Below are 72089 nucleotides of genomic sequence, written 5' to 3' on the forward strand. Positions count from 1 at the left end.
TTCATGTGGCCTTCAGATTAGCTCAGGAACAGTCAACTTCATGGAAACAATGAGCAAACTAGTGATTAAACAGAAGCCCCCAAACCCAAAATCACTGGGTCAAAGTCCAAAGTTCATGTGCAAACAAAGTGGAATAAAGACTACAGAGCGGCAGCTTGGCCCCATCAAACACTGAACATGTCGGTCAGGAATCAACAAATCACTGATTCAAACTCAGAGCTCATAAAACAACTTTCATGACTTTTCATCTTCTATGAACACATTATTATTATCCTATTTTTGCTGTTTTATATATTTTAATTTTATAACTCTCCTTTTTTGTTGTAACAGCCTACGTGAGGCAACTTTATAAAGCAACACAAAATAAATGATTATTATTCAATTATTACATCGAGCCTTTAACCAAACTGTGCCCTGTGACTGCTCCTCATCTGTAATGTTATAACCTCTCATCTGTGGTTCCTCTGAAAAACACTGTGGAGACGTGGAAATGGTGGTTTAAGGGCCAGCCATTCGGTGTGATAATGGCTTCTACATTCCACTATTAATTAAGCCCTGAAGGAGAATTCAGGCCCTCATCATAAAAGAGCTATGGCTGCTTTAAAAACTCTGATTGGTACAAGTACTTCCTCATTTGAAGCGGGCCTGCTTCCTTCATGTCCAATTCCTCGGCTGCTCTTCTTTTCTCAGGCAGGAGGTGATTGTACTCGTGCTGTATTTGATCCCGACTGCAGCGCGCTCAGCTGAGACCGCTCAGTTGTCCATCAGCAGCCTGTTTGACGAAGCCGTTCGAGTCTTTTAAAACTCTTTCTGCTTTTCTGAAGTATAATCAGCTCTCCTCCAGAGACACGTGAGTTATTCTGCTGAATAATAAACTCTTAAATTTAATAAAACACAAGCCTCTGTGCGACCTGAGCGGGCAGCAGCTTTGTATTTCCCCCGCTCTCTTCTATGGCAGAAATTTTACTTTAGCCACAAGATTGTGTTCTAACAATAACAATTGATACAGCTACATTGATAGATAATATATTCACAAATAAAATTGACCATGAAATAGTAGGTGGACTTCTTATAACTGATATAAGCGATCATCTTCCTGTTTTTGCAATTTTTCAAAATTATTTTGGGATTAAAACTAAACAAAAGAATCAAATATTTGATATGATACGACATAGAACAAAAAGAGCCATTGCTGCCCTCCAGGTGGACTTAAAGGAACACAATTGGAATCAGGTTTTTGCAAATGAAGATTCAAATAGTGCCTATGATGCATTCTTATCAACTGTAATTTCACTATATGAAAAACATTGTCCTTTAATGAAAATCACTAGAAAGAATCACAGATCAAATAAGCCATGGATCACAAAGGGGATAGAAGATGCATGTAAAAAGGAAAATAATCTATATAAGAGATTCATAAAACAGAGGACAAAAGATGCTGAAATAAAGTACAAGTTATATAAAAATAGATTAGTAAATATTATAAGAACAAGTAAGAAAGAATATTACCACAAATTATTGGAGCAAAGTAGAAGTAACACACAAGAAACATGGAGGATATTAAATAGTATAATCAAAAAGGGCTCAAAAAATAAGAATTATCCAGATTATTTTAAAAAAGATAAAGATATTGTGCTTGATAAAACTAAAGACATTGCAAATGAATTTAATGATTTCTTTGTAAATGTTGGCTTTAATTTAGCAAAAGAAATTCCAGAGTCAAGAAATAATAACGACCTAAATAAACATATTACTCAGAATGTGTCCTCCATGTTTATTGGTGCTGTAACTCATAGAGAAATAATTAACATTGTGAAGACATTTAAAAATAAAAAGTCCACTGACTGTTTTGGTATTGACATGATATTAGTTAAAAGTATTATAGAATATATAGTGCAACCTTTCGCATACATTTGTAATCTGTCCTTTCGAACTGGTGTGTTTCCCTCACAAATGAAAATAGCAAAAGTTATTCCAATCCATAAAAACGGAGAGAGATGTCAGTTTACCAATTATAGGCCAATATCACTGCTCCCACAGTTCTCAAAAATTTTAGAAACGTTATTTGTTGATAGACTTGATAAATATATTGAGAAGCATAATCTCCTAAGTGATAACCAATATGGCTTTAGAGTGAAAAGGTCCACTTCGATGGCAGTGATGGAACTTGTTGAAGGGATATCTAATGCTATAGATAATAAGGAATATACTGTTGGTGTTTTTATAGACTTAAAAAAGGCGTTTGATACAATTGATCATTCTATATTAATGAATAAACTAGAGAGATATGGCATAAGAGGGTTAGCATACAAGTGGATGAAAAGTTACCTGGATGACAGATATCAATATGTCGAATTCAATAATGTCAAATCTAAGCAGTTGAAGGTAACTTGTGGTGTTCCTCAGGGCTCTGTGCTGGGCCCTAAATTATTTATATTATATATAAATGACATATGTAGCATTTCCAAACTGTTAAAATGTGTATTGTTTGCTGACGATACCACTCTGTATTGCTCAGGTAAAAACCTAGAACAGCTTCTGACTACAGCGGAAAAGGAGTTAAATATATTAAAAAATTGGTTTGATGTAAATAAGTTATCATTAAATATAAATAAAACAAAATTGATTATTTTTGGCACTAGACAAATGAAAAATGTATCTAAAATAAGGGTTAATGGAATTGAAATTGAAAGAGTGTACAAAAATAAATTTCTTGGAGTGATAATTGCTGATAAGCTGAGTTGGAAGTCTCATATAAACCATGTGAAAACAAAAATGTCAAAAACCATTGCTATTCTCTATAAAACAAAGCATGTCCTGGACAAAAAATCATTATACACACTTTATTGTACTGTGTTGCTTCCATATATGACTTACTGTCTGGAGATATGGGGTAATGCATATAAAACGTACACTCTTCCTATTTTCAAGTTGCAAAAAAGAGCTATAAGAATTATAAACCAATCAAACTATATAGAACCAACTAACATTTTGTTTATTAATCTGAATACCCTGAAATTTTATGATTTAGTTGAATATAAAATGGCACAGATAATGTATAAAGCACAAAATAACTTGCTTTGCCCCAGTACTCAGAAGCTGTTTAAAGTCAGAGAGAGTCAATATGACTTAAGGGGAACAGATTTCTTTAAAAAGAACAAGATGAGGACAAATATAAAGCAGAGATGTGTTTCTGTTAGAGGAGTTAACCTGTGGAATAGTTATGACAGTGATTTAAAAAGGTGTAGTTCATTTTCCTTGTTTAAAAGTATGTTTAACAATAGAGTATTAGAAAAATATATATATCAAGAATGAAAAGAGCAAAAAAAACCAAAACAACCCCCCCAAAAAAACTCTTGATTCTTTTGCTTTGATGTAGTTACTTATCTAAGGTGGAAAGTTTTTTTTTCTTGTTTGTTTGTTTGTTTGTTTTGTTTTTGCTTTGTTTTATTATTTGCTTCGAGCCCTGTGTACAGGAGCTGCATGCAAAAAGATCTTTTGTTAAAAGGGTTGGCGTAATAAGCAAATGCTTCAGCCAATACCTTTTGATTAGCCTTGTCTCATGCTTTCTTGCTTTGTGGTAGATCTTTGTTCTGTCTTCACTGAGATATTTGAATGCTAATCAATCAAATCAAATCAAATCAACAAACCTGTTAGCGGTGACCAAAGTTACGCCAATATTAACTGCCCAACACTTCCGTTCCTCTAATCTGTCCTCTACTGTCCAGTTGAAGCTCCAGCAGTGAGCCCAGCAGCAGAGACAGACAGGTTTGGACCATTTATAGTGTGGGGATAACTTCAAACTTCACCATCTCGTCCAGTACGAACACTTCTGCCTCCAAAAGTCTAAGAAGGTGGCGACCACAAATCTCATCAGCGCTTCAAAAGCACTCTCAAATGTCACATCCTGACCTCCTGTCCTCGTATCCTCGCCTGAACCAGGAGAGGAGGTGAGGATGAGATTTACAGAGGATTTAACGACGTGAGAAGGCCTCACCTTAGAGCCTCGTTTTAAAGAGCTGTCATTAACCAAGTCACAGGACAGAACTGATGTATTTTATGATGCGCTCGTGGAGTAAGTTTGGTTGGCTGGTCACTCTTGTGAAGGTGTGGATAACGACTCTCACAAGCCTTAGAAATGCCTCTGTGACTTTTCGGACTGATGATGTCACCGATGTTGTTCCTCAGCTGGTTCTTTATATCGTGGCGTGATCGTGATGTGCTGCTGGTTGAGATCTTTCAGCCTGTTTCACTTTGTCAGACAGCTTCTGTTTAAGAGGTTTATGATTCAGCAGGTGTCACAGTGATCAGCTTTGCTGTGGCAGTGAAACTGGACTCAGTCACAGTTAATTCATGATTTAACAAAGAGAGCCGGCAGGTTGGGATAATTTGATGCCTTAATAAACGAACTCGTCATCTAAAAACCGGATTGTGTGTTTACTCTGATTATCTTTGTGTAATCTAAAAATTTGTTTGATGATCTGAAACATGTAGGTGTGACAAATATGCAGAATCATGAAGGGGTATATACTCTTTCTTCCTTATTGCTTGTGTCAATGAAATATTGTTTCATGAAGACTCGAGGTAACTTTTGGATATGACTGCGTGACTCGCACAGTAACGGTCAGAGTGTGCGTGCTTATGGATTAACGTGGATGTGAGGGACACACCAGGCTGTACTCTGACTTTTTGAGCCTTTGTGTGTTTTGCCTCACGATTCAGAGCTTTTAATCAAGTGTACCTACATCTGTCATTGACATATATGTATTAAAAAAACAAAAAGAACTGATGCCGAGCACTGAGTGACACTTGGGTGACTAACAGACAAGATGAACAGCATCCCTCTGAGTGGTTTTCTTTGCAGCTGATGTGAGTCATCAGTGATCATTTCCTCAGGGAGACACTGTTCTGCTCTGTAAGTGAGAGCTCTCACATTCATTTCCCTGCTGTCCTGAAAGTGTCCATTAACAGCCTGAACGTCTGCATAAATGGCAACATGACTAAAATGTAAATGCAAAGGCTGTCGTGTGAAATTAAGAGTCTATGTAATCTAGCAGTCTGGGGTGTCCTCGAGCCTCTGAGATTGATTTCTGAAGAATATGGCTGGAAACACTCATTATTTCTCTGATGAGACCCAAACCAGCAGCAGGGCCGTGCAGAGACGTTTAAAGGGGCGGGTGCTTAAAGCTACAAAGGGGCACATTGAACCAGGCTGAATAACAACAACACACATTCATGAAGAATCTAATATGGGCAACAAGGCAAAGCAAACGTAGCCTATGTTTTACCTGATGGGTACAATGTTGCTGTTAAGGTGTTGCTGCTGCTCCTGCTGCTGATAGTGCTGGAGGGCAGGGCTGTGCTGATCTGAGACTGCAGACATTAAAAAGTCTGTAGGAGAGATGGTAGCTGATTAAACAAGTGTCATGAGATAATAACAACATGCAAAGATTGGTGACAGCGCTTGGAATCACAAGGCAACAAAAAACCGAGAAATAAACTAGACTGTGAATCACTCTTTGCTTCTCTTCTTCCTTCCATCCCATCATTTCATATATTAGATTAGATTAGATTAGATGAAACTTTATTAATCCCTCGGGTGGGTTCCTCCGGGAAATTCAGTTTCCAGTAGCAAAGCACCGAAAGAAGTTGCATGTTACAGATACATTAAGGGGAATGAGAGTAAGGATACAAGCATAAATACACCATACATACACATATATAGATACAGAATATACAATATGGATAAATAGGATTGCTCATTTGAGTGAGTATATTGCACAGTGGTTATTGCACAGTCAAATATAAGAAAAAAGACAAAACAAAAACAAAAAACAAATATTGCAAATATTGCACAGTGTAGAGAAGCACCTACAGCTCAGTTGTTCCCGCCCTCCCTTGTCCCCCTGTTTCTCCTCCCTCTCCCCTCCAGTGAGGAGTTAAACAGTCTGATGGCGTGTGGGACAAAGGAGCTTTTAAGTCTGTTGGTTTTTGACTTTGGGAGAAGCAGCCTGTCGCTGAATAGGCTCCTCTGATTGTTTACGACCGTGTGCAGAGGATGCCCGGCATTGTTCATAATGTCCATCAGTTTCTTTAAGGTCCTCTTCTCTGCCACTGTCACCAGAGTGTCCAGCTTCATGCCGACCACAGAGCCCGCCTTCCCGATTAGTTTCTCCAGCCTGGATGAGTCCTTCTTTGCTGTGCTGCTCCCCCAGCACACCACGCCATAGAAAAGGACTCCTGCGACCACTGACTGGTAAAACATCCTCAGGAGCTTCCTGCAGATGTTGAAAGACCTCAGCCTCCTGAGGAAGTACAGTCGGCTTTGGCCTTTTTCATACAGGTGCTGCTTGTTGCATGACCAGTCCAGTTTGTAATCACTCTCCACTTGCTGTCCATCTGAGAACAAGACACAACTTGCTATTGCAATAAACTATTATTTAATTATCCACACTTAACAACTCTTACACTTAATCTATAATAAAATGATGACAGAAAAATGTTATAGAAGCAAAACATTTCAGTTGTGCTTATTCTTTTTGTTTATACTGGAATACCTCTCCAACAACTGGTACATGTGTTAATGTTACCTGTGCTCTTTGTAATCCAGCTGCTGAGGGATCCACTACCTTTAGTAGCCTCACACAGCTCCTACTGTTTCCTCCTCATGTCCTTACCAGCCATGTCTGGACAATGTTATATCATGAGTAATCATTTAAAAATCCATATACATAAAACACACACATGCACACACAGTGACATTTTAGACCTTCTTCAGAATACTGTGTATACTGTGGGCACAAGTTTCCATCATGGTGCTGATCCAGAATCCTTCCCTTATTATTTATTACTAGAGCTACAATAATAAAGCAATGAGGGGAAAAAAGTAATAAATATGAAATAACGTATTTATGATGATTCCATTTGTTTCACTATCCACTCTGTGCAGGGAGAAAGCTTATTACATTTTTAAACTGTAGAGATACAATAATTTTGCTGCTGTAAAATCAGCATTTTGTCTTATTTAAAATATAAATCTAATATAATCTGTTTCTTAATGTATGTTCTTTAAAATACAGCGTGTTTTTGAAATATTATAATTATAATCATTATTATGTGGACATGCATATTAGATCGTTTTAAGTGAAATATAATCCCTCCAGAAAGGCAGGAAAAGCCCGGAAACTTACTTTAAAACTAAATATGTTCCCTAAAACGGTGACAGAGCTACAGACCCATGACAGCCTTACACAGGTAGCCAGCAGCTGTGACCAGCACTACTTGTGCAGTTAATAAAAGGACAGGTAATGTTTGTCGCGCTGTTGCACACACAGCACGCTCGTTTGTTTCAGTTCGTCAGTTGCAACAAGACAGCTTACCAACGTGTACGTAATAAGCCAATACTCCTGTGTGCTACACACTACAGTGTACGCTGTACACCTACTTACTGGTTGTGTCGCATCAGTCTGTGTCTCTGAGTTAACTTGTGTTTCTCCTACAGCTCCGGACCGCAAAAAATGCACGTGCTCTTTGTGAGCTCGTTCCCGGCTCGTAACCAGCGCGTTCTGCCGTCAAGGGCGATCATTGGTTAAATGTGATCATGTGACTGATGCAAGCCAGATCCTTTTATTTAGCAAAACTGTGACTAATAGTTAAATATTATTGTTGAGAGGCACAGACAGGACTCCGCACGCACACACACATATAAAACAAATAATTAAAAATTAAAAAATAACAATTGCCTCAACAAAAGGGCACTTTGGGCACCCATCAGGAAAGGGGCGGGTGCTCAAGCCCCTTCCGCCCCCCCCTCTGCACGTGCCTGACACTGAGCTCGAGCGCTGCTCCACCAGCTACAGGTTTAATATCAGATCAACAACAGTAGAAAAACAGAGACAGAGACTACCAGACAAAAAGAAGAATAGGAAATCCAACATCATCCAACAGGCTCTTTAAAATAATTCCTCTGTACAGTATTTACACACACACACACTGAGGAGGAGGAGCCTGTCACTCAGTCAGTACAAGGAAGCAGTCTGAATACTGCCCTCTGATTGGCCGGCACTCCTTCATCCAGTGTTCTCTTTATTTCAGGTGAAGCTGAGATGCATCCAGGTAACGGTGTGATGTCATCCGGAGCTGAGCCCGTCCTTCTGAAAGAGGTCAGAGGTCACCTAGTCGTCCCTGCAGGTACGTCACTGTGAGCTCTGCCCACTTGCATCCCAGCAGCACCTGTTGGCCAACGGGACCGGCCAGAACCAGCAAAACCCAACGGGACCAGGATCCGGTCCAGCGAGGGTCGGAGCAGTTGGCTGGACGTCCAGGCAGAGATATCAAACATACACAGAACACCACTGAACTGATGTCACGGAAACAGAGACGCTTCTTCACGTGATCCAGTCACATGACTCGGAGAGGCGTAGAGGCTGGCCAATCAGGTGTGCCTGTGGAAAGTGAGAGGAGATCACGGGTCAGAAGATTTTACCAGGGAATGGCTTGAAATTAAAACAAAGAAGAAGAAGTAGGTGATGAGGAGGAGGAGGAGGAGGAGGCTGATGTCCTGTTCAGTAACACTTACACTGAGATTCACTGCTCTGACCAGTAGGTGGAGCTGCTGCACTGAGACACCTGAAGCAGGGCAGGTGAATTTCAGTACAGGTGGAGAGGAGCGGCACAGAAGTCCAAGCATGTTCATGGATGTGATGAGCACCTGCGCATTACTCACATATAACTGCTTTTTATTAATTGTGAGTTTTTGGTGTGTTAACAAAAAAAGGAGGAATTTGTGAAATTCATTGTTATTTGATTAATTACTAAAGAAAGACTTATATTGTTAATTTGGGGTGGCTGTAGCTCAGGAAGTGCAGCTGGTCATCTTCTGACTGGAAGGTTGGTGGTTTGATCCTGGCTCCCCCCAGTCTGCGTGCCAAATATATTTAAAAAAATAAATCAGCATTTCAAATAGATGGCATGTCCATCATGTCATTGACTGCCACTGAGGTCTCAATCTGAAGACGGCTCCTAAAAATCACAAACAGAGGAGAGAATAATTAAAATCAGTTTGTTAAGAAGTTTATGCCTCAAACCATAAGTCCTTAGTTTCTCTGCTTTCTTGTTAATTATATGACATTCAGCACATTTTGTTACACAATTCTATTAAGCTGATAATTGGCAAGGAGGAATTAGTGTGTCTGTGAAGTTTCTCAGTCCACCAGGTCATCGTAGTCTAAGGAGCTTGGAAAGAAAAGCATCTGGACTTCTTTAAGTGTCTTGAAGACGTTTCACGTCTCGTCCGAGAAGCTTCTTCAGTTCTAAGATCAAATGGTGGAGAGTCCCAGACTTATAAGCCATGTGGGAGAGGTGAAACATCTTCAAGAAACTGAAAGAAGTCCAGAGGCTTAGATTAATTAGTATGGTACTGACAAAATTTGATCAGCCCTGCACAAAACAAGACTTAACTTGTCCTTTATCTTAAAACGCTTTATATTTAGTTAAATCTAACATTAAAAAGTAACCAGTATTGGGATCAGAGAAATTATTTTACTGCTATTGTTCATATTACCATGGCATTAATAACATAATCTACAAGTATTGATATTGCATTCAGAGGTTTAAACATATTGGCACCCAATTAATTAGCCTTTAGTACAGGAGCAGTGATAACCACTTTAAACTGTTGAGTTGAATCTATAATCTTAAATGCTTTTGATAATCTTCAATGTTTATATGCAGATTACATTGCATTATAAAAGAAAGGCTCAACTTTGACTACAGTCTGGGCCTGAAAGTCTTGACAGGAAGTGCAGGCGTTTGAGTGAAAGTGAAACTAAGCAGAGTGTGAGTGACGTGGAGCTTAGAAGGTTAGTCTTACAGCAAGAATAGTAGCTGAGCAGAGACCTGAGTGTATTCAGCAACCTGCTGTGTTTGAGTTTGCTTGGTAACAGTTGACTGAGAATAAGTCAGGAAGTATACTTCTAAAGTGTCTTTGTTTCCTCTGTAAAGTGTGCATTTTGGTTGCTATTTTGAGGAGTTGTTTGGATGATGCTACTTGAATAACCAGGTTATTCATTATTATCTTTTATACTTTTATATTCTTTTATTAAGTTTTAAGTAGTATCATTTGATTAAAACATTTATTCAATATATTACACATATAGTTTCAGTTGTGCTGGCCTTCTGTCTGGGGAAAAGGTTACAAGGTTTAGCTGGTGAGGGGAGAGGTGAAACTGAGTGCATGTCAGGTCGACACATACACACACATAAGTAGATAGACTCATTTGTAGGTAAAAGTTTAATCATGTTATGCCTGTCGCTGCGAAATTGAGTTTGCAAAAGAACAGTTTGCTGCAGAACCGCTGCTGATGTTCCAAGACGATAAACGGGCGTCCGGCAGCGACAGGATGCACCTGCCGTGGAGACGGAGACGATGTTCTTTCAAACTGTGTTAAAAGTCATTGTGGTTTTGATTTGACGTATGCATGTATTGTATCTGCTTGAGGCATGAGGGGGCGTCAGTAAATATGCCCTGATGCTATAAAACCTTTCCTGTGTAGTTTTTTGGGCGGAGATCTACAGCTGATGTTATGCGGTGTACATCTCCCCACGCTGCGTGTGTTCATTAAAATCATCGTTTTGACTACTCCGGCCGGACCAGTGTTGTTATTTGGATTTCCTCCTATATCCCTCCTTAATATTTGAACCTTAACACCAGTCAATAAATTTGGACTGTAAAACTTACCAAAGACTGTGACATAAACCAGGACGTGTGTTGCTTATATATGAAACCCAAGAGAAGCATCTCATCTGCATGTCCTGTGAACCTAGAACAGAGGCAGACAGACGAGCACAAAAACTCGGATGAAGGAAATTTGAGAAGGACCACACCCTGACTACTTCTTTAGATTACATTACCCACAGTATTTAAACATGAATACATTTGATCCGAGTAGTAAAAAGTAGCATTTTGCTTTCTTTTCAACATATGACAACAGAAGGACAGCCCATCTTAGTTGAAAGCCCACTCACCACGACAAGGTGCGGGCCACGAGTGGGAACACGGGACAAGACAAACTTGGCAAACAAGACAAACTAAGACAGGACAACATACAGATATACATATACTTCATACACATCAACAATACAAGAAAAAAAACATGTAAACAATAACAATTTATTAACAATAACATTTTATGTTAACAGTTTGAATTTTAAATACTGAATGCAAACTCATTAGAGCAAAACGTACTCTCATTTAAATGAACTAGGGCCTGTTGTGTGTTTGTTGTTGGTATGTGTTTGGCTGGAAAGCTGAGCCATCAGTGTGTGTACAGCTAACGAGAATAAAAGGGAAATGCCACAGAATGCTGAGTCGTGGTCGTGCCGTGCCTCCGACCTGTCACAAATTCCTATCAGCAATTACAAAAGTAGCAAACAGTGGCAAGAGACCTGTTTTCTGTTTCTTCTGCTGATGATTCAGTCCTGTTTATGTGGACTGTAAACCATGGGCAGCAGAGGAATAACTGGCAGTAACTGATAACGACAGCTAGGACTGAACAACTAGTGATTTATTGTAAGTTAAATATAAATTTAGTTATATTCTTTGACCAGATATATATCTCTATCTATCTATCTATCTCTCTCAATTCTAATCTAAAATACAATATATGTGCAAAAACACGGCAGCAGAGGACGATTTGATTTTGTCTTGGGAATAAATCACTACTGGAAATCACAGGACTCAGATCAACACACGTCTGCTCTCCAGAACCAGGACGACGTGCTGAGATCACGGTGGGCGACAAATGTTCATCAGCAGAACGATGAGACAGAAACACAGAAGAGCCGTTTGGAAAGGCAGGAGGTACAGTGCTAACAGGCTGCAAGAAATATAAATAGTGACTCACGTCTGTCTCTATCAGTACTTATCATTCAAAAGATACGACACACGTGTACAAAGAAGTGTCCAGGTTCATCCTGACCATCAACCTTTCTGACTGAAGGGCATTTCTGCCAGCAGGACTTCAGATATAAGCCGTGACGTGAGATATAAGACAATAACACTATCAGTCATGGTCTGGCATTCCCAGAGCACAAAGCTCAGCAGGACATAAACAGTGTGGAGTCATCAACATCATCAACAGAAGGAAAAGTCTGGAGAAGTCTTCCTGCAGGTCCTCACAGAGACGCCAGAGAGCTGCTCAGAGAGTTCAGAGTGAGCTGAAGGATGAAGGTCAGACCATAACATTCCTCCAAAAGTGCCTTCATGGACCTGCAGCCGAGAAACCGATGCAAAGTGTTTATGCAGGTGAGAGAAGTTCACCTGAGGGCTCTTATTCAGCGTGCATGCCGAGCGCTGAGAGACGGAGGTTGTGCTGCAGGCAGACGTTTGGACGGCGACTCAGACTTCTCTTCTAGACGTCGTCAAATATTTGTCTACGAGATGACGACGAGACAGGTACCGTCCTCCCGAGTGCACAAAAACACACAAGTGAACACAGCAGCACACAAATCCACACGTCTGTGGACACGTCAGGACAATCTATAATCTTCCAACACAAAAACATACACTGAAGTAAACACACAGAGCAGTAGCAGATTTTTTTTTAATGTGTTTTATTTATTTTCATTTGCTGCTAACTGCCTTGTTTTCATTTGTAGTTTTTGTAGTAGGAAGAACTACAAAATCTACAAATAAAAAAAGTGCAGTTAACAAATGTAGTGCTCTCCACTATGTGAACCCCTCAGCTGAATTTTTAGGTTTTTCAGTTCAAGCCAATGAAATGAAATCCAAAAATTCAACCCCAACAATCAAATGATCCCCTATGAGCAAGCACTCTGGCAACGGTGGAGAGGAAAAACTCCCTTTTAACAGGAAGAAACCTCTGGCAGAACCAGGCTCAGGGAGGGGCGGTCTTCTGCCATGACTGGTTGGGAGGTGAGGGGCAAAATAAAATCAAACATAAAGGAGAGCACAGCGTATTTATGACAGGTCGGTGGACTGTGGCTCGAGTTCAAAAGATGCTCGAATCCCGCCTGAGGTGGTATGGACACGTGATTCGAAGCGATGAGAACTCAGCAAAAACGACTATTAAGGATCGACCCAGACGGACGCCGGCCTCGAGGCAGACCGAAAAAACGGTGGATGGACAAAATCAAGGAAGACATTAAGACCATCAACGCGTCACCTGAGGACGCCTTGGACAGAACCAAACGGAGAAACCTTTGCTGAGGAGCGGACCCTGCACCAGCGGGAACAACGCCAGGATGAAGGTGGACTGTGGCTGGAAAAGATCATTACTGTTTTTAAAGGGTAACTGGTCCACATCCACAATTACAGTAGAGCTGTAATTGTGGATGTGGACCACAATCCACAATTGTCGATGGGACGTGTGCATGCAAGCACACGCAAGCGATCCCCGCTCTGTGGGGTCATGATAATAATCATGACGCTCTGTGGGGTCATGATAATAATCATGACCCCACAGAGCGTCACGATAATAATCATGAGCCCACAGAGCGGGACATTCGCTTCAGCCGAAAAACCTAGAGGCCAACCAGAAAGCAGCTGCACAAAGAACAATGAACCATCCGACATCATTTGTGAGTACTTCGTTCCTTTCCCTGAGTTGTCTGATCTCTTCACAGAGTCGTCTGTTCTCTTGCCTGAGTTCTTCGTTCTGTTGCCTGAGTCGTGTGATCACTTGCCCAAGTTCTATGTTTTCTCGATTGAGTTGTGTGTTTTCTCGATTGAGTTGTGTGTTTTCTCGAGTGAGTTGTGCGTTTTCTCGATTGAGTTGAATGCTCTCTTGCCTGTGATGTCTGTTTTCTTCCCTGAGGCGTGTGTTAAATTCAGCGATGTCTAAGTTTTGACCAACAACATGATGTAGAATTTCAACTGCCGTTTGCTGCACTGGGTCTGACTGATCTCTGCTTCCAGATGGATTATTCGACGTTCCCTGTGACATTTCTTTGAAGGTTTAAAGCTCAAAAGTGTCAAAAAGTTAAATCTCTGAATGATTTCAATGCAAAGGTCAGCTTTGTCTAAAACAACTGGCTCCTTCTGATGTAAACTGTTAAAGGACCTCCTCTATTTAAGGACTTGGTGGGTGTGGCAGAGAATGTGATGTCACCGTGACGTCACAATGATCGTTCGAGAAGATCAAAGGATCAAAGGAGCGTTGTGGATCATTCTGCGCATGCTCAGATCAATGAACGGGATAATTATTTGTAAATACTTTGCTATCTAACAAAGGTGCTTTTAGCAACAGCTGGTGGTGATTCATCGTTATCAACCCTTAAACTCGTGAATTGGCTCTCTAGCTTTTACGTTTCGATTGCTACTGTTGTCTATCACATATGTATTATTTGCAACCCAGCTTACCTGTAAAAACAGACACACAGCAGGTAACAGGAACTACTCTGTGCGCCAGCTCGGCACCACTCTTCTTCTAGCGAGGTGTTGGCTACTGATGCGTAAGACACCGAGCGCCCTCTGCTGGCGGAACTTATATTACAGACATTAACGGTAGTTTTCCCCAAAAGAAAGTGACTTGAAGCATAAAAATAAAATGGGAGGCTGCAATTTTCATGTACTCATCTATACCATAGTGCCACACAAGCCCAAAACTTAATTTATCACATTAAATAAATGTGAATGGCTAGAAAAATCTAAATCAAAATATGAAACTCCAAAATAAAGTTTATTAAAAGCCACTGAGGTTACAGTGATCCTGAATTATATGTGCATGTGCTTTGCAGTACATTAGGCAGGTCAGTTCTTTATTAACGAGGCCATTTGGCTGGAAAGCTGAGCCATCAGTGTGTGTCTGTGGACACGTCAGTGCCTGCAGACACTTTAGAAACGGCTGTGCTTCACTCTAACACTTTAACACTAAAGAACACTGAGGAAATGAACAAACTGACAGTTAACAATATGGAAAAATAAAAGGATCTCTCTGCTGCTGAAAAGTGTGAAATAGCTAAATGCCTTGGACACGTAGTGAAAACCTGAGATATTTCATGAAAACTTAATCGCGATCACCGCGACGTTAGGAGATCTGTGGCTGAGTCAGAGCACACACGGGTTCGTGCAGATAAAGGCACAACGAGGAAGGTTTCTGCAGGACAAATACATCCCATTAAGAGAGCAGCTGCTAAAAGGCCATTACAAAGCAGCAAACACATATTTGAAGCTGCTGGTGCCTCTGGAACCCCACCAACATCAAGGTGTAGGACATTTTGGACAATCTATAATCGTCTAACACAAAAACATACACTGAAGTAAACACACAGAGCAGTAGCAGATTTTTTTTTAATGTGTTTTATTTATTTTCATTTGCTGCTAACTGCCTTGTTTTCATTTGTAGTTTTTGTAGTAGGAAGAACTACAAAATCTACAAATAAAAAAAGTGCAGTTAACAAATGTAGTGCTCTCCACTATGTGAACCCCTCAGCTGAATTTTTAGGTTTTTCAGTTCAAGCCAATGAAATGAAATCCAAAAATTCAACCCCAACAATCAAATGATCCCCTATGAGCAAGCACTCTGGCAACGGTGGAGAGGAAAAACTCCCTTTTAACAGGAAGAAACCTCTGGCAGAACCAGGCTCAGGGAGGGGCGGTCTTCTGCCATGACTGGTTGGGAGGTGAGGGGCAAAATAAAATCAAACATAAAGGAGAGCACAGCGTATTTATGACAGGTCGGTGGACTGTGGCTCGAGTTCAAAAGATGCTCGAATCCCGCCTGAGGTGGTATGGACACGTGATTCGAAGCGATGAGAACTCAGCAAAAACGACTATTAAGGATCGACCCAGACGGACGCCGGCCTCGAGGCAGACCGAAAAAACGGTGGATGGACAAAATCAAGGAAGACATTAAGACCATCAACGCGTCACCTGAGGACGCCTTGGACAGAACCAAACGGAGAAACCTTTGCTGAGGAGCGGACCCTGCACCAGCGGGAACAACGCCAGGATGAAGGTGGACTGTGGCTGGAAAAGATCATTACTGTTTTTAAAGGGTAACTGGTCCACATCCACAATTACAGTAGAGCTGTAATTGTGGATGTGGACCACAATCCACAATTGTCGATGGGACGTGTGCATGCAAGCACACGCAAGCGATCCCCGCTCTGTGGGGTCATGATAATAATCATGACCCCACAGAGCGTCATGATTATTATCATGACGCTCTGTGGGGTCATGATAATAATCATGACCCCACAGAGCGTCACGATAATAATCATGAGCCCACAGAGCGGGACATTCGCTTCAGCCGAAAATCTTAGAGGCGACCCAGAAAGCTGCAGGAAGAGCAATGACACATCCGGCAACAGTTAAACCTACTTTAAGTAGGTTTAGACCCCACGAACCAAGGGATTCTCTTTCTGTTGTCTGTTGTTCATGTACTGCTGGGCGCTGAAGATTTTCCACAGTTTGTCTGAGTTCTGCGATCTCTTGCCTCAATTGTGCGTCTGCTTGCCCGAGTTGTGCGTTTTCTTGACTGAGTTGTGCGTTTTCTTGACTGAGTTGAGCGTTTTCTTCACTGAGTCGTATGTTTTCTCGAGTGAGTTGTGCGTTTTCTCGATTGAGTTGAATGCTCTCTTGCCTGTGATGTCTGTTTTCTTCCCTGAGGCGTGTGTTAAATTCAGCGATGTCTAAGTTTTGATCAACAACAATATGTAGAATTTCAACTGCCGTACGCTGCACTGGATCTGACTGATCTCTGCTTCCAGATGGATTATTCGACGTTCCCTGTGACATTTCTTTGAAGGTTTAAAGCTCAAAAAAGTTAAATCTCTGAATGATTTCAATGCAAAGGTCAGCTTTGTCTAAAACAACTGGCTCCTTCTGATGTAAACTGTTAAACGACCTCCTCTATTTAAGGACTTGGTGGGTGTGGCAGAGAATGTGATGTCACCGTGACATAACAATGATCGTTCGAGAAGATCAAAGGATCAAAGGAGCGCTGTGGATCATTCTGCGCATGCTCAGATCATAAAGGTGCTTTTAGCAACAGCTGGTGGTGATTCATCGTTATCAACCCTTAAACTCGTGAATTGGCTCTCTAGCTTTTCGATTGCTACTGTTGTCTATCACATATGTATTATTTGGAACCCAGCTTACCTGTAAAAACAGACACACAGCAGGTAACAGGAACTACTCGGTGCGCCAGCTCGGCACCACTAGGCTGTGTCCCAATTCAGGGTCTGCACGCTCGAAGTACGCGCACTACGCGTACTACGTACGGTGCGTACTATAAGTACGAGAAGTGCGGAAGTGAGAGGCTTGTGAAATGGGACGGTCTAGCCTTCGTCGTGCTGTTCAGGTTGCCTAGCAACCATGATACTAACCGCGAGAAACGTGTCATACGGCTTTGTTTGACAGAAATGAAGGAGAAAAATGTTTTGTTGGTCATTCATTTTTGTCATGACATCACTTTGATTAGTTGAGTATCTGAGGCTGAGACCACAGGACTGTAAAACATGATTGTTGGGCTTCATTTCTGTGCTGAACACTCATTTAAGATTAGTTAGTAAATAACAATTAGCTGATGTTGTTCATGAGACTAAAGTCATCTCACTGTGGTAATGTAAATATAATATGGCCAATATTATAGTATTGTCAGATTATTATGATATATATATATTACAGGATATATTACAGCAGTGAGCTTGAACTCTGGGTCAGAGATTCAAGTTGCAGTTATTTATATTTCCTATCACCTTAAATGAAGTCCTTGTGTTTGGGCTTCCTAAAGACCCCAACCTTTCCCTTGATTTTATGGGACCCCTAACTTCCGAATGTACTTCCTCCATTAAGAGCCTCGGTGTTACTTTTGACAGTGCTTTTAAATTTGATAAACAAATCAGCTCCGTAGTCAAGGGATCTTTTTATCATCTACGTATTTTAGCTAAAGTCAAGTCCTACCTGTCCAGGAACGATCTAGAAAGGGTGGTCCATGCTTTTATTACTTCACGGCTGGACTACTGTAACTCCCTTTATGCTGGTTTAGATCGTTCCTGTCTGCATCGCCTCCAACTGGTGCAGAACGCTGCTGCTCGCATGCTGACCGGCTCCAAAAAGAGAGACCACATCACTCCGGTCCTCTGCTCTCTCCACTGGCTCCCAGTTGCTTTTAGGATTGATTTTAAAATTTTACTGCTGGTTTTTAAGGTTCTTAACGGTACTGCACCTCCTTACCTGGCGGAGCTTCTTAGCATTTACCGCCCCAGGAGATCTTTGAGGTCAGCAGACCTGATGCTTTTAGATGTTCCCAGGTACAGACTAAAGACTAGGGGAGAGAGGGCTTTTGCTGTGGCTGCACCCAGACTGTGGAACAGTTTACCTCCTCACATCAGATTCTCCACAAGCCTAGGAACCTTTAAAACTGCTCTTAAAACTCACCTCTTCTCATTGGCCTTTAGCAAGGTTTAACTTATTGTTTTAATCTATTGTTTTATCAGTGAGGTGTTTTATGTATTTGTGTTTTATTGTATTTTATATTTGTATTTTATTGTACAGCACTTTGGTCAGCCTCGGTTGTTTTTAAATGTGCTTTATAAATAAACTTGACTTGACTAAATCTTCACTCAAAGACAAGTATCTTTGACAGTGTATCTATAGATGTATTATGTAACAAATATTGTTTGTTTAATTTGTTGGCATTACTAAATTTGGCTCAATGCTTACACATATGTGTAAAAAGCAAATGTACGAGCTGTGATAACTGTGTCTGATAGAATGAAGAGTCGACTGATATATGAAATATTCCTTTATTGGGGGAGAAAATCAGACCATGTCATAACTGCTTTAAGTCACACAGAATAGATATCAGAGCCTTAAACAGGCTGACTTCTGCTAAATGGGTCAAACTGGGCAGAAAGTCTACAAACACATAACATCCTTATGGAATATGATGTAACACTATAGATCAACTTAGCTCAGAATATATAAAGCATATAAACAATTACAGCAATATGATGCAACAAACACAGCAGCTACTGATCCAAAATACTCAAAGCTTCGTAGAACTGAAACAAACATTTATTTTTAGCTCCATTCTGCTGCTGATACAGACTTTAGGTTTCTGAACATTAAACTTGTTGCTGCCTTTCATAGTGTGTAACTTGAAGGCCCTGAGTACTTTCTCCCACACTGAAAACACTGGATGATCACATTATTTGAACATTACCTAATAAGACTGATTCAGGACAGACAGTGATGTTAAACTTTCCTAGCAGTCCTTCACAAACAGGGAACAGTCTGTCTATTCTCTCCATCTGTCAGCTGCTGCTGGCTCTTCCTCCTCCTCTCCCTCACACACTGCTGAGTTTGTCCTGGTGGATCATCAGGGCTGCAAAGCCTCACAGATGATGTGCAGCAGTGGGTCCCTCAGTCTGTCCTCACTCTGGACACTTGCAGTCGTCACACATGGAAATCAAATGTGTGAGAAGCTGCAGGATTCAAACACAAGTGTAACTTATAAACACATGTTCATACTTTTATTCCACAATCAGAGCGAAAGAAACAGAGAGAGAGTGCAGGACAGACAGACAGGTGACAGTCTCAGGTGTACACACTGCTACACAACAGCACAGAGAAGGAGGATTTAGTGTTTGTGTTATTACGAGTGTAAACAAGAAGAGTTCCCAGATGGTCCAGTGGACACATGTGTGACTGCTGTGATTAAAGCATCTTTCTTTCAGCTTAACGAGTGAACCGTCAGCTCGTTCAAACACACGTTAAAGTCCGTTTGGCTCGACACCACCGAGCAGAGGCAGCAATATAACACAGCTGACATTAACAGTGCAGTGAATCCTGCTTGTGCCGTGATATTCAGGACTGCAAACCGAGCAGCATCACTGACTTTCAGCTTGTTGTGTTTGTGGATATATGACTGACTTTAATTATCCATGAAATCATCACATTCTCTGTAAGATTAAGGTCGACTACATATATTTATATATGGGGCGATCGTGGCTCAAGAGTTGGGAGTTCGCCTTGTAATCAGAAGGTTGCCGGTTCGAGCCCCGGGTTGGACAGTCTCGATCGTTGTGTCTTTGGGCGAGACACTTCACCTGTTGCCTACTGGTGGTGGTCAGAGGGCCCGGTGGCGCCAGTGTCCGGCAGCCTCGCCTCTGTCAGTGCGCCCCAGGGTGGCTGTGGCTACAATGTAGCTGCCATCACCAGTGTGTGAATGGGTGGATGACTGAATGTGTAAAGCGCTTTGGGGTCCTTAGGGACTAGTAAAGCGCTATACAAATACAGGCCATTTACCATATTTAGAAGTAGAGGCTTCAAAACCAAGTTATGGCTGAAAGTACAAACATCACTAATGTCACATAACTTTGCCGACATGTGACCAACAGTAATGTTTTAATGTTCTTCATTATTAAACATTCGCACATAAATAAGTGACATAATATTCAGTACTGACTTTTAAAAGTTTACTCTTCAGCCCAGCCGCTCCCTTCTGCCGTCTTTTGGAGAAGGGTCTGGCTGCATATATAATATTATTATATTATATATATTAAGTATTATATATTATCCATCTTGTATCGCTATATCTAAGAGGTATAAGTAGAGTAACTAGAGGAAGGTGAAATAAAGTTTGAAAGCCTAGTCTAAAAAAAGTTAAAGTTAAGAAAAGGTGCGGTGTTGCAGAGCTACTTGGAAAGGCTGCCGTCACTCCAGCGCCATCTTGGTGATGCAGACATCAGTGCAGACATCTCAGCCTTTGTTGGGTCTTTTTGTCACCATGAGGTTTCGGACTGTTCTCCAGCGAGTTTTCATGAATTTATCTGACTGACCACACAGAACAGTCCTGTTTTATGCTGCTTTTATTGAATCCTCTGAGGTTCTGTTCAAACTCTTAAACACGGTCGTCTACATCTTGTGCGGCAGATTATTTTTAAACCTTTGAACAGGTTCTAACGGCCATGCTTCACATGCAGATCTGTAAATAAACCTTCTCAGGTTACAGCTGCGTTTTGGTGCTTTGTTCTAAGATCTTGTAGAGAACCTGAAGCACTAAACTGAATGTAGATACAGAATGTTCCTACTGAGAAAGGCTGACCTGATGTTGACTCCCGGGTTTTCCTTGCTGCCCATCATGGTGTATGTCTTCCCTGAGCCCGTCTGTCCATACGCCAAAATACAGACGTTATATCCATCCGCACAGGAAGTTATCACAGGCAGAGTTCCTGCAAACACGACTTCCTGCAGAGAGCAGGGACAAAATCTGCAGATAATTAATGCTGGCTAGAAAAAAAGACAGCATGACCGACAGTCGACCATCCGAGGTTTGCTGCTTGGATTTTTTGGATCGTCAAATGAAACGTCATGCTAATTTGTTTATGAGGCATTAAACAAAAATGACAAACCAATCAACGTTAATAAGCTGAGTGCTGCGAGGGCCAAGCGCTCGTTAGTGCCCAGGCTTCATTAAAATCTAGAGCACATTAACGATCAAAAACAAACCTTCCCGGTGGGAAAATTAATGACAGAGCTGTGGTATTTAATAATATGCAGGATTGCTTTTAACTGCTAAGTTTTCTGTTAATTAACATAGACACTGTAATATAATCTAACCTCTTAACCTCCCCCAGATCACCAGCAAGCAATCTAAAGTAAGAGTTTGTGTTCAGAGAGCATCCGTCTCTTTGTATCGAATGTTCAGCTACCTGCAAACAGAAAAGCTCGTACAGGAATGAAACTGCTGTGCAGGTTTCATCTTCTACTTTTTGAGCATTTATCTTTAAGATGTGGTTGAAATGGATTTCCAGTTGAGTGTCAGTAGGCCAACCACTGGCTGCTTCTGTATTGTTTAAAAATAGGCATGACTGAGGGAGGAGCTCCTGTCTGAAATCGTAAGTTTGTGTGTTCCACTTGAGCCAACTTCCCCAGAGGACCCTCGAACTGCCCCAGGTGGTTCTTAATGTCAGCAAGTGCCAGGTGAACTACAGAGCAAAGGTGCTTGTTTGAGACGATCAGCTCCCGGTCAGCCGGCTCATCTGGTGCAATTGGCCGATGTCCACAGCAGGCTTGATGACAGGTTTGACAGGTGGGACTGGAGAAGCTCGGCGGTACAGGAGGGATCGGATCTTCTCCCGGAGCTCCTGCTTGTCAGCCTTGGCCTCGGCGAGCTTCTGATTCAGGTGCTGAACAACATCAGTCAGATAGCGGACTTCAGATAGCTAGGATCAGGGTTGTTCCAAAGATTTAGGCCATTACTGACTGGGTGAAAAACCAGCTGAGCCGATGCAAGCGTTGTAGGTGAGAGCACGAATGGAGTAATCTTGTGATCTTTCCACTCTTCAAAAGAAAGTTGCCAACCTGAAGGAGTTCAATTCAATTCAATTCAATTTTATTTATATAGCGCCAAATCACAACAAAAGTCGCCTCAAGGCGCTTCATAGATACAGAGAAAAACCCAACAATCATATGACCCCCTATGAGCAAGCACTTTGGCGACAGTGGGAAGGAAAAACTCCCTTTTAACAGGAAGAAACCTCCGGCAGAACCAGGCTCAGGGAGGGGCGGGGCCATCTGCTGCGACCGGTTGGGGTGAGAGAAGGAAGACAGGATAAAGACATGCTGTGGAAGAGAGACAGAGGTTAATAACAGATATGATTCAATGCAGAGAGGTCTGTTAACACATAGTGAGTGAGAAAGGTGACTGGAAAGGAAAAACTCAATGCATCATGGGAATCCCCCGGCAGCCTACGTCTATTGCAGCATAACTAAGGGAGGATTCAGGGTCACCTGGTCCAGCCCTAACTATATGCTTTAGCAAAAAGGAAAGTTTGAAGCCTAATCTTAAAAGTAGAGATAGTTTCTGTCTCCTGAATCCAAACTGGAAGCTGGTTCCACAGAAGAGGGGCCTGAAAGCTGAAGGCTCTGCCTCCCATTCTACTGTTAAATACTCTAGGAACAACAAGTAGGCCTGCAGAGCGAGAGCGAAGTGCTCTAATAGGGTGATATGGTACTACAAGGTCATTAAGATAAGATGGGGCCTGATTATTTAAGACCTTGTATGTGAGGAGCAGGATTTTGAATTCAATTCTGGACTTAACAGGAAGCCAATGAAGGGAAGCCAAAACAGGAGAAATATGCTCTCTCCTTCTAGTCCCTGTCAGGACTCTTGCTGCAGCATTTTGGATTAGCTGAAGGCTTTTCAGGGAGTTTTTAGGACTTCCTGATAATAATGAATTACAGTCGTCCAGCCTGGAAGTAATAAATGCATGAACTAGTTTTTCAGCGTCACTCTGAGACAGGATATTTCTAATTTTAGAGATGTTGCGCAAATGGAAGAAAGCAGTCTTACATATTTGTTTAATATGTGCGTTGAAGGACATGTCCTGGTCAAAAATGACTCCAAGGTTCCTCACAGCGTTACTGGAGGCCAAGGTAATGCCATCCAGAGTAAGAATCTGGTTAGATACCATATTTCTAAGATTTTCAGGGGCCGAGTACAATAACCTCAGTTTGATCTGAATTAAGAAGCAGAAAGTTAGCGGCCATCCAGGTCTTTATGTCTTTAAGACATTCCTGCAGTTTAACTCATTGGTGTGTGTTATCTGGCTTCATGGACAGATAGAGCTGGGTGTCATCTGCATAGCAGTGTAAATGTATGCTATGTCTTCTAATGATGCTGCCTAAGGGAAGCATGTATAATGTAAACAGAATTGGTCCTAGCACTGAACCCTGTGGAACTCCATAATTAACCTCAGTGTGTGAAGAGGACTCTCCATTTACATGCACAAACTGGAGTCTATTAGATAGATATGATACAAACCACTGCAGTGCAGTACCTGAGTTGAGGTCATGATAGTTGTGATTTCCTCCTGGGGGGGGGCCTGCAGGAGGATATCTCCAAACATGGTGTGGTAGACGGAGATGACCTCATCGGGGTCGTAGTTACACTGTCTGAGAGCTGCCGTGATCTCCTTCTGGTCCACCAGGCCAGGGAGGGCGGACTGGAACACAAAATCTTATTTCAATGACAGGCACATTTTTAAAACAGGCTCATTACTTTGGATTAAGGTGTTTGAGAGGAGTTATTATTTCACGTCACTGCGAGCCTCCGAACATCAAACTGATTTGAGCCTAAACAGAAACACATGAGAGGAAATCCTGTTTATGTATTAATCACCAGGAGATGCCACGTAAAAAGAGATGAAAGAGCCAAAACCATGTGCCACGGTCGGGGGTTTAAGTGGACCCCCGTGCCTTTTGTTTTGGCACAACGAGAGCAAGTGTACGCGTCACATGATGTTTGTTCATAAAACTGCTGCTAAACAAACTGAGGCAGACTAACTGTGTTATTTAAAGGCTGCAGGTTGGTGCAGGACAAACAGGTGAGTTTGCTGTTTGCTGTACTCTCTATAGAAATTATTGTCAGTTGTGGCAAAGCCCCCTCTACAATGGAGGCAACAGGAAATAGTTATTGCAATGTAGACTGAAATAAAGTTTGTATTTGTTAGCTTTGCATACTTATAGGTGATAATAATTTTCTTTAAGGAGCTACTTTTACTTTCATATTTTAATTACTTTTCAGAGTCGGTACTTTTTCACTTTTACTTGAGTAAAAAAGTTCAATCAGTACTTCAACTTTTACTTGAGTACTTTTCTACACTAGTATCTCCTCCTCTTCTTTTACATGGCAGGGTTTTCTTCTCTACACAGTTCATCACACCGAAACACCAGTCGGCTCATTTCTCAGTGTTCTCTCCAAAGGAACATGAGCATCATTTGGTGTACAAGTGGGATTGCTCCAGAAACTGAGCACAGCATTTGTTTGCAGGCCAGGAAGCCAAACTCAGCCATGGCCCGGTAGATTAGCTGATGATAAGCATACAGTTGGTAAATCTCATATAAGATGTACTTTGTGAGCTTCTTTGGCTCACAGACGAGATTATCAACAATCCAGAACCTTCTTTCATAATAAATCTGACACCTTGGCCAGGTCAGCACTCCATCACAGGCAGACTGACACAACCAGTTTAGATTATTTAACCCAACATGCATGTCTTTGGACCGATGCAGGCCAGTGGAGAACAAGGAAAGTCCAGATAGAAAAGAAGACCACTGCTCCACCATGTCATCATTTACAAACACAATCTGATGTTAGGGTAACTCTAATAAGCAGCCGCCCACATGGTTACATCTCCATGCACCATGTTCCTCACCGTGACTCCTTGGACTGGAGCTTTGCCGAACTCGGCGTTCTTCTTGAAGCTGGCAGCCTGGTGTTCAGAAAACAACCTGCCACTGAACACTAAGAAAACCAAAGAGCTCATTGTTGACTTCAGGAGACACAGCACTGACTTGGCCCCCCTTTACATCAACGGGGAGTGTGGGGAGAGGGTCCACACCTTCCTGTTCCTTGGTGTCCTCATCTCTGCTGACATCTCCTGGACAGACAACATCTCCGCGGTCGTCAAGAAGGCCCAACAGCGGCTGCGCTTCCTGAGAGTCCTCAGGGAGTACAAGCTGAACTCCAACCTGCTGCTGACCTTGTACCGCTCGTCCATTGAGAGCCTGCTAACCTACTGCATCACGGTATGGTACGGCAGCTGCACCAAGGCGGATAGAGTGAGGCTTCAGAGTGTGGTCAAGACAGCACAGAAGATCATCGGCTGCCCTCTCCCCTCCCTGATGGACATTCATTCCTCCCGCTGCCTCAGCAGAGCAGCAAGCATTATCAAGGACAGCTCCCACCCTGGTTTCAACATGTTCAGCCTGCTTCCCTCAGGGAAGCGCTGCAGGTGCATCAGCACAAAAACCCACAGACTCAAAAACAGTTTCTTCCCCAAAGCCATAACCACCCTGAACTCACACATGCACCGATAACACTTTCTTTTTTTCTGTTCTTCCCACTTCCTCTATGGACCACCACTGTGCAGTACCAATTCTATGTGCAATAACTCAACTGTATATACACAACACTATTTATTACATATTACTTTTTTTAAAAACCGGCTTGTATATTTGTACATTTTATATATATATATATATATATATATATATATATATATATCTTTTTCCCTATGTTAATACTGTCCATATGTATATAGCGCTGCAGAACTGTACCCCCCCCCCAGCATGTTTACACTGAGTAGGAGATGCTCTGTATCTCATTGTACAACTGTATAGTGACAATAAAGGCATTCTATTCTATTCTATTCTATTCTATTCTGATGCTTGTTCCCATGTGTGGACCGGATGATTGATGACACCTTCACTCCTGCCCATCACTCCTGTTTTCTCTGGTTACCTGTCAGGTTATGTATTGATTTTAAAATGCTTTTACTTTTCTTTAAAGTTCTTTATTGTCTTAAAAAAAGACTACCTGTCTGACCTACTTCAGCCTTGTGATCGAGCCTCTCGGGTCCTCGGGCACTTTGAGACTTTCGGTTTGTTCCAAAGTGCTGAACACAAACTTTTAATGGGACAGTGTCCAGGTTTACTGGTTTGACTATTAGAAAACTTAGAGCAGCTCAGAGTGTTGAGACCTTCACCCCAAACGTTTCACTCTGCCTATAAGAGTGCTGTTTAGTTTAATGATTTTTCCCCCCTCCCCCAGTTACTTTTTGGGTCAGTATCCAAAGTGACGCCTTCAAGCTGTGAGCTAAAATGAAGTCTGTGAAGGTTCTCAGTCATCCAGGTCATCGTAGTCAAAGGAGCTTGCAAAGAAAAGCGTCTGGACTTCTTTAAGTTTACTTGAAGACGTTTCACCTCTCATCCGAGAAGCTTCTTCAGTTCTAAGGTCAAATGGTGGAGAGTCCCAGATATAAACCTAGTGGGAGTATCCCCCCACAGAGGGACAAAAGGACCCCCTGATGATCTTCTAATCGCCTGAGCCAAGGTGTGAAACTGGGTGTGGGTCCCAATCAGCCAGAGTTTCGGGTGTGTTCATTGTGAAACCTGGCCCCACCTTATCATGCGAATTCCTGAGGTCCTTGGACAGAGAGGACAGATGGTTTGAAAGAGGAGTGAAAGAAGCCATCTATGTCCACTGTGAGCGACCATCTTTGAACAGAGGCGGGGGTTTACGACACCAACTCTCTGCCATCTATAATCCAGTTTTGAGATCCCTTCCCAGACGCCTTAACGCCCACTCACATCCTGGGCCATCTGACCTCAGGAATTCGCATGATAAGGTGGGGCCAGGTTTCACAATGAACACACCCGAAACTCTGGCTGATTGGGACCCACACCCAGTTTCACACCTTGGCTCAGGCGATTAGAAGATCATCAGGGGGTCCTTTTGTCCCTCTGTGGGGGGATACTCCCACTAGGTTTATATCTGGGACTCTCCACCATTTGACCTTAGAACTGAAGAAGCTTCTCGGATGAGAGGTGAAACGTCTTCAAGTAAACTTAAAGAAGTCCAGACGCTTTTCTTTGCAAGCTCCTTTGACGAGCTAAAATGAAGTTAATGTTCTGGGTGGAGGGAACTGATTTAAAGAGGTTTGTGTGGCGCTTTCTGTTCCAGTCGCAGCAGCACGACCAACGTTACTGCAACCGTGTCCAACCAACATGCAATCCTGTGGCCTTTGAAATGTTTGCTTTGAAGACGGAGGTCAGACCTGCGACCTGTCGCAGGCAGTCGCAGTGAAACACAAAGTCAGTTCGGAGGAAGTAAAGCTGTGACCTGCATATTCTCTGGATCCAAAAACAACAACACACGAGTGTGTGTGAAAGCTGTAGCATGATGACACCAATGATGCTTGTAGTGTGAAACAAGCCTGAAACCAAAAGATGTTTATATGAAAGCAGATTATTTAAGACCACAAAGGAAAGCTATAAAAATGTTAATAATAATACAGACTGTGGAAGTTAACAACTTATTAATGTCACCAGCACATCTTTTTAAGCCCATCGGCGCATGCACGCTCTGTTTTGTGTAGCTATTTTTAAATGCCAGTAGAATTGCAAACACATAAGATAGCGCAATAATTTTTTCCCATATGAAACCAGAGCAGTTGTTCTTACGTAACATACATTCAACTTGTCGTAGGTCACGGTCTCATCCACAAATGGCTTTTTGCAAAAATCGCATAAAAAGCGTTGGCAACAACAAAACCATTAAAATCCAGAAACACGCTTTGCCGATCAGCTGTTCATAGCACTTCCTACACTGGAATAAAGGTCAGCGCAAACTATGGCATGGCCGCTATTACCTTCAAAAACCGGAAGTGACGCCATTTTCTGTGGGAAATGTAGTTTTCTCCCTGCAGGACCTTTCAAAGGTTTACTGGTGTTTTTGAAAGTCATGTTTGACTTTATGTCCCTTCTGTAAAGTTTCTGGGAGGCTCAAACTTAAATTTCACTGTTGGAAATAGTTTATTTTGATGCTGGTTTTTTTTCAAATAATATTTATTTTCGTTTTTCTTAAAGTTTATAAAAAACATCTCAAAAATAAAACTACAAAGACACTCCAAATAAATTTCCTGTAAACTATTTTGTGCAACTTTTTTGCATTTACAGTTTTGAGGGACAAACCTCTGAAATCTATTCTGTAACTAGAAATATGTCTAAAAACCAAACAAATGATTTTCAATTTTTTGTACTTTATTGCACTTTTTTGCTATGTATGTAGTTACTGAGGACTTTAGTTAAGTGACAGGTGTGCCCCGACCCTTCGATACACCTGTGATAAAACTCTGTAAGCTAACTATGTATCTGTAAAGTGGCTTTTAAATTGTCTGAATTTTTGCTGGGTTTTTTGCGAGCAGACTTTACCTGCAATACCAGCAGCTCAGGTGTGTTTGTTTCTTTGACTAAATAATTGATGCGGTCTCAGGGAAACTGACCGATTAGTACAATTTTCTTTTTATCGTTTGTTTTTTGTTTGATCTCTTTTCTAATAAATAAAACAATAAGAAAACAAACAGCTGAGGTGAGACGTGAAACTACGTTTGCAATGACAGAAACCTGAGGTGCTCCCAGCAACTCGCGCAAACCCTGCGCTCGACCTTTCAGGCTTCATGGAGAGAAAATTAATTAATGAAAACATTAAAAAAAATAAGAAAAATAGGAAAAAAACTGAAGTCTTTGGTTTTACACAGTCTCCTTTTTCTTCATCATAAATTAAGAAGTCGAGCAGGACATGATCACAAACATACTCAGGAGGCTGGAAAGCACTGTTTCCATGACAACAATCCAAGCACCGCAGAAAGGATGAAACAATCTGAGACTTCACCTCGCACTGACTGGAATTAATTTCCCGTTGACTTAGTTCAAGATTAAATACAACCATTAATAACATAATCCTAACCCAGCTCTCACCTTCAAACACGCCTGAACATTCAGCCACTGCTACAGGGAGCAGGTGCACAAGACAGGTCCTCACACTGCAACCGTGTATACGGGTTTATGACACACACACGCACGCACACCACTCGCTCTGTGTGCTTTCCAGAGCCTCGGTCTCTCAGTGCTCTGCGACGAGGCTGCTGCAGAAGTCTTTTTCTAAACATTCAGCCGTTTGACTTCAGGGAAATGTTTCCTGCAGACTCAGCAGACTCACTGCTCTCACTGTCACGGCCGAATATTGTGCAGACATGCTCTGGGGTGCTGTTAGAAGAATCTTTTGATCATGTGGGTTGCAGAGTGGTGGCTCCACAAATCGAGCTTGTCCCAGCATCAAGGTGCATGCTCGATGGGATTGGGACTTCTTGTAGGCTGGTTTAACATCTTTGACTCTCATTTGTGTTCTTTAATAAGTTGTTATAGAGCATTTCGTCTGTGTGGAGCGCCGTAATGCCGTGATAGGAGAGGGCACTGTAGGTGGGTGGGTGGTCACTTTCATTGTGACAGCAGGATCAATGAAATCACTTTGTCTGCAACTTCACTTCTGAAGTGAGTCCTGCTAACCAGCGAGGCTAAAGAAAAGAAAAGAAACGGCTTTAACTACGTGATTTTATAACAATGATGTGAAAGTAGATTAGATGAAACTTTATTGATCCCTCGGGTGGGTTCCTCTGGGAAATTCATACAATAGTCGTGAAAAGATGGAGACAGCCATGCTCTGCAGTAAACGCAGAGCAGCGGGGACACAGCCGCTCATCCTCACTCCCCAAACAAACTCTCGTGACCTGACCGACGAATCACGGAGCTCGGCCACATTAAGACTCCACAGCAGTCGAGCGCTGACATTTCATTCTGCTGCCGAGTTTTTGTATCGTTACTCCCTTGAATCTTACCAGTAAAATGTCATTATAGCATCTGAATTCAACCAGAAGGCAAACATTTTCTGCTGGAGCGAATGGAGCCGAGCGGTTTGACGTGGATTTCTCAGACAACCATTTTTTTGGTTCATAGAAAGTCTACCGTATTTTCGCAACTATAAGGCGCACATAAAAGCCTTAGATTTTCTTTAAAAAGTGCGGCGCGCCCTATAGTGCAGTGCGCCCTGTGTGTTGTAAGGAGGACGTAGTAGAGAACACCATGAGAGCGCTAAAGGGTGAAGTCTGGGCGTTGATTGTATATACCGGGACAATCGCACATACCTGTATAAAAGGACAGGTATGTGCGTTACGCGGAACATCGTTGTTTTAACAACCCTGAAAATGGCAAAGAGACACGCTTATGAAGCACAGTTTAAACTGAAGGCCATCAGCTACGCGGAGGAACATGGAAATCGAGCAGCCGCGAGAGAATTTAAGATTAATGAATCGATGGTTCGCAAGTGGAGGAAGCTGGAAAACGAGCTCCGACAGGTCAAGAAGACGCAGCTGAGTTTCCGCGGACATAAGGCGAGGTGGCCCGAGTTGGAGGAAAGACTCGAGCAGTGGATCATCGAGCAAAGAACGAGTGGGAGAAGCGTTTCGACGGTCACCATTCGACTAAAAGCAGTTTCGCTAGCAGAAGAAATGAAAATTGAACATTTCCGAGGAGGTCCGTCTTGGTGCTTTGGTTTCATGAAACGGTGCCATTTTTCCATCCGGACCAGCACTACGGTAGCGCAGCAACTTCCAGCGGATTATAATGAAAAGCTGGCCATCTTCCGCTCCTACTGCAGCAAACACATCGCCGACAAACACATCCAGCCCAGCCACATCACTGACATGGACGAGGTGCCGCTCACTTTCGACATCCCGGTCAGTCACACTGTGGAGAAGAAGGGACCAGCACGGTAGCGATCTGCACAACGGGGCACGAAAAGTCTTCTTTTACTGTTGTGCTTGGCTGCCATGCTAATGGACAGAAACTGCCACCTACGGTGATTTTTAAGAGAAAGACTTTGCCTAAAGAGAAGTTTCCAGCAGGAATCATCATTAAGGCAAATGAAAAGGGCTGGATGGATGAGGAAATGATGAAAGAGTGGCTGAGGGAGGTGTGTGTAAGGAGACCAGGTGGTTTTTTCCACGCATCACCATCGCTGTTGATCTGTGACTCTATGCGTGCCCATCTCACAGCCGATGTGAAAAAACAAGTGAAGCAAATGAACTCTGAGCTTGCTGTCATTCAGGAGGCCCGACAAAGGAACTCCAACCGCTGGACATCGGTGTGAACCGGCCGTTCAAAGTAAGGCTGCGAGCGGCGTGGGAGCGATGGATGACTGTTGGAGACCACAGTTTCACTAAGAGTGGAAGGCAGCGCCGGGCGAGTTACGCCACAATTTGCGAATGGATTGTAGATGCTTGGGCTAACATGTCTGCTGGCACTGTTGTTCGAGCTTTCGCAAAAGCCGGCATCATTTCCGAGGAGCCGCACGGCACGGAAAGTGACTCTGACGGTGAAGAAAGTGAACCTGGAATGTTTGATGGAGATTTAGCGCAGCTGTTCAGACACAGAGGATGAGGACTTCGATGGGTTTGATTGATGACGATTACCGGTAATAAAAATGTGAGTACCAAACTCAGTTTTGCTCCCGCTTCATTTTTAAATACGCACACTTGTATGCGCCCTATAATCAGGTGCGCCTTATGTGTGTGTTAAATACAGTAATGGCACACATAACTGAGACTGCGCCTTTTAGTACGGTGCGTCTTATGGTCGTGAAAATACGGTACATTTATCCAGAATATATGGCATATTGGTCCTATACAGGGTAGCTATGAAACTAGACAGCTTTGGAAACACATTGATTGGACTTTTTTGACTATATTAGTTTCATTTTGCCTTTTTGAGGCTTCAGAGAAACTACCCTGCAACTTCTGTGTCAAACCTTAAAGGCCAATATCATTCTGGATTGTTAGCACAACGCTAGAATCATTCCAGGAGTTGAGGTTCTAGCAAGTCTACCCAACTTCAAATCATACAGTGCTCAGTGAACCTGCAGAGAGACCCAAGAGCTCCATCTCAGACTCTAATTCAGTTAGCATGTTAAAGGTTAAAGTTCATGAGCGTACAAGTAGAAGAAGACTGAACAAGTATGGCTTGCTTCTCTCTAAAAAGAACAAATTAATGACACTTGTGCAGGTGAAGCCAAAGGGGAGACATGCTTTACCGTATTTTCTAGCCTTTGGCTTGAAAACATATTCAGTGATGCTTCATCTCCTGCTTTGCATTTGTGTGGGAGCCCCGTCAAAAACCTGTCCATTATGCTAGCAGTGTCCAAGAGTTCTTTTTTTTCCCCTTTTCATACCGTGCCCCCCCTGCAATGGCTCTGTGCCCCCCCAGGGGGCGGGCCCCACACTTTGGGAAGCTCTGCTTTACATGCAGTCTATACGTTTAAAAGCCTTTAGTTTAGCAGCCAGGGCACCAATAAGAATACACAAAACGAGATGGTTATTTACCATTAACGAGGCAGGATAAAGGAAACCTGGAGTCTTTTGGTCTTCCTCACAGGTGCTCTAAAACAACAGCCAGAGGGCAACATGTCAAACTCACTGTGAAGTTGATGGTTCGAACAATTAACAATAACATGAGCCTTCCTCAGTGCTGGTTATAGATGGACAATAAGCCCGTCTTGAAAAGTCCCCACCTTGTTCTTCAGAGTCGTGTTACCAAACCAGGCAGCGATGCAGAAAGAAATAACAGATTCAATCAAACTTCTGTAAAACAAAGGAAACATTTCAAATGAGACATTAAAAGATCTAATTTTCCTTAAAAAGAACAGTCTGTTTGGTAGCAGCATCAGCTTGAGGCTCAAAACACAGTTTATGGTCAAGAACATCCCCTAAAGACTCTCCACAAACTCAGTATCAGCAGCTTTGATGAGCTACTAAAATCAATAATCGTGTCTTTTGATTATGACACATTTAATAAAAGGAAGGACTCTCCACACACTGTACATTCTCACAGCTGCTTTTCATGGGTAGAAAACTCAGATAAATACAGGCCTACTAACAAAGAAGTGTTTACTTGAAACAAGCTGTGAGTGGCTGTCAAGTTCTCGTTTCTCTCGCCTCATTTTCAGACATTTGTCAGTAATTTATCAAAAGCAGGCGTAATAACAACACAAAAAAGTAAAATCTGCATCCTGAGCCACACTTGTTAACAGTTTCAGTTCTTATTTTAAGTGAATTTGGAGAAAAAAAAACACCAAATCTGAAAAATATTGGCAAAATACCATTTCTCTGTCGTTTGTTTGTTGTTGCCATCATAAAAGGTTTTTTTCCATTTTTAGCTCCTTTTACATGAAAACTAAAGCTGAAGATTCAAAAACAAAGATCTCGCAGTATGACGACATCTAACTTAAAGAAAGCGAGAGGTTTGTGGTTCTCGGGGCCGGTCTGAGGAACCCGGTGTCCATGCCGCCGTGGCGACAACTGCACTCCAGCACATTAAACTCCGCCGGGGGAGCGGTCTTTATCAAGTCTGTAGGAAAGGCATTAATATTGTTGACGCGGTGACAAACGAGTTAACGCGGCACATCTCTCTGTCGCATTGGTATTCGTGGAGGTGCCCGACATGCAGAAGGAGCTCTGTAACGAGCCGTGGCAACAGACCAGGCAGGTTATCATAAACAAACACTTATTGGGGTTATTAGACTGCAGCGGGCACGAAACAAAGGCTGCTGCTTTCAAAGAGCAACAAGAGTCAGAGAGTGATGCTCCGTGTGTGCTCGGGGACGCCTCTTTATGTCGAAAAGCAGCTTCTCAGAGATCTGTCAGGAGTTCAACAAACCCAATTCCACTAACCGCTTCAATTTATTCAGATGAGCCAGATACAGACGGTATAAATTTCAGATTCAGCGAGCGGTGAGCCCCGGAGCAGACCTGAGGTCAGCATATCAGCCACTATCAAGCCGAGACATTGTGCCGTGCTTTTGCTCCAATTGCTAGAATTGAATTTCTGGGTCTCTGGGCTGGACTCCATCTCAGCCGGTGCCTAATGTTAGCGTCCCAAAGCTTTTCCAGACCGATAAATCCACAGGGGAGGATGCAGCAAGGCAGCAGGAACGCTGATTACAGCCAGCCGCTGGGAGATTTCCCCACAAACCGGCTTCCACTTCTGCCTCCGCAGCAGTTCTGGGCTTTACAGGGGAAGTGGGAGGGGGCCGTGGAGAAGCTCTGACCCACAGCTAAGTATGATCGAGGTTTAGGAAAGAGAGGGCTGTGGTGCTGAGGGAGGATCCGGGTGATGAAGAAGGATGCCCGAGGCAGCCGAGATGAGTTTTAATTACTGCACACTTTGTGCTCTCTGTAAACCTGCACCCGTAACACTGTGCTGTGGGTCCCTCTGGCACAACAGCCAATCAATGCTACCAGTGTTAGTGACATCAGTGATATCATGAGCCTGCAGGTGATGAAGGTAAATCTCAAAATTCAGTCATTAACACAAACGGCGTCAATCTGCAGAGCTGCTTCTGAAATCATCTGAGTATGAGGCCAGTGCGAGAACGATATCTCAGACATCTGTGTCTGTGCGCACCGTCGATTGATTTCATGCATTTCCGGCCAGGTAAACTCATTATTTTCATTATTATTACGCGACCAAACAAACCACAAATAACAGCAGTCAGCTGCGAGAGTTCACGGCAAAGAAATGATCTGCTGTTGCTGAGGGGAAGAAAAGGAGCCGTACTGATAACATCTGTAATATCTGACATTAATGAGCCCGTCCAGCGCTTTCTATTTGATCTACATTTGGTTCCCTGAAGCTACACAGAACCTTTTTACTACACTTGTAACAGGAGAGATTTACATCCTGTACGACTTTAGGATATGGAATCATTAGACAACTCAAATATGAGTGCAGAAGTGTCCGTCCACTCATCACAGGCATGATGTCAGGGTGATCTGAGCTGCTCTGTTTCCAGGGTTAACTGGATTAACAACTTTCAAAAGCAAGGATTGGCTCCTCCTCTGAACACAGGCTGGCTTTTCCCTTTTTCCCTCGAGGATATGAAGACCAGGCGTGCCTGATGGCTTCAGATACAAAGGTGCAGAATGAGATAAAGAGATTGTCACGGCTGCCGAGGCCCAGGACGGAGGGACAGAGTCCAAAAAGGCCCAGATGGCCAAGTTCAGGGGGCCGACAGCGCAGGAGGCCAAAACAGTTCAGTTCCGGAGGCCGACCATGCGAATGGCAGCGGCAGTGGGGCAGGTCCGGAGGCCGGCCACGCAGTAAGCAGTGGCGTGGAAACAGTTCTGGGGGCCGACCGTGCGGACGGCAACGGCGAGGAAGCAGTTCTGGGGGCCGACCGTGCGGACGGCAACAGCGGCGAGGAAGTAGTTCTGGGGGCCGACCGTGCGGACGGCAGTGGCGACGTGTAGGAGGTCGTCCACGCGGAAGGCGGGGGCGGCAACAGAAGTCCGGAGGGCGGCCACGGTGGTGACGACGCCCAACAAGCGGCCTGACAAATGCTCGATGACGTTGAGGCGGCAGTTTGGGACCTGAAGGTGGCGTGATCCCTGCGGCACCAGGTGAGGCGGAGGCTGGACCAGGCGGAGGTGAAGCCGGACCAGGCGAAGCGGGTGAAGCTGAGGCGGAGGCTGAAGCCGGACCAGGCGAAGCTGATGAAGCTGAGGCGGAGGCCGAAGCTGGACCAGGCGAAGACGAAGCTGATGCAGAGGCTGGGCCAAACGAAACTGGTGATGCTGAAGAGGAGGCCACTGCAGGCGACGCTGGAGCTGATGCGGGGGCTGGACCAGACGAAGAGGATGAAGACACGGAGGCTGGACCAGGCGAAGAGGATGAAGACACGGAGGCTGGACCAGACGAAGAGGATGAAGACACGGAGGCTGGACCAGACGAAGAGGATGAAGACACGGAGGCTGGACCAGACGAAGAGGATGAAAACACGGAGGCTGGACCAGACGAAGAGGATGAAGACACGGAGGCTGGACCAGACGAAGAGGATGAAGACACGGAGGCTGGACCAGACGAAGAGGATGAAGACACGGAGGCTGGACCAGACGAAGAGGATGAAGACACGGAGGCTGGACCAGACGAAGAGGATGAAGACACGGAGGCTGGACCAGGCGAAGAGGATGAAGACACGGAGGCTGGACCAGGCGAAGAGGATGAAGACACGGAGGCTGGACCAGACGAAGAGGATGAAGACACGGAGGCTGGACCAGACGAAGAGGATGAAAACACGGAGGCTGGACCAGACGAAGAGGATGAAGACACGGAGGCTGGACCAGACGAAGAGGATGAAGACACGGAGGCTGGACCAGACGAAGAGGATGAAGACACGGAGGCTGGACCAGACGAAGAGGATGAAGACACGGAGGCTGGACCAGACGAAGAGGATGAAGACACGGAGGCTGGACCAGACGAAGAGGATGAAGACACGGAGGCTGGACCAGACGAAGCGGGTGAAGCTGAAGCAGAGGCTGGACCAGGCGACGCTGATGAAGCTGATGAGGAGGCTGCTGCAGGCGACGCTGATGATGCTGATGAGGAGGCTGCTGCAGTGGAAGCTGGACCAGGCGAGGATGAGGCAGCTGAAGCGGAAGCTGGACCAGGCGACGCTGAGGATGCTGAAGCTGGACCAGGCGACGCTGAGGATGCTGAAGCTGGACCAGGCGACGCTGAGGATGCTGAAGCTGCTGTTGCTGCCGGCGGCGTGGGTGAGGCTGCAGCTGGCGGCTGGACGGGCTCCTCGGGCCCCTCCAGCTGACGAGGCAGGAAGCTGGCTAGGTTCTCCTGAACCTCCAGCTGACGAGTCATGGGGCTGGACGGGCTCCTCGGGCCCCCCAGCTGACGAGGCAGAAAGCTGGACGGGCTCCTCGGGCCCTCCAGCTGACACAGTCTCAGAAACAGCAGGTGCGGGGACCTCTGGCGGGGACAGAACAGAACCAGCAGGTGCGGGGACCTCTGGCGGGGACAGAACAGAACCAGCAGGTGCGGGGACCTCTGGCGGGGACAGAACAGAGCCAGCATGTGCGGGGACCTCTGGCGGGGACAGAACAGAACCAGCAGGTGCGGGGACCTCTGGCGGGGACAGAACAGAACCAGCAGGCACGGTGGCCCCTGGCAAACACATAGCAGACTGCAGCTGCACAGAGCATTGACTCTGCTCAGGCAGTGACAGCCGGGTGCAGTCCTCAGCTGGGTTCCTAGCCTCCAGGGGTCCAGAGTGGGCTGAGGGCTGAAACTCAGCCTCTGGGGAGGCCCTGGAGTGCGTCACAGTCTCTGAACTAGCCAGCTTTTTAGGAATGATTACATTATTATTAGGTTTGTCTCTCTGCTTAGAACAAACGGATGAAACACAGTTCCTTTCAGATTGATTTGACTGAGCTTGTCGTACCGGAGTAGCAAGTGACACAGGATGCAGGGCTAGTGGCTGCTGAACAGGAGGCTGAACTGAGGGTGACTGAAATAATGGTTGGGACGACGACGGTGGTGGAATTGGAGACTGAGCTTGAGGCCGGGCGGCTAACTGCGCTTGAGGCCGGGCGGCTAACTGCGCTTGAGGCCGGGCGGCTAACTGCGCTTGAGGCCGGGCGGCTAACTGCGCTTGAGGCCGGGCGGCTAACTGAATAAACACAGCCCCAGAATTAACAGTCCCAAAGTCTGGTGAAACAGAAAGAGTGTCTTTTTCACTCACCACAGCCGGCGGTTCCGAAGTCCCACCACCCGGCTGTGGGATGAGGCGTCTACGACGCGAACGTTGCTTCCTCCTCGGAGAACGCTCCGACTGGCCGGGTAACTCCACATCCGGCAGTTCGGACTGCATATCCTCCGGTGGGCTGAGCAGACGAGCGGTAGGGGGGTGAAGGTGCAGCTCGTTCAGAAAGAAATTATGAACAAGTGGGTGGAGTGAGCTGAGCAGCATGGGGAGACCGGAAACCAGTCGCTCCAATCGATTAGCTATGGCTTGGCAGAATCCCTTCTCCTCATGCCCCAGCCATAAAGTAATTAGACGGTCCACAGAATAAATAATATCCTCCTGGAGCTCCTCGGGCGGGTTGAATGCTGCTGGGTCCATTGTGGCCGGTTCGTACTGTCACGGCTGCCGAGGCGAGCCGTGTGGAGTTGGAAGAAGGACCCAAGATGCAAGCAGTGGATGAGATGCTAATGAGGTTTATTTACAAAGGTGTAGTGGCAGACAAGCAGTGGGGCATGACAAATAACTGAAGACACCTAAACTGGGAGAACTAAAATAACAGACCTGGAAGCATACAACAAAGGGATGAGAAGCAGAGAGACGCAGACGAGGAACAGGACACCGTGGAACTCAGGGTAACGCAGACTGACACGAAGTAACACAGACGAACCGGCAACAGGCAGGAGAACACACAGGGCTTAAATACACACACCAGTAATCAGGGGATGAGAGACAGGAGGGCAACACAGCTGGGAGGAATCAGAGCTGACGGGACAGGGGAAACGTAAACAGAACACACTCATATCAGACAGAGACCTTCACAATAAAACAGGAAACTCAGACACAGGGAACCAAACAAGACACAGAACTAAACAGACAGATTGACAAACAGACGGGGTGACACCATAGACAGACAGGGACACAGACGCAGGCTCAGAGGCAGACCAAACATAACACATAGAACTCAAACAATAATAATCATCATCATCATCATGATAAACTAGAAAATGATAACAAACTAAAAGCGCTGGGTCACCGACCCAGGACCATGACAGAGATATTATTTTGATAATCTGACTCGTGCAAAGCTGCTCGAGCAGAACCAAGAATAAAAACATGGAGTGTGTTCATCTGCACAACCAGAAGACTGAAAGAGACAAACTCTTTATTCATCAAACTGCAGGATTCAGTGAGTGCTAGCTTTTCCGCTGCTTACAAACTGCACCCAGCATGTGCATACGATACGTTCTGATCTGTAATAAAGAGAAAGAAGAGCGCACAGTCAGCGCATGTAAAACCTCTGCTGGTTTCACATGCAGCATGCAGGGTGTCAGTCTGCTCAGCGTGACAACAAAAATCTAAACAAACGCAGGTCATTTCACAATACGAGGATGTGGAAGAGGGCTAACCTTATCTATGGGTGTGGCAACAACTGATAACAGATGGTCAGTTTGACAGCTGTTGCAGGTTAGCCTTCATGCAGAAAAACTGTTCAGGAGATGAAGATGAATAAACACAGACACATGTTTAAAGGAATATCCTTTGAGATGGAGGACATCGCTGCAGTAGGCACGGCCGCCCAGCTGTGTTCTTCTGATCTCTAACAGAGCTTCACAAACTGTGTCAGCTCTCCAGATAAGGAAGGACATTTTGCCCCATCGACAAGCAGCTGTGGTGTCGTTGTGGAGTCAAAGCACCCAGCACCACCCACAGACTGAGCTCACTGTGGTCCTAAAGGCTCCACTCAGACCAGCGTGGCCCTTCTGTGATGTAGGACCTCAGCAAAGAGGAGGATTCACCCCAGAAAGCCACTCTCCTCACAGACAGGCAGACGGCACCCCCAGGATATCGGCTGTAGTCGTTACAAGTGAAAAGGGCTTTTCTCTCTGAGACGCTGTAACTGCAGAGCAGCTGAACAAAAGGAAAGACGTAACTTCTATAGGGACGCAAAACTCTGACATGAACGTTATCACTCTTGTGAAAGTCATAAGATGACTCACCACGTCTGGATTCACCAAAAGTTTAACCGTGTAATTTCCACTTCATCAACAACGAGCCTCAAATGTCACAGTCTCAGTATCCCACCATGACGCCTTCCCATGAGTTTGTTTTTAACCATTTCTGTCTCCAACTCTTTGTCTCTTCTTCTACAGGAAAACAACAGATGCAGGAAGTCGTCCTTTAAAGTGGGGGCAGACGAGAAGCCTCCTTCATGTTCAGGAGGACGTAGAGCCCAGAGCGCCCGCAAATGTCACAGTCTGCCTGCGACCCAACGTTCACCTCCACCCGTCCCCCAAAGGACGAGGTGGACACCGAATGGATTTTCCCCTCATCATATCTCTGAGACTTCCAGCAGACATCCCATAATTACCAGCAGGGTAGTCCACAGCGACCAGACTCATCAGCCATTTCTTCCTCTGCAGACAAAGCTCTTCTTCGTCTCTCCGTCTTCACGGGAAAGATGTCAGCAGACTTTCAAACAAGTGAACCTTCGTTATCCTGTAAAAACAGTGACATACTCTTCCTCATGACGACAGCTGAACACTCACAGCTTTATTACACTTTACTTAATTTAAGCCACGTCTGTTAATAATGCATCTGAAACTTTATTGCATCAAGTCCTACTACATGACACAGCGACTCTCAGTGCTCGATGTGGACGTGTTAAACTGTTTGCAGCCACACAGTCCCAGTCTCGATATGAAACAGACGTATTCTTTTCATTACTAAGGGCCCGGAGCCGGCAGCAGATTGATTTTTCCTGATGAGCGCTTCATTAAGAAGCAGAGGTTTCTGCAGATGGAGATCTTATGGCTCAAATGCACACGGTTAGCAAGAGTTCCAGAAGAATAAGTGCCAGCGGCCCCTGGAGGGCGTCGTGTTCGTCGCATCAGAGAAACACTAAAGTTCTGAGCAGAACAAACAACAAAGCAGAGTCACCTGAATATTGTTCATTTAACAGGTTTCATCATGGGAAACATCAGTGTGGTCTGCAGATTTGTCTTTTTTTAATCAGGTCCTTTGAAAAAGACAACATTTCATTTTGATGGTGGAGCCGAAGGAAACGTCATGAACCAAAAAAATAAAAGCGTGCATGAATGTCCTCGTCATATTTTAATCTGATACACCTCCTTGCCAACAGGTTTGTGAAACATTAGTATTATATGAAAGAGTCCATCCTTTGATGTGAGTGAAGTTGGCCCCCCCACCTTCTTCAAATCCAACAAAAGTGGTATCAACCGTTTGTGCTGCACAAATTGTCGTTTGTGCTGCTATCATTTTAAAGATATTCAAGAAAATTTCTAGAGGTCATCCGAGGTCAACCAGCCCCCCCCACATTAATGGAATCAAACTAAACTGGTGTCAATCAACTGTGCTACGTTTGTGCTGGTTTGTGCTGCTAAAATTGTCGTTTGTGCTGCTATCATTTTAAAGATATTCAAGAAAATTTCTAGAGGTCATCCGAGGTCAACCAGCCCCCCCCACATTAATGGAATCAAACTAAACTGGTGTCAATCAACTGTGCTACGTTTGTGCTGGTTTGTGCTGCTAAAATTGTCGTTTGTGCCGCCTCTGTTTTAAAGATATTAATGAAAATGCAAACGTCAAAAGGTCAACCAGCCCCCCACATCACCCAAATCAAACAAAAGTTGATGTCACAGGTTTGTGCTGTGTTTGTGCTGCTAAAATTGTCGTTTGTGCCGCTTTCATTTTAAAGATATTACCAAAAGTTTCTAAAGCTCAACCAGCCACTTTCTTTACTGTAAAAAAATTGAGAGATATTAACCAGCATTGGATATTTTTTTCTTATGATCACACTCTTAAACCTAGTAATCAAACTGCTATAACTTATTTAAAAACTAGGTTAAATATAGCATTTAAAATAATTAATGCATTCTGTTGGAGAAAAAACTTTATTTGCTGGTAACAAAATACAAAACTACGAGAACAATGTAGTATATATGTTTCCTGTTAGAAAAGGTAAATACATGGAAGTGTCTGAGCCTCACAAGTCTAATACAATAACTGAAAAATAACAGCTATTTCCACCATCTAACTCACAAACTAGAAAAGGACTTTCTTTCATGAAATCTTGCCATCATTCCTTTGTGTAGAGCACAGCGTGCGGACATACGCTGGTGTTTTCAGATGCTATGGTTACATCCTTTCTTAGGTCATCATACATCTCCCAGATGTACGGGGTCCTGTTACAGAATGTCATATAATGCCCGAGTGTTTCTGATGTTGGGCCCTCCTGAAATGCAATGACTGCTTTCAGTGTGAATTTCTCTCCTTGAAGTAGCAGAGTGGATGGGAATTCAGTAAGCAAAAACCTTTTTGGACTGTGAAAACTGTGCTCCAGAGTTTCTGTAGAGCATTTTCCAAGGTCTGTGTCAATCCATACAAGCTCTCTCAGGGTGAAACTGTGACAAACAGTCCCTGTGCAAAGTTGCTTTCCTGATGAATCTGTTTTAAATGCTGTTGGAGATGCATCAGGACTTTCGATTGGTCTTAGGCATGGCGATGCTGGAAGGTTGAGCCCTTGTTCAACAGCAGACTGAAGGTGAGCTATGCCAGAAGCTGAGAGGACTGACAGATCAATGGAAACAAAAGGTATTTGCCTTGTGTTTGGTGTGTAAAGTTTGCAGTACTGGGAGGAACACTGTCTTGTGAAGTGAACACTTGGATTTTCCGTCATTGTTTTTTGAATTACTGTGGACACATGGCACTGTGCATCAACACGATGAACACCAGTCTTCAACTGAACAGGGCAGAATATTGAGCTCAGCACCTCTGCCCTCAATGAATAGGCATGTTGAGTGACACCCTTTGAAGCAAGGGATTTCACAAGCTGGAATACTTTATTCTCCTCTGAACTATTCAACATGTTTTGAGCAGTACGACTGTCACAGTAAGCGCAGCACAGACTTTGACAGAAGGCATCAAAGGCACAGGTGTTCATGACACAGTGTTGTCCTTTGCCAAGTTTTACTGGTTGTTGATTATTTCCATTTTTTAACAGCCCTAGCTTTACTTTTTTCTTTTTCACAGCTGGATCTGAGTGGAGCCATTCAGGACAAGGGGAGAGGTATGAGGTCAATTTCCTCTTCTTTGGTGGAACTGCAAGGCCTCTCCAGTTTTCCAAAGCTGCTGTTTCTTCAATGTCCATGTCTGTGTCAATTTTGGGCTCCTGAGAGGGGTTATCATCCACTTCCTGCTCCACAAAGGCTTTGTGTGGATCCTGACGCTTCGCTGTACCATCCTGTCTGGCAACCTCTGCTTCTTTTCGTATTTGTTTTGCAGAACAGATCCGCATGTTCCCTTCAATAAAACCAAGATGACGTGCAATGAATTTATCTATCCTTATAGGGAGATTTTCATGCTTGAACAGACCATGTTTAATGTTCTTGAACTCTGCTTCAACATTAGCTGAAGTTGCAGTGAGCTTTTCGCTCTGAAATAGGGGAACCATTACTCCAGTCCAGAGTGGTAGGTATCCTCCCAATCTAATTAGGTGTGGGACGAGCTCAGGTAGATAGTGCATATAGGGTCAGGGTTAAGGTTTGCACTTTGAGAATCAACTTGTGAGAACTGTGACTACTGTTCATGTGCTGCAATAAATGAGAGACCACTGTATATAATAATAAAGTATATAAGTATATAATAATATAATATTCTCTATGACTATTGTCTTCAACCTGTTAACATTTAATATTGTCTTGATAGAGTCAAGTAATCATGCAGCAGAGTCCTCCCCTGTCTCTTCTCCTGGCTCCCCAGACCCTGGTCCCTCAGCTCCTGCTGCTGCACCCACAGGTATGAACATCAAGCACTGATAGCTTTTTACTTGCTTGAATCCCCTTGTGATCACCTTTACTAAATATCTACAACCAATCTGTTCATATCCTGGTTTTTTCAATTTTGAAAATGAAAATCTAGTAGCAGCCTTCTCATTACTTTGTGTTGTTTTGTGCTGTGTTTTACAGGCCCACAGAGGAGGACAGCTCGAAGGCGGGCGAGGGACGGGTCCCAGGACGGTCCATCGGCGGTGGAGCTGGCCATCCTGGGGTCCCTAAAGAGGCCACGCCCGTCTCCAACAGAATATTTTCTCCTCAGCCTTGTTCCTGCTCTGGAGAGCATGCCGCCTCAGACACGAGAATTCGTGAAATTTCACATTCATAAATTAGCTTTTGAAAACAGCACAGCTGTGTTAAATTTGGAAACATTGGACCCTAATGATCAGCAGTTTTCTGATGAGGCAGCAGGCTCTCCAGGGCAGAAACAATGTTCTTATTTTTCTCCTCCTTCTCCCTGAGGCTCTTCCACTCCAAGCTGGGTCCTTTTTATTCCTGTCTCTCTGTAAATACTTAAATTTCATATATTTAATGTTTTTGTTACTGAATTTATATATTTTATCAAATAAACATTTATAATGACAAATGTCTCTGTTCTACTACACAGCAAATATTGGCACCCGACTTGACACAAGTAGAATTTATTTCATATTATACTAATAATAAAACATACTAATACAGTGGGATGCAAAAGTTTGGGCAACATTGTGAAAAGTAATTATTTTCCTGTACAAATCGTTGGTTGTCACAATAGAAATTGTCAGTTAAATACATCATACAGGAGACACACACGGTGATATTTGAGAAGTGAAATGCAGTTCACTGGATTTACAGAAAGTGTGCAATAACTGTTTAAACTAAATCAAGCAGATGCATAAATTGGCAACACAAAAAAAGAGAAATAAAATAAATATTTAGTGTATATCAATGTGTGTGTCTCCTATATGATATATGTAAGTGACATTTTTTACTGTAACAGCGATTCATACAGGAAAATAATGACTATTAATAAGGTTGCCCAAACTTTTGCACCACACTGTATATAGGAACATAGTGAAGACAAGTTACTTAAGAGAGTAAAAAGAGGTTAGTTTATTTTGGAGTAGAGCTCCATTTATTAAGAAAAATTTAAAAAGACAGGAACACTCTTTAGAGGTTTGTGGGTGGCTCTTAAAAGAGCCGTTGTGGGGAAGTCACTCGGACTTCAAACAGGCTACTCCTTTGGTTGCCAAGACACAGCTCCCTCCGCCGAGAAGTGGGCCATGAACTCCTCCCTCACCAGGACAGCCTCTCTGGAGGAGTTGTTTGCTGCCATACGTCCCAGGCCTTGCAACGGCTCCACCACAGCAGGTGCCACACCCCTCACAGCAGGCGCCCCTCTCTCGTCCACACAGCGCAGAAAATTGTGGAGAACACAAGTTGCCTTCACACACTTCTCCGCAATTTCAGGACGGAGCTCCACGGCGCGCCGATACAACCTCCACTGTGAGGAGAGGATACCGAAGGCACCCTCCACTATCATCCTGGCCCTGGAAAGGCGATAGTTAAAGATCCTCTTCTCTAAAGGGAGGAGGCGTCCAGGGAAAGGCCTCATGAGCTCACGCCGCAGAGGGAACGCTTCATCAGCCACAAAGACATGGGGCTGGGCTCCACGGTGTTCTCCACCAGGTAGAGGCTGGTCAGGAGGCAGATGGAGAGTCCCAGCCCGAAGAGCCTGACCAAAGGTGGAGTTGGCCAGAATACCACCGTCGCTGGTCCTCCCGTACCCCCCAACATCAATGACGCGGAAGCGATGCTCTGCATCCACAACCGCAAGGAGAACAATGGAAAAAGTTCCCTTGTAGCTGTGGAACATGGATCCTGAGTTGGGGGGTGCCTTCGTCTGGACGTGCTTCCCATCCAGAGCTCCACAGCAGAGAGGGAAGTTCCAGCGCTCCTGGAATCCCTCTGCGATGGACCGCCAGTCTTCAGTTGAAGGCACAGCCATGAAATCGTCCACTAGACAGTCCCAGATGGCCGTCGCTACCTGGGGGATGATCTGGCTCACCGTGGACACACCGACTCGAAAACTGAACGCGATGGTCCTGAAGGAGTCCCCGGTGGCAAGGAACCTGGACAAAATTGTTTAAAATGAGTATTATGTGTACTGCAGTTACAAAATACATTATTGAAATTACAAAATTACAAAACATAAATCTTACATAAAACATTTTGTAATTATAAGGATAATTACATGATATATATTAGATATAATCTAAAGCAGTCTGCGGTGATTATATACAAATATTCAACTATCCCAGAATTAAACCAGGTCTAAATAAAAAGGAGTGAGTATCACTACAAAGATTAACTCAGTGGTCCTAATGCTACAGTTTGATATCAGCAAACACCGAGCGCATACATTGATAGGACACCACAGCCATGCTATCATTGCAAACACTGATAACAGCATAAATCGAATTAAATCGGGACTTGATGAGAGCTTCTGAGCATCACTAGAAATATTATAAACAGTCGTCTCCGTACCACAGTTTGCTCTCAGTAAACACCGAGAGCATTCACTGTTAGCATAGCACATCCATGTTAGCAGTGTATAGATGGATGGTTTAGCATATATTAGCACAGGTATCAATAAAGGACTACCGTATTAAATACTTTTACTAACCTCAGGCAGACGGACAGGCGCTCTGCAGGTGGGATTGAGCGCCTGTAATTGGCGTCTAGGCGGGCGATTCTGGGACCGACGCAGGAAAGCAGGTCCTCAAACTGGCCGAGTGAGAGACGGTGATAACGCTGGAATCGGCCGTCATCCAGGCGCAGCTCCTGGAGCAAATGGTGAAACTCACCAAACTGCTCACGCCTCTGGAGGACCTGATGGACCCAGGTACGGCGAGGACGTCTTTTACGCCGCTGCTCCGCTCTCCACAGTGCATAGAGAAGGGAGACTCTCTCTTCAAGCGCTAGCTCGACAGCTGCCATCTTGCAAAGATACCGTCTGGCACAACTTCCTCCCACATTTCCGGTTCACGCGCGTCAAATATGGATTTTTCTTGGACACGCGTTGAGGTGCGAATGTGCACGCGTCAAATTAGGGGCGTTTGGGGCGTTTTGTTCGCGTCCATCGCGTTCGGTGTGAACACACCGTAAGGTGATTACTGGACGGGTGTCAGTGTTGACTGTAAGCTGGGCGGATCCAGGCCCACTGCCCGGGACACAAATGGGATTTGTCTCTCATGCAGAACATCAGACGCGGCTTTTTAGGCAACGGCAGCAGGGAAGGCATTACAAAAATGCCTGCTTCTGCTCACCTTGGAGGACTAATGGGCAGTTTGGCCCACCAGCGATGCAGTCATTAGCTCCGGCAGCCACTCTGGAACACAAATACAGGCTGAAAGCCACTCGACAGCACAGAAATCACACCAAAATAACCCGGCCGAGGCAGCGCTGCACATCTTTCTCCTTGTGGCTGCTTCACAGGCTTGTTATGAACCAAATACCAGGTGTCAAAATGCACTTGTCAAGAGAAACGACAGCAAACATCACAAATGACAGCACTTAGAAGAGAACAAATGAGACATCTCCTCCCGAGTGCGATATTTCGGGTGAAATGTGGGTTTCTTTCCCCAAAGCTTTCGTGAGCTGGGGGTGAAAAAAAAGTTTCTTTATCTATAAAGACATCTGACAAATCTGCAGTTTTCTACATGTTCTGACCCAAACTGTCACACTGACCCATTTCTCCTGCTTCTCCCATCATTTTACGGGTTCTTGTTCCCTGACATGTCCCACCCACTAACAGGTGCCAGGATGCAGATCAGTGTCATTCACTCCACCTGTCAGCGTGTTAAGGCTGATCGGTGTATCGCTCTCTGATTTTGCATTCCCAGCCTCGCTCTTTGTGTCTTGAGCTTTTGTACGTTCTCCTCATTAACCTGCATTAAATGCTCACTTTGAGCTCGATTCCTGCTGCCTGAGTCAGCGACACAGCTAACTCTGACACTCATAAACACATGAAACACAAATATGGACTCTAACCGGTCACGTGACTGATGTAATGTTCGCTGATCCCAGAGCTGTGTAGGAGAGCTGATGTGAGTGAAGCTGATATGTAAATGTGTCAGACTGCTCCAATAAAAGCCTTTCATGCTGTTCCAGCTGTGGCAGCCCAACCCTGCACGCTGCATGTACCGAACCAGTTCTTTTCCTTTGTTTTTTGGCATATTTCTCCTGTTCCAGGTGTGCATGTTCATATCAGACATGACCAAAGCTTCAGATGATGAGCTCAGTGTCTGTACAGTGAGCCAAAAGCTGCAGACTGCTGTAAAAACTCTATTTATCACCGTTTTTTCACCCTTTTATCTGAAGTATGTTCTGATTGGGGATTTCCTTAAGTGCTCTGATGTAAGGGAGGCATCCTCCATCAGTCTGCTCGGGGTACTGGAGGGTGGGGCACGTGTTGAGAGACAGGGGTGGTTTTCAGAAATCTGCATATCACAGCTGACCTGCAGCATGTGTAAATGCAGAATGCGTGAGGAGTCGGTGCATTCAGGAAGCTAATGCTGCTGCGCCACATGCATTCATTAAAGACAAAGGAAGGAATCTGAGTCTCAGCCAGCTGTGAACAACAAACAGAGATTCTGCAAAATCCCAGATTATGATATAAGAAGAGAGTCTGTGGAGGAGATGGAAGGAGTACTGAGCAGCTCATGAATAGCAAATGAGAGTGAGAGGAGGACGGGCGGAGGAGTAATAATGATGAAGAGAGGGCAGCTATGACGAGTGGGACGGCGGTTGGTCCTGGTGACATACACGTGGAGGTGTGGAGATGTCCAGGAGAGGGGGCGGTGGACTTTAACCAGACTGGTAACGATGATTTTGGAGAGTTGGAGGATGATGAGGAAAGCAGGTGCACTGATACTGATGGCACGATTACGTGTGTGGTAGGAGAGACAGGTGGGTTGAAGGTGGGAGTACATCAGGGATCTGCTCTGAGCTCCTTCTTGTTTGCAGCGCTGACAGATGAGGTCGAGAAAGAGGAGCAGGTGGAGGAGAGCCTGGAGAGGTGGAGGTATGCTGGGGAGAGAAGAGGAATGAAAGTCCGTAAAAGGAAAACGGACCATGCGTGAATGAGAGGTGGAGAGGTGCAACACAGAGATAGTGTCGCTGCAGGAGTTTAATACCTGGAGTCAACCATCCAGATAGAGATGAAGAAGTGAGTGCAGGCAGGGTGGAGCGGGTGGAGATGAGTGTCAGGGCTGATTTGTAACAGAAGGAGAGCAGCAGGAGAGAAAGGGGAGGTTTCAGGATGGTGGTGAGAGCTGCTGTGATGAGTGGAGATCAGATTTAAAGGGAGAAGCAGAAGCTGCTCAGTGACTCCACGTGTTGTAAAATAAACACTGTAAAAACACCACCCCACTCTGAGTCTGCGTTGGTGTGTTGGTATCTGAGTCGAACCAGGGCTCGGTGTGTCCACACTTCTGTGAAGGCGTGAAGCTTCTGGGCTCTTTGTGTGTTTCGTACTGATCTCAGAAATGTGACTGCCTGCACAATAATCCTCGAACCTTCAAACGTCATTAAGAGAAGGTGGGAGACACGGTTCAACAGTCGCAAGGACGCCCCACAGACTGTCACTAATCAAACGGGAACAAAAGAGGTTTTATTAGCTTTAAAAAATGTTTATTCTTCTTAGGAAACGACCAAGAAAACATGATTTAATTGGCTGAGTTATTTGAACAGCTGTGAAAGGTCAACATTTCCTTTGGGGAAATAAAATGTCAAAAGATTGAAAGCGGCAGCTGCTGAAGAAGACGTCTTTAAACCTTAAACTGAACCTCAGAGCTGAGTTCACAGCGTAAATACCAGAATCAGCACAGAGACGTAAAGTAGTTCAAAACGTCTTTTTCTAAGAAGACATTTGTGACCCAGATTTTATGCAAACGAGCTCCTCCAGCAGCGAATAATCTGAACCTGCAGCAGGCCGATCAGACTGAAGACGTCCACAGACGGTGTGAACAAACGATGTTCATAATAAAGATCTGTAATAATATGCAGGCTAATAGAGACTACTGTAAACCTGAAAGAGTTGATACAAACAATCCAGCTATGAACTGGTGACTTTTTTAATCTCTTCTACGAGATTACATTAAAAATAATCCCACAGAAAAAATAAGTTGACAGATAAGCGAACACTGCTACCACAGTGGCCCGGCAGCTCGTTTCACTCAGATTTTATCTGACATGAATCATGAAAACCTGATAACACAGCCCCATTTAATCTCCACTGGACCAGTAAAACTTCTGCCTAATAACCCAGTAAAAAAGAAAACACCCTTACTCTGAGTGGATAAAAGTTTAACTGCATATTTAATCCTTGAGATGTCTGATAAGAAAAAAGATTGCAGCGACACTCGAGACGGGGACAGGGTTTAACAACAGCCGAGCCGTTTATTAGGCTGGGGGAAGGTACAAACAAAGACAGGTACTAAAGCTAAACTGAACTAGAACGAAACTGGGAGAAAATAGATACTAAACTCACGGGACAAAGAACATGAAAAAGACCTGAACACAGGAAACCAGGAAACACGTACGCTGGGAAACAAACACAACAGAAGACCCGACAACGACTGACAGAAAACTCCCACACTAAATCCACAGAGAGGAGACGAGGGGAGCGGAAACACAGCTGACTCAAATGAATGTGACTAAACACAACCCACAAGCATCGCAGAAAATCTACTGTTTCTTATTGTGTGAACAAACCCAGGAAAACTCTGCTGCACTGTACTGTGACACGTGGCTGAGCGTGGATGGTGTCAGTAAGAGGAACATAAATCTGATGAAGATACAGTGAGAGGTCCAGCTTTGCGCCCTTCTCCTTTGAAATGTTCCCAAAGACTCGCGGTGGCCCAGACTGGACCCTTTGACGGCCTGGTTCTGGCCCGCGGGTTGCATGTTTGACACACCCACCCGTGGAAATGTTAATGCACAGGTGCAAAATTCTTCTTCTTCCTTGTTCCTCCCTTACACCTGGACTGCACGAGGATCACCTCACACTGATTCTCCCTCAGCAAACAGCAGGACGCCGCACGCACAGAATCAAACTTCTTATTTAATCTGCAGATTAAAGTTCTGTTTTTGATTCACTCCAAAGAGATAAAATGTGACAGAAGCAAAATCTGATCACAGCATTTGTTGTTAAACATTTATTCTAATCAAATCAACTTCTTATTCACAGTCAGACTTTTATCAGTTTTAACCTGCGGCTGTCAAAGAAAAATCTCACGTTCTGTTTGAAAAACGCATCTTTGAAATGTCTGCATGTGCATCAAGATGCAGTTTAAAGCTGGAGAGCTGGTTTTAGTCCACAGGTTACAATTCTTTATCCAGGTAAGTGTCCTCACAGCCATAGACAACCTGTGTGTGTGCGTGTGTGTGTGCGCGCGCCTACCGTGGATGAAGCTGCACAGCGTCAGGATGAGCGGGGTGAAGACGCGAGCGTCCATCATCAGCAGCGAGTCTCAGAGAAGCTGAGCGGAGTTCCTCCTGAACCGACGGCAAACACGGAGAGAACGAGAATCAACAGAGGGTTCGCTCTGAGAGGAGACGGGGTTGCTCCTCCTCCCAAAAAGCATCCAAAGGAGTAGATTCAGCAGCCGGAGACACCGAGGAGAGAGAGAGAGGTCTGTGAGTGTGTGTGTGCGCACATGTGAGGACAGAAACGTAGGAACAATCATAAAACTGAGCTTTACAGAACAACACACCTTCATCCACTGCTGGATGTTTAAGAGTTTGTAGTTTGTTTGTTTTTTCTTTTTGTTATCTGGGATCTGTATGATGTCATCGATTGGAGATACAGTTGTGGCCAGAGGTTTCCTTCCCCTCATCTCAGGCATGCATGCTGGTAATGTTGGGCTTTTAATCATGTCTTTGCACTGTTGTTTTCCCAGGGTGGATGCAGGCTCAGATATATCGTTCATATTTGTAGAAATGTCTCTGAGCAGGCTGCACCTCGAGCACAGTGTTGTTGGCAGCTATGAACATGAACTCAGGCTGATATCTGACTGCTCCTCTTGGCAAAACTGGTGGACTTCATTTAAATTGCTTTGTTTCCTGGGATGGACCACATTCAAAGACATTCTGAAGCTGCGTCGTCCACACCAAAATCAGTTCTGATGTGTGTTTGGACTTTTGCTAATCCACACAAAAGCATCACACGGCTTCATCTACACTCACTCAAATCTTTTAATAACGATTAATTTGTGTGACAGCACTCGTTGGATTGACTCCGAACAAAGTCCAACCAACTCAGTGAAGGAGAAGTGCAGATTTACACAACTACAGGTTATTCTGATGTCACGTCCCTTTGCCGAGGTCTGGAAGAAGTCCAGCCCTGTCACTGTGAAATGAGAGGAAAGTAGTTATGATGTTCAGGAACCAACCAGGATCAAGCTCGCCATGAACAGGAAACTGCAGGAACACCAGAGACAAGATGCATGTTTGGAGGAGTAAAGGTGAAGCTTTCAAACCTAAAAACACCAACTGTCATGCTCCGTTTGCTGTCAGGGAGTGGACATTCCACTCAGTGATGGAACAATGAGGGACGATGGCTACCTCCGAGTCGTTCTCCTCAAATCAGCACATAATAAATAACATTCAGTGTTGTGGCTGAACAGTGCAGCAACACCTCCCAGCCGTGATCTGGACTCTTCATCGCTCAGCTTTCACACCTCACTGAAACCAAGTCTCAGGGACTGACAGCCTGAGGTCACCTGCAGAGTCCATTCACACTTCTGACTGCAGCGCCATCACAGACACGAAAACTGAGAGACGTGCTTAAAGCGACGCCTGGAGGAACAAAGTCACAGCCAAGTTCAAATATGTTGCAGAAAAGAACACGCTTTCCTTTATTTCCTGTCATAGATCTCCTGTTCCTGTGGACGATGTTCAGCTTAAATATCGTGAAAGTTTAAAATAAGTGCATCAGGGTACGTACAAGTACTCAAAGTCAGAACCAAAGCTGCAGACCCTCACTTTCTCACAGTTTCTCTCTTTTGGATCTGTATGATGTCATAAAGAGCCTGGTCCTTTCAGGTACTGGTGTTCAAATCTTGACCTAAAAGGGGAGGAGCTAAAATTATGGATGTGATTCAAACAGCCCGCGGTGGCTGACGACCGTGCTGTAAATAAAGATTATTATTGCGGCTGTGTGCAGGGAACTTGGGATCTCGTTGCCTTGGAAATGGTTCCCTCAAAGACTCGTCTGCAACCACTCACAGTCAGCTGCAGCTTTGGCAACAACACACCCGTCTGCTTTCAGCTTTATATGAAATCTGTTTGTGATAATACAGTAATTATCTGTGATAAATAAGCAAACAATCTCAAATCTGTTGTTGTCCTTATATACGGAAATTCACATTAACTGCTCAGACCTAGATTAGAAATCTGCTTTTAAATAGGAAAATCACTAGAAACCAGCTGCCAACCAGTTCAGCCTCTGTTGCAAAGACAGGTTCTGCACACATCTGTGCAGACTGACTCCCACAAAGGTGACATCCACAGGTTGGGGGTGCTGCATGCTGAACTTCTGAACAACCGTCTCCGCCAGTAAAATAAATTCAATGCAATGATTTTTACTTCTCATCTAGTCTAACTGAACTGTAACCTTTGACAGTGGGAGGATGTTAAGATCTTCCATGAGGACTGACGGTGGTGCGGGAGCATCAACTACATCCTGCCAGCTTCTCACATGTAAGCACAAGGTGTCCTTTGTCTGCACTGCATGGCATTAAAGATTACACTCATCACACATGGACACGTGTGAAGGACCTCATCGTGCTCAAACATATTTAAACCCTGAGTTTTACAGCCAGCATCTAGTGGCTGTTAGCGGTACTGCACTGAGAGACGTCGTCCTCGGACACATGACGGAGGCCAAAGCCTCGTCACCGTTTCGTGTTTGTTTCCTTCTCCGTCTACATGCCTACGAGTCATTTCCTGTGATGACATCGTGTCCAGATGTTTTTCCTGGTGCGTCTGATGAGCGACAAACTCAGACTGCAGCTCTGACATGAAGGCTGTGACTGCGGACAACAGAAATACTCTGTGTGTGATTGTGTGACATGTACTGATGGCAGCATTGAAAACGAGCTCTGATGTTCAGTTTCATACTTTTGCCTTTTATTAAAACTCATTTTAAATTTCAGCATGTCAACATTTTATTTACTGTCATGGAAACTCTGAATAAAGAGTCGAGTCCCCAGCGTGAAGGCGTTTCTCCGCTCAGCTGAGCGTGATACAAACTCCTGATTAATTTCCTAATGAGGGCTGAATAATTAGCTCGCTTTCTTAATGACTCTCTCCATTAAAGACAGCGGCTGGCACAGAGAGAAGAGCGACGTCTGCCAAAGTAAAGCCAAACTGTGGCCAGGATGATTATCCTGAGTCTGTTTGAGAGTTTAGTCACTGCAGCTTCAGCCGAGGGTGTTGCCCTGACAGATCCATCGCTGCTGTCACACAACAACGAGGAGCTTTACACATGGAGACAAAGACTTAGTCATGGAGTTCCTCAGGGCTCTGTGATGGGACTGATACTTTTTATTATACATGTTTGCCCCCCCAATACTATAATTCATTATTATCAGGATGTCATTCATTGGATCCCTGTTAAATCCAGAATTCAAAATCCTGCCCCTCACATACAAGGTCTTAAATAATCAGGCCCCATCTTATCTTAATGACCTTGTAGCACCATATCACCCTATTAGAGCACTTTGCTCTCACACTGCAGGCTTACTTGTTGTTCCTAGAGTATTTAAAAGTAGAATGGGAGGCAGAGCCTTCAGTTTTCGTTCCCTTTAACACCAGCTTCGTGTTGTAATCTTTGTTTTGATCCCCGTGTCGGATGCTTCACTCGGTGCAGAGGTGACTCTCCTGTCAGTAATGAACTTCTCTGCTGCTGTTTCTGAACTTTAAATAAAAGAAACCCATTCCTCTTTAAATAGTCACCCAGCTGGGCACAGACTGTGAAGATATGAAAGTTTATCATTGGTCTAGGTAAATCCCCTGGACCAGGTACCAGCCTTATAAGCTGTATGCAGCCAGTTAACAGTAAGACACTGAAACACTGATTATTGGTAATATTTCTGGTAATATTTGAGTTTTGCGCAGATGTTTTTAATCCCAGCATCCTCAGCTCAGCAGGCTCGGTGCACTTATTACCAGCTCTGCCTACAGCAGAGATGAGCACAAATGCTGTAACACAGGGGTGCTCACACTTTTTCCGCATGTGAGCTACTTATAAAATGACCAAGTCAAAATGATCTACCCACTACAAAAATCCAAAACATATACTTATTTATAAATATATTGAGGATTCTTTATATCTACAATGTATATACATGCATAACCGCAATATCCAATATTTCACAACACAATTAACAATGTAAATTTTTTGTCATTACCTGAGTTTACTCTGATGACTTGCACTGAATTGAATCAGCCAGGGATGCATAGTCCGGACAGTAGCTGCTGACGGCCAGCCTCAAACACACTTCCAAATGTTCATCAGTCATGGTGGAACGGTACTTGGACTTAATGATCTTCATGTGGGAAAATGATGACTCACATAAATAAGTGGAGCCGAATAATGCAGTCAAAGAGGCAGCACATTTCCTCATGTTGGGGTACTTTACTTCTGTGAGTAAGTTCCAGAACTGTCCATGATCTCTGGACTTCAGCTCAATGTCGGCTTGTAGTGTCAAAATCTCATCTTCCACTCCAGAAGAGTTCAGGTGAAATAGTTTTGCAATTTTTGATGCGAGTGAATCGACCTCAGCATCTTCCCGAAAAGGATAGCACATGAAGGTAGCGACTGGCTCGAGCAAAGAAAAGTCTTGAAAGCGTTTGTCAAACGCTGACAGACAATTGTCAATCTGCTCTGTGTAGCGTGCACTGTCAAGTTGCAAACAGGCCATCCCTTGCATCTCCAGCTCTGACGCCAGGTTTTGAAAGTTTATCAAATCATGGCGCTGCAGCTTTAAAGAGAGATGTTGCATCTTTCGTTTGAAAGCATTAACTGAGCTGATCATGTTGATCACTGTTTTGTCTTTTCCTTGCAGCTGTAGATTAAGGTCATTCAACATGTTTGTCAGATCGGTTAAAAATGCCAAGTCTAACAGCCACTGACCGTCATTAAGTTGCATGTATTCTGCTTGTCCAGCTACACGGAAAAACTCCTTAATCTCCGGACAGAGCTCTCGAAATCTTTGCAGGAATTTCCCTCGACTAAGCCACCTCACGTCAGTGTGTAGCAACAACTCAGAGTGGTCGCAGTCAGCCTTCTCCAGATGTGCACGAAATAACCGTCTTTGAAGAGATCTGGCGCGAATAGAACAGGCGATCTTCGTTGCAACATTCATGATCTCCTTCATGTTGAGCATTTTAGCGCATAACGCTTGTTGGTGGATTATGCAATGGTAATTTAGGAAGTCCGGGAAAGCATCGTCCTGCCTGCACTTGGCAATAAATCCATTCAAGCGGCCAACCATTGCGGGTGCTCCATCTGTGGTAATAGACACCAATTTGTACACTGGGAGCTGGGTTTTCTCGATAAAGTTTTTGAACGACTGAAATATGTCCTCTCCTCGCGTCTGTTCTTTCATGGGCAGGACTGTTAACAGCTCTTCTTTTGCAGTGATATCAGTAAACACCATACGAATGAAAATGCACACCTGGGCTGTGTCACTCACGTCCGTAGATTCGTCCAACTGCAGTGAGAAACACTGGCAATCTCCGATGTCCTTCCAAAGTTGCTGGGTTAAATCCTCCGCCATGGCTTCACAGCGCCGTGTAACTGTACTTCTTGACAGCTGGAGAGCTTTGATCGAAGATGTTATTTCTGCCTTATTTTTAAAGTCTCGGAACAATGAGTCAGAGGCATTCGTTGAAGCAGCTTTTACCATCTCTCCATCTTGAAAAGACTTCTTGTTTTTAACGATGATGTGACTCACCCGGAACGATGCTTCGGTGGCGGCTTTCGCTTTTGAAGTTTGTTGTGTGAAAAATGACTGCTGTCCGGACAACTGGGATTTTAGTTTATTCACCTTTTTCTTTCTTAGCTCGCTTTTCGGCGGGAATGTAGTGTCGTATTTTCCGTGAACAGTTCGAAAATGCCGCTCCACATTTCCCTTCTTTGGCATTGCGATGGTAGCCTGGCAGATGAGGCAAACGCACTTCGAAAATGACATCGTGAAAAAAAAGTCCTCCTCCCATTCCGTATGAAAGTGATACGTTTTTGTCTTCTTACTTGGTCCAGCTCCCTCACTCATTTTTAACCCTTTCTTAGGTTTAAGAGAAAAAACCGAGAGCTAAAAATTGGAGTTAAAACTGACAAGCTAGTCAGCGAGTTACTACACTTCGCGCCGCTGTTTGCGCATGCGCAGCGACCTAAGCGTCAGAAAAAATCTGATGTCATCTGACTGGCTTCCCTGTATCAATCAAGTGACGGGATGGATGATAGGCTGGCATCTATTTTTTTAATGCCATGCGATCTACCAATACTACCTTTGCGATCGACTGGTCGATCGCGATCGACGTATTGAGCACCCCTGCTGTAACACATTCAAAGGTGATCATTACACAGGCCTGGACTGCCACCTAGTGGAGGAAGAGAGAACTGCCTCTCATGACCGTTTGCGAGGAGCTGCAGGCAAAAACATCCTGAAATTTCAGGCTGTTTTACTCCCGTGGAGTCAGCTGGGTTCCAGACTTTTTTCATGTCACACTTATTTAACATCCCTGTGACTCTGAGCCTTACTCCACCTGGCCTCACCTGTGCACCACCTCTATTTTCTATTCCTCTACAGAGACATGGTATGCAGTGGGAACTGTGAGATGTAATGCATGTCTCCTTTTTGAAGTTATTCACTCAGTTTCCAGAACTGAAAAATGAAGCCAATGCTAAAGTGCTAGAAACTGCAGTTCCACTCATGTCCACTAGGGGCTCCAGCAGCGAGCCAGTCCCCTGGTCGAGACTTTACAGCTCTGGTCTCTGTGGGTAGCTCAGTTTGTATGTTTTTGGGGCGGGGGTTACCTCCGATGGGTGCTCTTTTTCGCTTTTGTTGCACTCGCCTTGCGTGCTGGTCCGAGTCTGACCTCTGCAGTCCAAGCCTGACGTCTTCGTTTAGTAATATCGGATACAGGAGATCCCTCCCGTTGCCTCCAGGAGGGGAAACGATGAAAAGAGAGCCCATTTTCCAGCTTCTTGCCTTCCCTATCGTGTGATCTAACGTTGCAACCGACAACACAGTACCCCCTCCCGTGACATCACGCTCCAAAGCCCTATAATGACCTCTCTTGGCTTAATGTATGATGGTGGATAAATGAAACGTACAAGGAAAATTTGACTATATTACAAAAGGACATCCATCTTGGTAACATCAATGACCGGAGCATAACTTGTCAACTAGTCCGAAAATAAGTTATACAGTAGCAGTCAAAGACACCTTCTCATGTGTCACATTTCTATTCATTCAAAACACTTATGCATAGCTGTGTTTTATACAGCTCTTACAGAATTCAGTACAGGCTCATGTGAGTATTTACTGTACGGCTCAGCTCTACTGAATTTCTGAGTTTCTAGAGCAGACACAGAGCTCATGTCAAAACAGGCTTCAGGCGCGATATTAGGCTACGTTCACACTGCAGGTCTTAATGCTCAATTCCGATTTTTTGATCAAATCCGATTTTTTTGTCTGCTTGTTCACACTACAAATAAAATGCGACAGCAAACGCGCTCTAGTGTGAACGCTCTGTTTAGGCCCAGACCAAACAATATTGTTTGACTGATAGCCCTTAATATAAAGACTTCGGACTTTACGTTTCCCAATTTTTGCTTGAAGTTATTTTGTTATTTACATAATAATGTAGATAACCTAATAATTATCCTTATTGCTGTTTTAAAGGAGCGGTGCTTCAAAGGATAGCTGCAGATTGCTGTCAGAATCCGCAGATTATACAGAACAAATAAAATGTTCACGTTTCTCCAACGTTGTCTTCCCAGCAGTTTCACTGACATCTACACTGGATGGCCAGGAAGCGTTCGCGATGTCTTCTCGGGCGCTGATAATTGGCGTCTGTCTTGTGTCAGTGACGTAAAAGACGGATTTAATGCGACATGACCATCAAACAGCAGTCGCTTTCTAAAACATCGGATATGTGTCGGATTCAGGACCACATACGAAAGTGACCCAGATCGGATTTGAAAATATCGGATTTGTGCCGTTCACACTGTCACACCATGATCGGATATGGGTCGCATAGGGTCAAAAAAGTCGGATTTGATGCGCTTTCGCCTGCAGTGTGAACGTAGCCTAAGTGACTTTAACAATATTATCAATTTTAATATCGGTCTAGTGACATTACGTTATGTACGCAGCACGCAATAGATCCACATATTTTAGAAGCCAAAGGTTCAAATTAGTTGGGAGCACCTTCACTTAATTATAACAGTGGTTTTGTTAGGAAAACAGTTCTGTATACCGGATACTAAATTGCGTTACGGCTAACGTATCTAACATAGCTAACCGTTATTGTTAGCACAACATTAATAGCAAGCTGCAATGACGAGTAACAAAAACAAAAGAGTAAAAAGGTTTTAATGAAAATGTTTTACCTTTTCCAACAGTCCCAGAATCCAGAGCTTCAAAGACCAGCAGGTACTGAAGACTTTATCCGCTTCACTGTCACCGTCCGTGAGAAAGAGTTTTTTCCCCCCTTAGAAAGGTCAAGGCCCGCAGCTCGCGCAATCTGTCTGCGCATGCGCATCCCAACGATTGACCCCCCCTCCCCTCTCTTTCGGGAGGTTGCCATAGTTTGACGTGTTCTAACGTCACTCTCTCTCTCTCTCTCCCCCTGTCATTTATTTGGCTCGAAACACATTAACAAATTGCTCAGTGATGAACAAGTACTCAGATCATTTACCTAAGCAGTGTGCTTTGTCAAAACGAAGTGTGTGTTCATTACACTGACATTCTGTTGTGCAATTGTTATTTACTTGTATTTTATAATTTGACTTTACATACTGCTGGGTGGTTTGTAAAGTTTACAATAACTAGTATTATCATTATGCTATATTTTCTAATATATACAATAACCTCAAAAGTAATGCCTTGAAGCAGAAAATAGTAATACTTTATTAAAATTTAAAACTAAAGTAGAGTATTTGAATGTGTGCATTGTGTCTACTGTTTGTTAACTCATCACATTCATAAACTTCTTAATGATAAACTCCATAGTCCATATAAATTCCATATTATTTACCACATTATTTGTGATCAATGGGTTTGCGGGGTTAGGGGTGTTGGGGGTAGGGTCTTTAGGCTTTGGCCCCCACCCCTGCCACCAGTATATTTTTAAGCAAGTATTTCTAACTTTTATTTGAATATTCAGTTTCCTATCATCTGCTCTTAAAGGGTAACCCGCCCTCCCCCTTCGCACACACATGCACACAAACAAAACACACAGTATAATTCACAGCCTCATTATAGTGAATAAATATTTATGCCATTTTACACCATCAAACTTAGCTAAGGATGAAGAACCTTTTGTTCTTTAAAGAACCATTTGTAATACCTAAAGAACCATCTACAAAATAAAAAGGTTCTTTGGCGTATGATGGTTCTTTAAAGAACCACGAAGACATCTGAAGAACCATTTAAGAACCATAATTTTTCTGAGAGTAGGCTATAAATGTGCTTCTATAAAGTGCTGCAGGAATAAAACTGAAAACCCTGAAATAGGTTTGCATGTTGCAGCATGCAGGCTCTGTGGGGCTGCGGTGACACACTCAGACGGTAACATGTTTGAAGAGGTCTCTCCTCAGAGGGCAAAGAAGGTCATGATACCAGCTGTCAGCTGACATTTTCATTCAGAGGTGATGCAAGAAACTATTGAAAGTACAAATGTAAAACTATTCACCATCTTGTATAAAAACACTTCCCTATATATGTAACTTAAGCTTTGAAACATTTGGAGCTGTAGCAAAAACACAGACTTTGGAAACAGATCTTTGCTTCAGTCTTCAAGGCAATAACGTCACAACAGCTTCACCTACAACCATTCACCTGTGCTATAGCTCCACCTACTGGACTTATTGGAGCAGACACATTAAAAATAAATCAATAAGAAATCATCCCTACCTTGACTGTGATGGCGATGGGCGTCCTCTGACAGCGTGTTGTGCCCCAGGTAGAATCGGCCTCGTTTCACAATAATATTAGTTCTGCTTTTCTCTTCACGAGAGGAGCAGAGCGGACACGAGCGTGACGGGCGTCGCGTTCATGTCATCTGTTGTTTTTAAATGTGCTATGGAAAATAACTTTTGAATTGAATTGAATGTTTGTCCATAAAGCACCACAGCACGTTTGGACGAAACGAAACACGTCAGACCAGCTGTCAGCACCGTGGTGGACGGATGATGATCTGGGCCCCGTGCAGTGACTCAGTAAACCATGAACTCCTCTGTATACAAATGTATTCTAGAGTCAGATGTGAGGCCATCAGCCACAGGACAATGATACCAAGAAGAGTGCCAAATCTCCAAAAGAAAGGCTGAAAAAGAAATGTGGTGCAATGCTCCAGTCAGTCCAGACCTCAGCCTGACTGAGAAGCTGTGGTGGGACCTTCAGAGAACGGTGCTGAAACCGACTGAAGAGTTGAGTCTCAATGATGAGACTAATAACATCTACAGGGCGCACGCACGAGGCATTGACGATGACGTGAGCATGAGCAGAGACAAACTGAGGGCTTAAATAGACAGGATAATGAGAGGATGAGAAACAGGTGGAAACACGGCTGGAACAAATCTAACTAATGAAACAGAGGAAGTAAGGTGGCAGTTAGTACAGTAGAGTTTTTATTTTCATTTTTATAATACTAAAAATGAAATGCACAGTGCAGAGATTACTTGAGAAACTGTAGGACAGCTTCTGTGTGCATCCTGTGAAGTGTGGGGTGTGTGAACAGGGAACATAGGAGGGGGCTAAGCACACATCCCTGTGGCGTTCCTGTGTTTCAAATGAGTGATGAGGAAGTTTGCTTATCAACTCTCACCACCTGGGGCCTGTTTGTGAGGAAGCAGAGAATCCATCTGCAGATACATGTTCCCAGCCCAAGGTCAACAAGCTCCCAGGCAAGTTTTGAGGGGATGATGCTGTTAAATGCTGAGCTGTAACCGATGAAGAGCATTTTTGCATACATATTTCTTTTTTCCAGGTGAGTGAGTGTGCATTGCAGATTTGTGGGAAAACAGACTACATGTCAGGTGGCTTCACTTAGCTTGACACAGTGTTTTCTTCTTACCATGAAGTTCAAGTAAAATCTCTCTCCACGGTGAGCAAAGTGCCAGAAACACTCCAACCCAGCAGCAGGAAGCACTATAGCAAAGTCGTACTGGTCAGAACCCCAGAACAGCTCCTGGTCTGTGACGTCGGGGCGGGCGTTTGTCTGGGGAACCCCATGAGCTGAGCCCCAAAATAAAAAGCCCAGAAAGAAGCAGGGAATCCAGCACAGCATGTCTAAAACATGGAAAGGTGAGAGTAGAGTCTGTGCTGCAGTGCGAATAGATCAAAAATGATTAACCACCCCTGAAATGTCGCCTCCTCTGGTGGGAAAACTGGACGGGCTGCACAGATGGAAGCACTGCTGATAGAGAGGAAAACCCTGCAGGAGGGAAACTCTCCAGGTGATCCAAACAAATGAACCTTGAAACTGTTCCACAGACAGATCCCGACTGCTTAAAGGCATCCTGTGGAGGTTTGGACCACCAGTTCAGTAATATTTGACCATGTGGTGGATGTACATTTAGATTATTCTCATGGCCGTCATTCACATTTCAACATTTACATGAATCCATTGATCCACTGGTGAAGAGGAAACAGCAGACATATGCCAACAGGAGAGTGGGTGTGTAGTGCTGAGAAGAAGGTCTGTTTGATACATGTTTTACATGATAAAACTTGTTTCCATTCTAGACAAAGATAATAAAGATAATACAAAAAGTATTGTTGAAATGATGGTTTCATTTATAAAGGGAAAAACACTCTCCAAACCTGCCCTGTGTGCAAAAGTAACTGCCCCCTAAACCTAATCACTGGTTATGCCACCCTCTGCAGCAGGAACTGCAGTCACGTGTTTGTGGTCCTTCAGTGAGTCTTTCACATCACTGTGGAGGAATCTTGGTCCACTCTTATTTGGAAGATTGTTGGAATTCAGACACATTTTTAAGGTCACGCTGACGCACCTCAGTCTGATTTCAGTCCAGACTTTGACTCGGCCACTCCAAACACTTCATCTGTTTTTGGACTCATTGAGAAGTCGACTTGCTGCTGATCATGGTGCTGCTGTATAACTGGAGTGCTTTTGAACTTCAGGGCACAAACTGATGGTCAGACATTCAGGACTGTCAGGTAGAGAGTAGAATTCAAAAGGGCCAGAGCCTCTCTTTAAGAAATGTCACTTGACATCTGCAGCACTCAGTCTGCTGCGGCAAGCGTGCTGCTGCAGTCTGTTGGGGGGCATCATCAGGAACAAGGATGCAAGGAGAGGAGACAAACTAGTGAGGAATGCTGGCTCTATAATTGGAGCTGCCACACGCACACGCACACACACACACACACACACACACACACACACACGCACACACACACACACACACACACACTGACAGACGCACACACACACACACTCACACACACACACACACTCGCACACACACGCACACGCACACACACACACTCACACACGCACACACACACTCACACACGCACACTGACAGACGCACACACACACACACACACACACACACTCACTATTATTTATCCTTGTTGTGCAAACAAGCTGCAAAACTTAATAAATGTAGAATTTGAAAAATAACAAACCTTAAAAGAAACACTAGGTACAGATACATGAGGACCTGTGATACGGTGATACTTTTGGTAAACAACCATTTGACTAACATGTGTCTCACCTGCTCTTGTTCATCTCTGTTCTGTCCTCATTCTCCCTCTCTCTCTGTTCCTCTCTCTCCCTCTTTGTGCTGACAATCATCAAATATACAGTTGAAACCAGATATTTACAAACTCTTCAGATAAAATACTTTTTTAATTGTAACATCAAATCAGACTAAATGTTTATTTTTTTTAGATTGATAAATATAAAAAACACATTTGTTAACTTTAAGAGTAAAGAGAGAAATTGTCTGTATTTCTTAATTGTAAATGGCACCAAATTGTATTCAAAATTGAGCCACACTTATGGAGCTCCACAATTCTTTTTCTGGTGTTTTGGTTGACATCTCTTGATTTTCCCATTTCAAAGAAACAGGCTCTGTGTTTTACCTTATATGCATCCACAGGTGTGCCACCAATTTACTCACATGGACTCTACTAACCTATCAGAAGCTTCTTCAGCTCAGAATGGAATCGTCTTGTCATGAACTGGCTGTGTGGAGGCAGATGAGGACCCAAACGCAAAACTCACGGAGACAGGAACTGAACTCAAAATCACTGCTTTATTGCAGGCCTTTAAAACGAAACAGAACTAAACTGGGAATACTAACAGAAGACCGAGGGAACACAGAAAGACACGCAGGTTCGGGGAGGAGACATTGACGACGCGACACTGAACTGAGGGAGACATGCACATAAATACACAGAGGGTTAACGAGGGAAGTGGGAGCACACGGGGAACACAGCTGACACAGATAATCATAACGAGACAGGGCAGGAGTGAACACAACATGACACATACTGACGAGAGACTGTCAAAGTAAAACAGGAAGTACACAGAGGTTCAGACAGGAGGAGAGAGAGCACGGGGAGAACACAGACATAACGGGCTGGGGAAAACATGGAATAAAACACAAGGAGAGACGAGGGCTCACAGATACACAGGAGCACACAAGAGGTAACCAAATAAGGAACATCTTAACAGAACCTAGGAACCACGGCATAAATAAGGAGCAAAATACAAAAATACAAGAAAACTAAGAATGCTGGGCCAATATGGCCCAGGATCATGACACGTCTGGAGTTTCTTATTTCTTATTAATTAACAATAAACTTAGTGTACATGTGCTCCTACATTTGATGAAAGTGATAAAAATAGAAGCTCTGTCTCTCTTTATTCTGACATTTAACTAATTCAAAAGATATTTCAATATTTATTTATCCAAAACAAAACAAGTTTACTCTAAATTGATGTTGTACAGTAAAAGAAAATGTTCTTGTGTTTTCCATAAAGTGTAAATATCTGGTTTAAACTGTGAATATACTGCTGTGTATTGAAGTTCCTCTTGTTTTGCATAGAAATATACTGAACAACATACAAAGCATAATATATAAAATAACATCTACCAGAGTTTTTTCTTTGAAAGAAGCCCCTTATGTCCATTCTTGTATATCAGTGCATTACTGAAACCGATTTATTTAGCCGTGGAGGGAAACAACTGAAAATATGAAATAAACACACATGTAAGCTAAGACTCTCTAAAGAAACAGCATTGTTGTTGTTCGGCTTTTCATTTCACCATTTGTTGATTCACTTGAAGAGCAAGTAACGTAATATGGGTCAAGTGATCAGTTTGATATCAATCTTTCGTGATACACCGTCATATTTACATTATTTGTACAGTACAAATGATTTGCTTTGGTACCTGGTCAAACTTCAGCTCTCCTCTGTCTGCCTGGCTCCGTTTCTCCAACAGCGCACTCGTAGGCAGCAGCTGCCCCCCCCCGCTTAGTGTCTGAGCTCGGGTCATACCAATATTAGGGGGGATTTACGCACAGTCGTAAATTCCCACAGTGTGCACTATGTGCTTCGAATATTGTGTGTAGTTTTTTGCTTTATACAGCTGTCAGCCAGGCATCTAACTATGAAAAAATTACACTCCAAAAGACCCCGGGCTTCTGACAAAACAACCCGGGCTTAAGCCCAGTAAGCCACCCCCCCCCCGCTCCGCCACTGATCACCACCAGCTGTTGCTAAAAGCACCTTTGTTAGATAGCAAAGTATTTACAAACTAGATAGCGAAAATTTCTGAAGAAATTTTAAGTGTGCCTATGCTACTGCCGGATTAGATGTCCGAAGACATCAGGATGTATGTGTTTGGAGCAAAAAACTGTTGAGTTTTAAGCAGAGAGTCATCAGCTGTTCCTGTACTCAGCTGTTAGGGCCGGTTGCTATAGTAACTCCTGTGTGTGGCAGGAGGGGATGGGACACACACACACTGCAGTTAGGGTCAGACACAGAGATGGGCAAACAGGAATTAAGCTCTGAAACAAATGCTTCCCAAGAGAAAACTTCCAGACTACAACATATTAAAATGCCTGTAGAGTGTATTATACTGACGTGGTAACAGTGTAAAGACACCCTTCGATGTTAAATTTGAGCTGAAAATTGAGAGCAGTTTTTGAATGGCATTTGTTTGATGGCATTTGTGAGAAAACCGTAAATCTGATCTCAATGAGGAAGACACTGGATGAAAGAAGACAACGATAGCTACGTTTTGATGTATAAATTATAGATGTAGGGCAAACGGTTTGGGTGGGACAGGACGAGAAAAACAAATTTTTTAAATTATTGTCCACACTCTAGTTTTATGGCAGTTGACAGTGGCGCGAACATTCCGTGAAAATCTTAATTTTCCTAAAACTTAAACTGCTCTTGTGAACCAACAGTAAAAGATATCGCAACGAGGATTTGGGCAATAAAAGTCCAAAATCTTGTGACCCGTTTAAAGTTTAAATGACGTTTCTACAACAAAGTATGGCTGAGCGGTAGGCCTTCAAAGTGGCCTGTGTTGGCGCCTTTTTTCGGGCCCTTCCCCATCGAAATGAATGGGGAAAATGGGGTCTTTTTTTGGGAATTTTGGGAAAACCGTGCGACGAATCTCTACCAAGAGTCATAATAATAAGAATAATAAATCTGTCGAATAGTAATAAGTGTGCCATTACATAGGCACACTTAATAATTCTCCCGTTCATTGATCTGAGCATGCGCAGAATGATCCACAGCGCTCCTTTGATCCTTTGATCTTCTCAAAGGATCATTGTGACGTCACGGCGACATCACATTCTCTGCCACACCCACCAAGTCCTTAAATAGAGGAGGTCCTTTAACAGTTTACATCAGAAGGAGCCAGTTGTTTTAGACAAAGCTGACCTTTGCATTGAAATCATTCAGAGATTTAACTTTTTTGAGCTTTAAACCTCCAAAGAAATGTCACAGGGAACGTCGAATAAGCCATCTGGAAGCAGTGATCAGTCAGACCCACTGCAGCCAACAGTTGAATCTCTACATAGTACTAGGAGACTACACAGAGAACTCCTTGAATATAACGCAAAACTCAGGAAAGAAAACAAAAAACTCAAGCATGAAAACACACAACTCCAGCAAGAGAATACACAACCCAGGCAAGAGCCCATACAACCCAGTGAAGAAATCATACAACTCAGGCGAGAAATCATACAACTACATCAAGAGAACTCACAACTCCATAAAGAAAACGAACGACTCAAACAAGAAAACATAGAACTAGATCAAGAAAACGCAGAACGCAGTCAAGAAATCACACAACTCAGGCAAGATAACCCACAAGTCCGTCAAGAAAACACAAGAGTCCATCAAGAAAACACAGAAGTCCATCAAGAAAACACACGACTCAGTCAAGAGAACGCAGAACTCAGACAAGCTGTGGAAAATCTTCAGCGCCAAGCGGTACATGTACAACAGACAACAGAAACAGAACCTCCTAGACCTGAGGAGGCTGACAACCTTGTTTCGTGGTATGTAGGTATTGCTGGATTGGCCGTTGTTCTTTCTGCAGCTGCTTTCTGGGTCGCCTCTAAGATTCTCGGCTGAAGCGAATGTCCCGCTCTGTGGGGTCATGATTATTATCATGACGCTCTGTGGGGTCATGATTATTATCATGACGCTCTGTGGGCTCATGATTATTATCATGACCCCACAGAGCGTCATGATTATTATCATGACCCCACAGAGCGGGGATCGCTTGCGTGTGCTTGCATGCACACGTCCCATCGACAATTGTGGATTGTGGTCCACATCCACAATTACAGCTCTACTGTAATTGTGGATGTGGACCAGTTACCCTTTAAAAACAGTAATGATCTTTTCCAGCCACAGTCCACCTTCATCCTGGCGTTGTTCCCGCTGGTGCAGGGTCCGCTCCTCAGCAAAGGTTTCTCCATTTGGTTCTGTCCAAGGCGTCCTCAGGTGACGCGTTGATGGTCTTAATGTCTTCCTTGATTTTGTCCATCCACCGTTTTTTCGGTCTGCCTCGAGGCCGGCGTCCGTCTGGGTCGATCCTTAATAGTCGTTTTTGCTGAGTTCTCATCGCTTCGAATCACGTGTCCATACCACCTCAGGCGGGATTCGAGCATCTTTTGAACTCGAGCCACAGTCCACCGACCTGTCATAAATACGCTGTGCTCTCCTTTATGTTTGATTTTATTTTGCCCCTCACCTCCCAACCAGTCATGGCAGAAGACCGCCCCTCCCTGAGCCTGGTTCTGCCAGAGGTTTCTTCCTGTTAAAAGGGAGTTTTTCCTCTCCACCGTTGCCAGAGTGCTTGCTCATAGGGGATCATTTGATTGTTGGGGTTGAATTTTTGGATTTCATTTCATTGGCTTGAACTGAAAAACCTAAAAATTCAGCTGAGGGGTTCACATAGTGGAGAGCACTACATTTGTTAACTGCACTTTTTTTATTTGTAGATTTTGTAGTTCTTCCTACTACAAAAACTACAAATGAAAACAAGGCAGTTAGCAGCAAATGAAAATAAATAAAACACATTAAAAAAAAAATCTGCTACTGCTCTGTGTGTTTACTTCAGTGTATGTTTTTGTGTTAGACGATTATAGATTGTCCAAAATGTCCTACACCTTGATGTTGGTGGGGTTCCAGAGGCACCAGCAGCTTCAAATATGTGTTTGCTGCTTTGTAATGGCCTTTTAGCAGCTGCTCTCTTAATGGGATGTATTTGTCCTGCAGAAACCTTCCTCGTTGTGCCTTTATCTGCACGAACCCGTGTGTGCTCTGACTCAGCCACAGATCTCCTAACGTCGCGGTGATCGCGATTAAGTTTTCATGAAATATCTCAGGTTTTCACTACGTGTCCAAGGCATTTAGCTATTTCACACTTTTCAGCAGCAGAGAGATCCTTTTATTTTTCCATATTGTTAACTGTCAGTTTGTTCATTTCCTCAGTGTTCTTTAGTGTTAAAGTGTTAGAGTGAAGCACAGCCATTTCTAAAGTGTCTGCAGGCACTGACGTGTCCACAGACACACACTGATGGCTCAGCTTTCCAGCCAAATGGCCTCGTTAATAAAGAACTGACCTGCCTAATGTACTGCAAAGCACATGCACATATAATTCAGGATCACTGTAACCTCAGTGGCTTTTAATAAACTTTATTTTGGAGTTTCATATTTTGATTTAGATTTTTCTAGCCATTCACATTTATTTAATGTGATAAATTAAGTTTTGGGCTTGTGTGGCACTATGGTATAGATGAGTACATGAAAATTGCAGCCTCCCATTTTATTTTTATGCTTCAAGTCACTTTCTTTTGGGGAAAACTACCGTTAATGTCTGTAATATAAGTTCCGCCAGCAGAGGGCGCTCGGTGTCTTACGCATCAGTAGCCAACACCTCGCTAGAAGAAGAGTGGTGCCGAGCTGGCGCACAGAGTAGTTCCTGTTACCTGCTGTGTGTCTGTTTTTACAGGTAAGCTGGGTTGCAAATAATACATATGTGATAGACAACAGTAGCAATCGAAACGTAAAAGCTAGAGAGCCAATTCACGAGTTTAAGGGTTGATAACGATGAATCACCACCAGCTGTTGCTAAAAGCACCTTTGTTAGATAGCAAAGTATTTACAAATAATTCTCCCGTTCATTGATCTGAGCATGCGCAGAATGATCCACAGCGCTCCTTTGATCCTTTGATCTTCTCGAACGATCATTGTGACGTCACGGCGACATCACATTCTCTGCCACACCCACCAAGTCCTTAAATAGAGGAGGTCCTTTAACAGTTTACATCAGAAGGAGCCAGTTGTTTTAGACAAAGCTGACCTTTGCATTTAAATCATTCAGAGATTTAACTTTTTTGAGCTTTAAACCTTCAAAGAAATGTCACAGGGAACGTCGAATAATCCATCTGGAAGCAGTGATGAGTCAGACCCAGTGCAGCGTACGGCAGTTGAAATTCTACATATTATGGTTGGTCAAAACTTAGACATCGCTGAATTTAACACACGCCTTGAGGAAGAAAACAGACATCACAGGCAAGAGAGCATTCAACTCAATCGAGAAAACGCACAAATCAGGGAAGAAAACGCACAACTCAATCGAGAAAACGCACAACTCAATCGAGAAAACATAGAACTTGGGCAAGTGATCACACGACCCAGGCAACAGAACGAAGAACTCAGGCAAGAGAACAGACGACTCTGTGAAGAGATCAGACAACTCAGGGAAAGGAACGAAGTACTCACAAATGATGTCGGATGGTTCATTGTTCTTTGTGCAGCTGCTTTCTGGGTCGCCTCTAGGTTTTTCGGCTGAAGCGAATGTCCCGCTCTGTGGGGTCATGATTATTATCATGACGCTCTGTGGGGTCATGATTATTATCATGACCCCACAGAGCGTCATGATTATTATCATGACCCCACAGAGCGGGGATCGCTTGCGTGTGCTTGCATGCACACGTCCCATCGACAATTGTGGATTGTGGTCCACATCCACAATTACAGCTCTACTGTAATTGTGGATGTGGACCAGTTACCCTTTAAAAACAGTAATGATCTTTTCCAGCCACAGTCCACCTTCATCCTGGCGTTGTTCCCGCTGGTGCAGGGTCCGCTCCTCAGCAAAGGTTTCTCCGTTTGGTTCTGTCCAAGGCGTCCTCAGGTGACGCGTTGATGGTCTTAATGTCTTCCTTGATTTTGTCCATCCACCGTTTTTTCGGTCTGCCTCGAGGCCGGCGTCCGTCTGGGTCGATCCTTAATAGTCGTTTTTGCTGAGTTCTCATCGCTTCGAATCACGTGTCCATACCACCTCAGGCGGGATTCGAGCATCTTTTGAACTCGAGCCACAGTCCACCGACCTGTCATAAATACGCTGTGCTCTCCTTTATGTTTGATTTTATTTTGCCCCTCACCTCCCAACCAGTCATGGCAGAAGACCGCCCCTCCCTGAGCCTGGTTCTGCCAGAGGTTTCTTCCTGTTAAAAGGGAGTTTTTCCTCTCCACCGTTGCCAGAGTGCTTGCTCGTAGGGGATCATTTGATTGTTGGGGTTGAATTTTTGGATTTCATTTCATTGGCTTGAACTGAAAAACCTAAAAATTCAGCTGAGGGGTTCACATAGTGGAGAGCACTACATTTGTTAACTGCACTTTTTTTATTTGTAGATTTTGTAGTTCTTCCTACTACAAAAACTACAAATGAAAACAAGGCAGTTAGCAGCAAATGAAAATAAATAAAACACATTAAAAAAAAATCTGCTACTGCTCTGTGTGTTTACTTCAGTGTATGTTTTTGTGTTAGACGATTATAGATTGTCCTGACGTGTCCACAGACGTGTGGATTTGTGTGCTGCTGTGTTCATTTGTGTGTTTTTGTGCACTCGGGAGGACGGTACCTGTCTCGTCGTCATCTCGTAGACAAATATTTGACGACGTCTAGAAGAGAAGTCTGAGTCGCCGTCCAAACGTCTGCCTGCAGCACAACCTCCGTCTCTCAGCGCTCGGCATGCACGCTGAATAAGAGCCCTCAGGTGAACTTCTCTCACCTGCATAAACACTTTGCATCGGTTTCTCGGCTGCAGGTCCATGAAGGCCCTTTTGGAGGAATGTTATGGTCTGACCTTCATCCTTCAGCTCACTCTGAACTCTCTGAGCAGCTCTCTGGCGTCTCTGTGAGGACCTGCAGGAAGACTTCTCCAGACTTTTCCTTCTGTTGATGATGTTGATGACTCCACACTGTTTATGTCCTGCTGAGCTTTGTGCTCTGGGAATGCCAGACCATGACTGATAGTGTTATTGTCTTATATCTCACGTCACGGCTTATATCTGAAGTCCTGCTGGCAGAAATGCCCTTCAGTCAGAAAGGTTGATGGTCAGGATGAACCTGGACACTTCTTTGTACACGTGTGTCGTATCTTTTGAATGATAAGTACTGATAGAGACAGACGTGAGTCAG

At 44.0% G+C, this 72089-nt stretch overlaps 2 protein-coding genes and 2 long non-coding RNA genes across 5 annotated transcripts; 1 reads left to right on the forward strand and 3 right to left on the reverse strand.

The window, feature by feature from the left end:
* Positions 1-18755: 18755 nt before the first annotated feature.
* LOC146370098 (uncharacterized) lies at positions 18756-38336 on the reverse strand. 2 transcript variants are annotated; one of them, XM_084909451.1, is made up of 4 exons: positions 37956-38336; positions 23812-23976; positions 21075-21217; positions 18756-19452 (listed from the first exon to the last, which is right to left on the reverse strand). In XM_084909451.1, exons 1-4 carry the CDS (start codon positions 38334-38336, stop codon positions 19437-19439), a joined length of 705 nt encoding a protein of 234 aa, XP_084765577.1. In that variant the 3' UTR covers positions 18756-19436. The 2 variants fall into 2 exon arrangements, with proteins under 2 accessions (XP_084765577.1, XP_084765576.1); XM_084909450.1 differs by lacking the exon at positions 18756-19452 and having other exon boundaries at positions 21109-22594.
* Positions 38337-38500: 164 nt separating this feature from the next.
* Positions 38501-41054, forward strand: LOC146370099 (uncharacterized). Its single transcript, XR_014797304.1, has 2 exons — positions 38501-38590; positions 40109-41054. It is a non-coding gene; the product is annotated as an uncharacterized LOC146370099 (long non-coding RNA).
* A 14218-nt stretch (positions 41055-55272) lies between these two features.
* Positions 55273-57003, reverse strand: LOC146370100 (general transcription factor II-I repeat domain-containing protein 2-like). The gene has a single exon (XM_084909359.1). The coding sequence runs from the start codon at positions 57001-57003 to the stop codon at positions 55273-55275; it is 1731 nt and encodes a 576-aa protein (XP_084765485.1).
* A 4283-nt stretch (positions 57004-61286) lies between these two features.
* On the reverse strand, positions 61287-64917 carry LOC146370101 (uncharacterized). The gene is made up of 3 exons (XR_014797385.1): positions 64254-64917; positions 63831-63899; positions 61287-63368 (listed from the first exon to the last, which is right to left on the reverse strand). It is a non-coding gene; the product is annotated as an uncharacterized LOC146370101 (long non-coding RNA).
* Positions 64918-72089: the final 7172 nt, after the last annotated feature.

The sequence above is a fragment of the Perissodus microlepis genome, chromosome 17, assembly GCF_051167445.1.
Source record: "Perissodus microlepis isolate ML-2025 ecotype Zambia chromosome 17, ASM5116744v1, whole genome shotgun sequence".
Classification (NCBI taxonomy): domain Eukaryota; kingdom Metazoa; phylum Chordata; class Actinopteri; order Cichliformes; family Cichlidae; genus Perissodus; species Perissodus microlepis.

Excerpts from the sequence above, each read along its gene's own strand:
- LOC146370098 (XM_084909450.1), bottom strand. The coding sequence starts at position 38,336 with ATGGACCCAGCAGCATTCAACCCGCCCGAGGAGCTCCAGGAGGATATT. Across the intron at positions 23,977-37,955 it reads CTTCGGAACCGCCGGCTGTG|TCCGCCCTCCCTGGCCTGGT; the intron begins GTGAGTGAAAAA and ends TTTGTGTTCCAG. Across the intron at positions 22,595-23,811 it reads CTATCATGACCTCAACTCAG|CATGTCTTTATCCTGTCTTC; the intron begins GTACTGCACTGC and ends TCTCTTCCACAG.
- LOC146370100 (XM_084909359.1), bottom strand. The coding sequence starts at position 57,003 with ATGCCAAAGAAGGGAAATGTGGAGCGGCATTTTCGAACTGTTCACGGA.